The 69,599-nt window shown below is 41.0% G+C and overlaps 2 protein-coding genes across 4 annotated transcripts; both read left to right on the forward strand.

Annotated features, from left to right (window-relative positions):
* Window positions 1-1,444: 1,444 nt before the first annotated feature.
* LOC123861253 (large ribosomal subunit protein uL11-like) lies at window positions 1,445-3,509 on the forward strand. Its single transcript, XM_064570518.1, has one exon. It carries the CDS (start codon window positions 2,697-2,699, stop codon window positions 3,141-3,143), a length of 447 nt encoding a protein of 148 aa, XP_064426588.1. The 5' UTR covers window positions 1,445-2,696; the 3' UTR covers window positions 3,144-3,509.
* A 1,459-nt stretch (window positions 3,510-4,968) lies between these two features.
* On the forward strand, window positions 4,969-29,685 carry GATM (glycine amidinotransferase). 3 transcript variants are annotated; one of them, XM_054513558.2, is made up of 10 exons: window positions 4,969-5,169; window positions 6,717-6,935; window positions 13,224-13,419; window positions 14,348-14,538; window positions 15,517-15,654; window positions 15,827-15,991; window positions 17,231-17,294; window positions 17,762-17,878; window positions 24,364-24,492; window positions 29,384-29,685. In XM_054513558.2, exons 1-10 carry the CDS (start codon window positions 5,101-5,103, stop codon window positions 29,668-29,670), a joined length of 1,575 nt encoding a protein of 524 aa, XP_054369533.1. In that variant the 5' UTR covers window positions 4,969-5,100; the 3' UTR covers window positions 29,671-29,685. The 3 variants fall into 3 exon arrangements, with proteins under 3 accessions (XP_054369533.1, XP_045756111.1, XP_054369535.1); XM_054513560.2 differs by lacking the exon at window positions 4,969-5,169 and adding an exon at window positions 5,186-5,467; XM_045900155.3 differs by lacking the exons at window positions 24,364-24,492; window positions 29,384-29,685 and adding an exon at window positions 19,723-20,762 and having other exon boundaries at window positions 4,982-5,169.
* Window positions 29,686-69,599: the final 39,914 nt, after the last annotated feature.

A 69,599-nucleotide genomic window follows, 5' to 3' on the forward strand; every position in this document is an offset into this window, starting at 1 on the left:
ATCTAGTAACCAGTGCCTTTAATTTCAGATGAGAAATCCCAGGCTAAGTGAAGAGGAGCGACTTGCCCCATGTATAGCGGCAAATTGGTATCAGAGCTCCTAGGCTAACATTCTGACCTGCAGGTACTTGACAATGTAGGTCAGGTACCCAGGACAGAAAGTGGTGCTAGAACTCCTGGAAATCATCTGAATCGTGGGGAGATTAAAGTTATGTGAGAGGATTTCCAGAGACATAAAGATGTTGAAATTAAAGACTGCAAGATAGACAGCAAAGACAGAGGTCCGGTTATTCAACTCCGGGCTCCCAGAGCAGCACCTCCTTCACTGAGATTGATCAAGGACCTGTGTTGTGACAGGCACTGTGCTCAGGATACAGTGGCAGATGAAACAGGCTCCCTGCCCTTTTGGAGCCAATAGCCCAGCAAGAAACAAACAGAGAAGTAGGCAATTCCAGAGCAGTATGATAGGTACTGAGCATTAGGAGAACACAGTATTGTGGGAGCAAGCCAGTCCCATAGAATTTCAGGTCCAGAAACCAGATTTCATCAGTTTACCCAGAATTGACTAGGCAGGCAGGAAAAGGAGAACATTAAGAAGGGGAAGATACTTAGAGAGCAGGGACTGAGCTTCACCTACCAAACTCACCAGACTCTGAAGGATAAGCTAGAATACTGATGTAGAAGTCTACAATGTGGGCTCCCCCTCTCCAGCTCTATCTTTCACTTGTGCTCAGCCTGAAGTGTGAAACCTTTCCCCATGTAGCTTTCCAGAAATGACAAGGTTGCTTAGTGAACTAAGCAGCCGGGGGAGGTGAATATTCTAGAAGGATATTCCATCAAAACCCATGAAATTATTCTTGTCCTCAATAGGTATCACATTTTCAGGGACCAAAATATTCTGATTCCATCCTTAGCTAGAGCTGGATGACTACAGTCTGACAAACTGTGCACTCTGGCTTCCTTTTTAAAAACTCTATTTTGGCAATCATACCTCTGTAAATGCAGTCTTTTAAATATTTATTTGCTTAACAGGCAATTCATTCAAGTGTTCAAAATTGAAAAGTACAATAGGGTATGCAGCAAAAAATCTCCCTTTTGCCCCTGTCCTACAGTCACCCAGGTCCTTGCCCCAGGCACAACTTCTGTTATCACTGTCTTGTATATCCTTCCAGAGACAATTTATTAATGCAATCCAAATCCTACCTTTTTTTTTTTAACTTAAAAAAAAAGTGGGGTTTGTTTTGGGGGGAGCACCTGGGTGTTTCAGTTGCTTGAGCATCTGGCTCTTTATTTTGGCTCAGGTCATGATCTCAGGGTCATGAGATGGAGACCTGTTCCACACTAGGCATGGAGCCTGCTTAAGATTCTCTCTCTCCCTCTCCCCCCCCACCCCTCCCCTCTCTAAAAAAAGTTTTTTAAGTAATCTCTATATCTAGTTTGGGGCTCAAACTCACAACCCCAAGATCAAGAGTCTCATCTCTACTGACTGAGGCAGACAGGCATCCCCAAATAATACTTTTTAAAAATTGCATCTTTATTTAATTACATTCTAGTCATGAGAATATACTGTAGTCACTCTGTTTGAACATCTTTTTCTGATTTAATTTGAGAGATATCCTGTCCCCTAAACTATAAGTACAAATGTCTCTTAGAATGGGTGACTTCTGAAAATAGCTGATTTCATCCCATGTGTGTGTTACTAGTTTCACAGAGTATCTGTATCTCTTCTTTTTTTTTTTTTTAAGATTTTATTTTATTTATTTGTCAGAGAGAGAGAGAGAGAACGCACAAGCAGGGCGAGCAGCAGGCAGAGGGAGAAGCAGGCTCCCCGGTGAGCAAGGACTGGATCCCAGGACCCCGGGATCATGACCCGAGCCTAAGGCAGATGCTCAACCAACTGAGCCACCCAGGCATCCCGAGTATCTGTATCTCTTAAGTTCTAGGAACACATTACTATTGCTTCCTGTGCAGAGATTCTGATGTCAACCATGACAATGAAATAACGAATTCTTACAATAGGCTCTTTTGTTGTTCATTGGTGTTGACCCAAAGACTTTACTAGCTTTTTGGGTTTTTTAATCTCAGGACACATTTCACAAACTCTGTACTTTGTCGGGTGGAACCAGGTAGAGTTGAGCATGTCCCCAAAGCAACAGTGATGAGGGAGAAATCAGAAAGCGGAATAATTTGCCATGCTTCTGATGAATTTTCTATTCCTTGTGCTTTTACCCCCACATGACCCTAAATTATGCCCCTAGATTAACCTACAAAAGTATACTACTATTAGACATGAATAGTAGTGAATAATAATGGTTATGCATAACCATTAATTATGAGACCACCAAGATGCTAAAATTATTGGTTTGATCAAAGTTATTGGTGTTACACTAACCTATTGCCAGTGAGGGAGAACAAGGCAAGAGTCACAGTCTATTCCTCTTCTTCTGAAAAAAAGCAGCACAAACACCAAGGAGTTGCCAGGTATTACTGTCGACACTTTGCAGAGTTGGACAGACAGTATAAGACAAACCAGAGAAGGCTTGTGCTTCCAACTGATGAAGTCAATCTAAAAATTGTTACAGAATTTTTTTCAAGAACAATACATATAGCTTTTGGCTTTCGACTCGGAGGAAGCAAAGGTGCAACTGTCTTCGGTCGTCCCGAATCCGGGTTCATCCGACACCAGCCACCTCGGCCATGCCGCCTAAGTTCGACCCCAGCGAGATCAAAGTCGTGTACCTGAGGTGCACCACTGGCGAAGTCGGTGCCACGTCTGCCCTGGCCCCGAAGATCGGCCCGCTGGGTCTGTCTCCAAAAAAGGTTGGTGATGACATCGCCACGGCAACCGGTGATTGGAAGGGTCTCAGGATTACGGTGAAACTGACCATTCAGAACAGACAGGCCGAGATTGAAGTGGTACCTTCTGCCTCTGCCCTGATTATCAAAGCCCTCAAGGAACGACCAAGAGACAGAAAGAAGCAGAAAAACATTAAGCACAGCGGAAATATTACTTTTGATGATATTGTCAATATTGCCCGACAGATGCGACACCGATCTTTAGCCAGAGAACTCTCTCGAACCATTAAAGAGATCCTGGGGACTACCCAGTCAGCGACTGTAATGTTGATAGCCTGGCGACTGTAATGTTGATGGTCACCACCCTCATACATCATAGATGACATCAACCGTGGCGTAGTGGAATGCCCAGCTAGTTAACTACAGAGGAAAATATTTCAATAAAGGATCATTTGACAACCAAAAAAAAAAAACATATATCCATACACAAGAAAGAAAAAGGGACTGAGGAAAGTGCTTTGATTTGCTTTTATAGCAGTAGGACTGGTTTGGGTGGCTCTATCCACCCTGCCTTCCAGAAGATAAGGGTATGTTCTATGGCTATAATATGAGCCTTTCTTTATGTAAAATTTAATGACACCCTGGCCTCATTATTTCCAGGCACTTCCAATTCTTATATCTGGAAAATTAAAAGTGTCTTTAATGAATGATATGAGGGTGTCCTCAGATCTCAGACAGACATGGTACAGAATAATGTCAATACCATTTGTTAGGTGTACTTACTGTATTCTTAAATTCCTTTATTGAGGAGGAGTAGACCACCCTAAGTACATTAGAAAATTAGACCTTAGAGGTGGCTGCATTTAATTCTTGGGAGAGGTACTTTATAAATTCTGAGAAATGTTAGCCAAAGCCTTCACTAAACCCAGATGCCTTCATTAGAAAGGAGGAGGAATTTGATTCCAGGTCACAAAGCAAGTTAGTAGCAGAGCTAAGATATGGACCTAGACTTACTCCTTTCACCCTATTGTCACATTTGGAGGCCTCCTTATTGTTAGAACTGGTAAAATATTACCTCATATTCATATAGCTCCTAGTGCCACACCACATTCCGCATGTACAGTCTCTCCTTTTGGCCCCCCAACGACCCTGTGTGCTAGGGACAATAAATGCAAGTGTTCTCTCTTTGAGGATAAGAAGGTTGCAACTCAAGAAGACACATAGTAGTCTATAATAGAGTCAAGACTAACACCCGGTTCTCCCAATTCCCTCTCCAGGGCTCTTTCTACCATGCCATCCTGCTTGTCTGGTGCCTTCTATCAGTGAACTTTGGAAAACAAGTTTGAGACACCAGAATTAAAACGTCAGCTCATTAAAAATAAATAATTACATATTTTGTAGGTACAAAATGAAATATTCAAATCTCTCTGCTCCCTTTCCTCCGAGGTATTTAAACGTTAAACTGAGTTCTCTAGTTTTGCACTGTTCGGGTACTACTTTTCTAACAAATGTACCCTAATCAAATTGAAATAAAATTTTAAATACATGACAGGGCAGGGAAGATGAGTCTGTAGTCGTCCCTTATTCCTGGCCCACTTCTGTCTCTATTGCCATGATTGAGTTTCTCAAGCCAGGACACATGGCCAACGACTATTTGAAACGTCTAGTATTCCCCCAAACACCTAACGGGCTTGTGGGTGGAAAGTGCAGCACCCCGGGGGAGAGAGAACCTGGATTCCAGACTTGGGTTTCCCCAGTCTCAAACCCGGTGTTGCCTGAAGAAGCCGCTTAAGCTTCAGTTGGTTTCGTTCACTGCAAAATGAGGGGCCTGAGTCCGTGCATACCGACGAATTTCACCCTGCGATTGTGCTCATGCCTTCCCTCTGTCATCCAGCAATGCGCATTTCCCGTGCTATTAAGCTTGCTTCGTCAGAAGTCGCTGCTCCTCCCTCCCCTGAAGCACTGGTGCCTCCTGCGGCGGACGGGGCTGGGCTCGGCAGCCGAAGCCAGTCGGCGGACCGACGAGCTAAAAAAAGGCCAACACCGGAGGCTGGACCCGGCGCCACCGCAGCTCCCTGACGGTTGCTAATTCCGGGCGGCGGGGCGCTCGGCCTGCGCTCCCCCGGCCCCGCCACCTGCTCCCAGCAGCCAATGGGGCGCGCGGGAGGCGGCGGGGCGGGGCGAGACTACAAAAGGCCGGGGGCCGCGCGCCGCGACACCCCCTGCTGGCGCGCTCTCGGGGGGCTCGGACGGACGCGGCCGAGCACCGGGGACTTTCCGCTCGTGGACAAGCCGGGCGCGGGCGATGCTGCGGGTGCGGTGTCTGCGCGGCGGGAGCCGCGGCGCCGAGGCGGTGCACTACATCGGCTCTCGGGTGCGTGCGCCGCCCGCCTGGGCCGGCGGCCGCGTGCGTCCCCCTCGCGCTCCCTGGCTTTCCCCAGGCAGCATTGCATGACAGTGTCCCTCTGGTTCCCTTTGGAAGCTCGGCTTCAAGAGCCTTCGCTGGCTGCCGGGAGCTCGGCGGTGTCCCGGGGGCAGCGGGAGGTGCATTGGGGCCACGCCCCGTGGGTACAGTGGCGCTCTGCGCGTCTCGGGCCTCGGTGGCCGTCACTGCAGGGGGCGCCGCCCTCCCAGTCGGACCCCGATTCGCTCCGAGAGGCTTCCGGCCCGGGGTGAGGGTGTGGGGGCGACGAGGGACACTTCTTAATACAAGGATGGAATGATTGGGGGTCGGCGCGGGGGGTGGGCGTAGAGCTGGGGAGCCTTCGGGGAAATGCGTGTGGTTCGGAAGGACAGGAGAGGAGGCCAAGTGGGAATCTGGGACGGAGAGGGAGCAGGCAGGCCTACTCCAAGAGGAACATGGAGTCCTGAGTCGAGAGAGGAGTTGGAGCGAGTTCAGGCCGTACCCAGACTTTCGGCCGTGTTCCCTCTCCCCCCCGCACCCCCCTCCGCCCCGCCGCTTGCCGGGTTTGTAAGCGTGCGCCTGCAGACCCTCCTTAGCTCCTGGGACAGGAATAGCAGGGCAGTTTGGCTCCCTCCTGGCAACTGCTTCCAGAACAGCTGTCACTCTCCCTCTTGCTTTGGTCCCCACCCTGGCTCCCCTCCTGCCTCCTTCGTAAGGCATTTAACAGAGTAGGAGAGAGATTGGGCGCGGGGGTGCGGTGTGGGGTGTGGGTGGTGTTTGAGGTTTGCCCCATGGGTGAGGGACCTCCCTATCGTAGATTTTATAGGTCCTGGATTTTCAAAGGGCTGTTTTGAAGTCCTCTTTCCCGGCTGTTTAAATTTGGGTTAATTCTGTCTTGGCTAGGATACTATGGACCATCTGTGAATTGGAGCCGATGGCACTTGGTCACTCTCAGAACTGAAGTGCCAAAGAGTGGGAAGTGTGTGTTAGCACTGCAAAATTTTTAGTTTGAAGCTGATTATTCTGAAAGATAGGTTCTTCACATATGCTTCTACATTTTAATTTGGACAAAAAAAAAAGTCTAATATTGGTGACTTTTAATACTGAAGGGGGAAAGGAGGCTTCTTCCTCCAGCTGGACTTGGCAGGCAGATATGGAGCAGCTTTCTGTGGTTTTCTAGGAATGGGGGATCCATCATCTACGGAAGGGTTGCTTAAAGCTTGATTAAAACTTAATTGCAGTAAACCATTCTGAGATATAAATGGGGGTGGTCACTAGGGATAAAATCCTCTGAGGGGCTTTAGAAAGTTATGCCAATTAACAAACAGATCATTTATAAAAAACAAGAAGGCAAAACTATAGCCCCACTGCCCACCTATATATAGGTAACTAACATCTTGATTTACATTCTCCTAAAGGATTTTAAATGTCTATGTTATGCTGGGTTTCATTCTACCTCCTCTTCCCCGAAAGTACTGTATAGGACTATGCAGTAATCTTTTCTTTGTTCTTGGAAGCTTGGAAGAACCTTAACAGGATGGGTGCAGCGAACTTTCCAGAGCACCCAGGCAGCTACTGCTTCCTCCCGGAATTCCTGTGCAGCTGATGATAAGGCCACTGATCCTCTGCCCAAGGACTGCCCCGTCTCCTCTTACAACGAATGGGACCCCTTAGAGGAAGTGATAGTGGGCAGAGCAGAAAATGCCTGTGTTCCACCATTTACCGTGGAAGTGAAGGTAAAGTAAGGGAATTCACATGTCTGAAGGGGGTTCACGCCTCACCTTCTGCAGGCTGGCTTCTGCTCCCACTGTCCTCTATAACTGCTTTCACTGTAGCTTACTCCAGACCTCTGAAATCCAGTGGTGATTTTAATTATCTTACCTGAAATTTCTGTGGGGTTTTATTTTTTTTAAAGATTTTATTTATTTATTTGACAGAGTGAGAGAGCGTGCACAAGCAGGGGAAGCTGCAGAGAGGGAGAAGCAGGCTCCCCACTGAGCAGGGAGCCCGAGGTGGGGCTCCATCTCAGGACCCCAGGATCATGACCTGAGCTGAAGGCAGACGCTTAACCCACTGAGCCACCCAGGCGTCCCTGGTGTTTCATACTATTTACACAAATAACTCCTTCCTCCAGATTCTGACATACCTCATCTGGGGATGTTAGTTCTTTCACTGTTGTTCACGTCTTCCTTCACTGTAATGTTAGGGTTTAGCAGAATTTCACTTTGGCCCTCTTCTCTTAGCTCATCGGGTCCCACCTCCACTCTGGTCCAGATCTTTCTCCAGATCAACATGTTAAACTCCTTGCTGGGTATTGCCGTGGGACCTCAAGCCTGGCACATCTTGAGTTTGGCTGTCAGCCACTCTGCTATACTGGACCCTTCTTCAGTCCTTCCTTTCCAATTTTGGCATTCCTATTTACTAGAGCTGAAACATCAAGGAGTCATCTTTGATTTCTCCTTCAGTCACATCCTCCACATCCATCCTCCAAGATCTAACAAGTCCTTTATCAAAAGCAACCTTGCCTCCATCCCTCTGCTGCTGCCTTAGGTCAGGATCATATCCACTGCCTGGACTATCACAGCTTACCCTCATTTGTTCTTCTCTCCAAACCACCTTCTAGCTTCTGTGAGAGTGCTTTTTTAATTTTTTAATTTTATTTTTTAAAAAATATTTTAATTATTTATTTAACAGAGAGAGACAGCAAGAGAGGGAACACAAGCAGGGGGAGTGGGAGAGGGAGATGCAGGTTTCCTGTAGAGCAGGGAGCTGGACACGGACACGGGGCTCAATCCCAGGACCCTGGGACCATGACTGGAGCCAAAGGCGGACAGCTTAACGACTGAGCCACCCAGGTGCCACGAGAGTGCTTTTTTTAAAACCAAAATTGGATCACGTTGCTCATCCTGCTCCTATCATTCCTCTATTTCCCAATCTTCTACATGTCCCCTCCCCCCGCCACCACCTCAGATAAAGTTCTCACAGTATTTCAAGATCATTCACAATCTGGCTCTTGTCTGCCTTTCCAGGACTCCCCATTTCAATCACTAGTTCATCTTAGAGGTGTTCCCCAAACAACCCTCATGTCTGTGCTCCCACTCAGGACTCCTTCCACCTATGTTACTGTACCTCTCTTGTCTGTAGTTTAAACCTACCCTCTTACTACCACAGAGGTCTGATGGTCCCTTCCCCAAAACCTTCCAGGGTTTCCCTGGCAACAAGTAATATCTCTCTTCTGAAAACTCCTAGTGTTATCTTTCAGACTCCTAAGGCCGGGCCTCGGTGGATTGGTGTTCAGGTTCAGAAGAAGTGTCATCCACATTGCAGACACAGCCTGAGCTTCCATTAATAATGGGTTAGAAATATATCTTTGTTGTACTTAAATTTTTCCAGAATATTTACATTGTTATTTATAACATGGATTAAGGAAATAAGTTCTGTTACATCATTGCCATCATCATCAGAAATGCTGCCTACCTTGTACCCAGGCTCCAGAGGTATCAGCACAAAAGACCTTGCTTTCTGTTCAGAGAGATAAGATCTTCGTCTAGAAACAAAGACTAAAACTAAGTATCTTATGCCAACCACCTGGCCGTTAAACTGAATGCCAGAAGAGTAAAGGAAAAAGCAATGACCAAATGCGGGAGAGTTAGGAAGTCTTCTTGAAGAAAATGACTCTTTAATTAGACCTCGAAGGCAGGGTAATAGAAAAAGTCGAAACTTCTAACTGTTCTGAAACTACCTCTGGTTCTGATATTTGACGTTTGATGAACAAATTAATTTATGTATCGTCCATGTGTTTTATTTTATTTTTTCCTTTTTTTTTTTTAAAGATTTTATTTATTTATTCATGAGAGACAGAGAGAGAGAGAGACAGAGGCAGAGGGAAAAGCAGGCTCCTCGCGGAGCAGGGAGCCCGATGCGGGACTCGATCCCAGGACTTAACTGACTGAGCCACCCAGGCGTCCCTCATCCATGTGTTTTAAAAAGACATGATCTTTTTTAAGTCTTTTCTTGAAAAGAAGTCCCATCCCTAACCATTTTAATTGGGTGGAATTCAATTTCAAATTCAAGCAATAGCTTATCCTTTTCCTTGTCTATAAAATTGTTGACTTTTGTACTATGTAATCTTATGAAAACCGACATGATTCTCAGACACGATTTTGAGTTCTCTGTCATTTGTAGAAAGTGTACCGGGCTGAGTCAGGAGACCAGGACTGAATTATGTATTTGATTAAGAAGCTTGATGCTAGTCTTGGCTAAGTAGCTCTTTGACCTTGTGCAAGATTCCACAAATTTCTGGGCCTCAATAAAGTGAAGATATTAAGAGGTTTGCTATCTACCTAACAAGATTAAAGATGAAGGTAAAAGGTTATATGCTAAGTTTTTCAAGGGACAGAACCACACTTCGTTACTGTTGTATGGATCTAGATTTACATTACAAAAGTACATTGGGAGTGCAATGATTGTAGATATTACTAGTATTAGCAGTATTGATTTCATTCATTTTTCTGGTTATTTCTGCTTTATGCCACATGCTAAACTAGGTAACGAGGGAGAGAAAAGTAAAGGCATGCATGGCCCCTAGAAGGCAAGGCCTTACTGATAGAGAAAAATGATACAGATGTATTAATCAGCTTGGGAACAATGAAAGATAAAATAATGTATTAAACTGCTTATGGGCAATTAGAGCATAAGTTTGGTTGGAAGATATAAAGGCTAGAGGAATTTTATGGGAGTAAGGACTGTAGTTGTCAGGAAGCAGTTTTTTTTTTTTTAAAGATTTTATTTATTTATTTATTTGGGAGAGAGAGAGAGAGAAACAGCATGAGAGGGGATAGGGTCAGAGGGAGAAGCAGGCTCCCCGCCGAGCCGGGAGCCAGATGTGGGACTCGATCCAGGACTCCGGGATCATGACCTGAGCCGAAGGCAGTCGCTCAACCAACTGAGCCACCCAGGCGCCCTGGGAAGCAGTTTTTAAAAGCTATGTAGCTTTTTATTCTGTAAAACGTAATGAATACTTTCCACCAAATATGTGCTTTTTGTTTTGCTTTTTTCTTTAAAATAAAGCTCTTAAGAAAGGACCTTTTGTAAGATACAAAGTCACCCAAGGTTAATGTACTATATGCTTTAAGCTGGATAAATAAGAAGTTTCGATTGATATTTCATAGCCTTCCAAAGACAGTATTTAAAATTCATTTGGCGGCCCCCCCCCACCCCGAGGGGTTTTAAGCTCTGAAAGACTATAAAGTTTCTAGGAGTGCAGCCACATCTCTGCAAGAGATTATTAAAAACATCATATGCTAAGCATTTAATGTAGTGTTTTTTATCTTGCAGACACTTGGTAAATAATTGCTAACTCATTTAGCAGGGTTACAAAGGAAGTGTAAATAATTCCTAACTATGTCTTGGAAAATGTAATGTGCCTTGATCATTTGTTCAACCTTAGCCAGACAGGATATGAGTTACACAAGAAAATTCACACTTGTTCAAATAGCTTTTTTTCCCCCCAGGAAAGTTTAGTTCATATTTACCAAGGCGAGCTTCATTCTGCATAGTTACACAGAATACTTTGGAATGTGTCTGGCAAGACAGCATGGCTGTGCATCTGCTGGAACCAGTTTTAAAGTTTCAAAGGCTTCTTGTCCTTTAGCGGACTGTAAGCGATGTGCCTGGCATGAGAAGGAGGAAGCGATGAATGGAGGGGTAGTACCACAATGTGTCTGAGAGGAATATAAAGACTCATTATTATCCTCTTCTCCTGGGGGCTGCTGCTGGATTTCCTAAGGGTAGAAAACAGTGGAATGCTTTTGTTTTTAAAAAGAGTAGATTGATCTTAAGAACTACGTAAATTAATACTGATAATTTGATTCTGATGATATTTGTCACAGGCCAGAAATTGAGCCTGTTGTTTTCCTGTAGATCTTCAAAAGTAAAGCAACTAACCAATAATGTGGAAAGGGACCAGCAAACGTATTTCTGCCAGATAATAAACATTTCAGGCTTTGCAGACCCTAAGTCTCTGTCACAACCACTCACCTCTCGACTCTGCCCCTGTAGTGCAAAAGCAACTACAGACAGTATGTAAATGAATGTGTCGGTGTTCCCAAGACTTGTATTTAGTAAAAAAAAAAAAAAAAAATCTGGCCGTGGACTTTAGTTTGCCGACCCGTTTTAGAGCCTCACTGGCATCCTCCATGTTTGTTAAAGACATGTTTTTCAGATTCTTGTTCCTTCACCAGCAGGCTCAGCTCCAGCCTTTTACTGGTGCGAACCTAGGTACTGAACTAACAAGAGGCAGGTCTGCCTCCATATATTTGAATTTATCAGACTGAGGTGGAAATGGAAGTAGAGACAGAAAACCTGGAAAAGACATCGTCTTTGACATTCCTGGGCTAGACATCTAGACACACTCTCCCTCATTACCCAGTTCCCTTCTTCATAGCCCTTAACCACTATCTGAAATTGTCTGATTTGTGATAGAAACCTTATCTGACATGATCGGGACTGTTAGTCAGTTAATCGATGATATGAGGAAGTATTTTTTTTTTAAATACCTGCTTTAAATATTTTTTAAACTTAAAATATATAGATGTATATCACTTTGCCAGTCTTTTGATGAAAGTCCAAGGTTTTTTCCTAGCGTTTGGATCTTCTGATTGGAATTCTGCCTCATCTATCTTGATAAATTACATCCATATATATAGTCTACATTTTCCAATGTATTTCTGTAAATTGAGAACTTAGGCACATGCAAAACAATCTGAATGAAGAATCCTTCTACATTTTTATATTTTTGAAAACCAATATTTTACAGTTGTTCTGCCTGCCCTATTTCAACAGTCATTTTTGGCAAATTGAGCCTTTTTAAAGCATTTAATTGGTTTTCATTCAGTTGTCTTTTAAAATGCATATCACCCATGGAACACTACATCTAAAACTAATGATGTAATGTATGGGGATTAACATAAGAATAAAAAAAATTATTACAAAAAAAATGCATATCACCCTTGGACACTTTCTAAATGTTAAGCTTTTTTTCAGCTGCCAAAAGTGTGTGAATTCACTTATTGGATCACTTCCTTCGATGACAAAAGGACTTGAAGTGGTATGAGAACTTGGAAAGACTGGGGAGGAGAGGCATGTCTGCAGGGAAGGCGAGGAAGTACCAGAGGCAGACTTGCCCTGCTGCATAATTTTGCCAAGTGCTAATTCTGTTGAATGAGAAAATCAGTAATGGATTTTTAAGAGCAACAAAGAATGTTTGAGAATATGTCCCTAATTTTAAGGGGGCAGTGTCCTATTTTCCTACAGAGTATCTTGCGGTGCTGTTTTCTAGACAGAATTCTGGGATACATGGGTAGGTAGCACATGGTTTTATCTAAGTACAGATGTGCTTTTATCCTCTTACGCTCTTTTGTTTGTTCTCTTATTTGATTTTGTTGAGACTATCTAACAGAGTACCTATGTCCTGTTTTGTCTATGAAGCTTTGTCTATGAAGGACCAGTAAAAACTGGTCCAAGAAGACTCCAAGCCCATCTGAGGGCAGACATGCTGTGAATGGCAAGGCAGAAGACCCCAGGCAAAGGGAGCAAAAGGTCTCAAAACATCAAGAAAATTTAGAATTCTTCATTCAACAAATAATTGAGTGTCTTCTCAGAGAGGCAGTATGCTCGGTGCTGGGGATCAACACTAGACAAGACATAGTCTTAGTCTCATTTCTATTAAATTATACAAATCAGGAGCACCTGGGTGGCTCAGTCAGTTAAGCGGTTAAGTATCTGCCTTCAGCTCAGGTCATGATCCCAGGGTCCTGGGATCGAGCCCGACATCGGGCTCCCTGCTCATCGGGAGTCTGCTTCTCCCTCTCCTCCCTGCTCGTGAGCTCTCTCTCTCTTTCTCTCTCTCAAATAAAAAAAAAAAAAAAAAGAAGCTATACAAATCATTGTTCACTGCCTAGGACCTTATCATGAGTTGTATTTTTCTCCAATTAAGTATTTCGCTTACTTTCTCCTGCTTCTAGGCCAACACATATGAAAAGTACTGGTCATTTTACCAGAAGCACGGAGGCCATTATTTTCCCAAAGATCATTTGAAAAAGGCTGTTGCTGACATTGAAGAGATGTGCAATATTTTAAAAATGGAAGGAGTAACAGTGAGGAGACCTGACCCCATTGACTGGTCGTTGAAGTATAAAACTCCTGATTTTGAGTCTACGGGTAAGTGATGTTGGATACCTAAACTGCTAGTGTCTTATTTTTTAATATCTTTCTTAATGTGTAAGGAGAAAGTTTAAATAATCTATCAGCGATTCCTTTCTTTTAATAATCCTTCAAATCTTTAAAGATTACTTAGGAACAGATTGGTTCTTTTTGATATGATTAAGATGTCCATATTCTAAACTCCATTGTAAATCAGAATCTTCTTGAAAGAAGCAGTTTTTCTAAACCTTATGATCATTTCCTTTCATAAAACGGTGGATTCTATGTCATTTTCCTCAAGTATAGAAGTTAAGAGGGGAACAGAAACATTCCCATTCTAGTTTTAACTGACATTGCTACAAGATTGTTCTTGTGCCTGAATTCAGTGTTCTAATTTACAGTTCTGGAAATGATCCTTGGCCCAATTTTTATCTTGTGCTACTGATATTCCCTGAGGAACTCTGTTTCTATGTAGCAAGAAAGGAGCTTACAAAACATGAAAACTTGGTGGTTCTAGATCTCTTTGAACAAGGACCTTATTGCTTCATTTCTTTTCTTTCTCTTTCTTTCTCTCTTTCGTTTTTCTTTTTCTTTCTTTCTTTCTTTCTTTCTTTCTTTCTTTCTTTCTTTCTTTCTTTCTTTCTTTCTTTCTTTCTTTCTTTCTTCCTTTCCTTTCCTTTCCTTCTTTCCTTTCCTTTCCCCTTCCTTCCCTCCCTCCCTCCCTCCTTCCTTCCTTCTCTTTACCATCCCCACACAGAATACTCATGCTAATAATCTAGTATGTATCACTCCATCTTTTTCCATTTGCATATAAATGTACGCATACACATTCCTATAGGTTTTCTGCAATTTTTTTTTAACCGAAACCTGGGATCCTATTATATAAACTCTTCTGTCTTGGAAATTAGCATTACTGAGGTTGTTGTGGAACTTTTTGGTCTGACAGGTTTATATGGTGCGATGCCTCGAGACATCCTGATCGTTGTGGGAAATGAGATTATCGAGGCTCCCATGGCATGGCGTGCCCGCTTCTTCGAGTACCGTGCATACCGGTCAATTATCAAAGACTACTTCCACCGTGGCGCCAAGTGGACAACGGCTCCCAAGCCAACAATGGGTGATAAGCTTTATGACCAGGTAAGACCCTAATTATAGGTGAGCTTATTAGTAATTTTTCTCAATAATCCAGAGAATGACATAGAGATTCTCTGATACCTTGTACTTAGTATGCATTTGAGAAACTGAGAACATCACCTTCATTCAAAAAAATAAAAAATGATTGTTTTATGATGAAAATAAGAGTAAATGATATTTGTGATAATAAGAGTAATAGTAATAGCTAACACTTACCTGGTGCTTACCATGTGCTAGGTCTTGAGCTAAGTGCTTTTATACATCGTCAGTCCTGCTTATTGTTCACAAAACCCTCTGAGGGAGGAGTATCAATGTTCCCTTACTGGGAGGAAAACTTTCCTAAAGGCACATAGCTATTCTGTGGTAGAAACAGAAAAGTCACTCAACTGAACTCCATTCTTTTCTTCTAGAGAAACAATGTGGTCTACAGGCTAAATTCACAGTAAAAGGAAGTATATATTCCTTCTTAGGTCACTTATTATTTAATCATTTATAGAAAGAATCAAAAGATCAAAATTTCTTCTAGGGGTTGAAAGACAGAAATAAGTAATGAATTCATTCCACCACACCAAATCAATTTTGGCAAGGGATGCATGGCATCTCATTTTATGGTATGAGTTAGGCTCAGGACCAAATTCCTTTTCTAAAAGAACAGAATGACTTCATCCTGTTGACTTTCAGTATTGTAGCTAGCTACATAAATCAATGTATGGGTCATGAATATTTTCAGAATTATTACTATCGCTGTACCATTTCCTTCCAAGTATCAAGAAATTGCTGTCATGCCCAGTTTTTGGTTTTTGGTTTTTGTTGTCAGTTTATTTTGATTTAGTTAGCATGGGCCTCCATCTTCCCCATGCATGTTTTAGTCTAAAACGGGGTAGTACTATTTTGGGAAATGATGATGTTGAATTAATTCTCTTAGTAATGAATGACCCATAAGTAATTTCCTTTGTATGCATTCATTCTTGTTCCAATTAGAATTACCCTATCCATTCTGTAGAAGACAGACACAGATTGGCTGCTCAGGGAAAATTTGTGACGACTGAGTTCGAGCCATGCTTTGATGCTGCTGACTTCATTAGAGCTGGGAGAGATATTTTTGCACAGAGAAGCCAGGTCAATAAAAGTTGCCTCTTAAATTCCACACTTTATTATTATATTTTTATTTATTATTTACCTGTACATTGTTGTATTTATTTTATGAAAATATTTTCATCCTGACTATTTTTGGTTCTATGTTTTTACATAGAACCAAATCTATAGAATTTCGTCCTCCTTTCATTTTCAGGTTACCAACTATCTGGGCATTGAATGGATGCGGAGGCATCTTGCGCCAGACTACAGAGTGCATATCATCTCCTTTAAAGATCCCAATCCAATGCATATTGATGCCACCTTCAATATCATTGGACCTGGTCTTGTGCTTTCCAACCCTGACCGACCGTGTCATCAGGTAAGGGAGCTCTTAAGACTCTGGAGAAGCAATAGAGTCTAGCAACTGAAGTAATTACCGTGTTTATTTTAAGCACTTCCATGGTTCCTAATGGTCCTAGATGACAAATTCAGCAGTGCTCAACATTATGATAATCAAACACTGGATTGCTTATGGTGGATTTACTACAAGGTGTCCAGAACTCACAAATGTACATTGTAGCCATGATAATTAGTATAGTGTCATCAGACTTTGACTTTCCTTGCTTGCTGCTTTCAAAGCCTCCAGTTTGTGTGTCTGTGTGTGTTTTTATCGAACAGAGTATATTATCCCATAGCTTGCAGCCAAGATCCCACAGCAGCTGAGTTGCAGACAGAATGATCCCTGCATGGCTGGGCAATGCCCCTGGGTAGTGGGTGTCTTCCTCCCTCTCCGGTGGGTCAGGACCCCTTTGGTCAGCCCCAGCCTTCAGGGAGGAGCAGAGCCACGGCACTGCAGCTAGTCTGTCCCTATCACCTGCAGCCTCCTACCTCTCCTCCTTCCCTCCTACTTTCAGTTGGGCGGTGAGTGATTCTGTGTTATTTGGTAAGTTGCAGTACACCTTTTAAAAATGACTATTTTACCATGTCACTGTTCATTTCCATCCCGTATATTTATACCCAATGACCAAGATTACTTATCTGATGTTTCATTTTAATATAATTTATTGATAAACTGAGTATGTGAACATAGGGATGGCTGGGTGATAGTAGGTCACTAAGGATAATTATGGTTCTTTGGGAATACACCCTTAGCATCTATCCTTATGCTGTGGTAGAGATGCAAAGTGATGGACTATGAAATGGATGGACTATGGGTTTAACACAGTCACATTTTTGTTTCCTTAGTAGCTAAATAGGAAATATTTTCCTTTTCTTTAATGCGAATTTGTCAAGGAAAGTATCTTCTGTATTTTAAGATCTCTGAAACCTAAATAAAACATGAGAATATTTTTAAAAGCTTTAACATTTCTGTTACTTTTTTAAATTTTAACCTGGTAATATGGGGATTTTATGTACATTTCTAATTTGGATTCAGACAAAATCATTTCAAATGTTTGGAAATTTAATTTTTTTATTTTGGCAGTTGAGAAGTCAGTGTCTCAAAAAGAATTATTAATCATAAGAGCTATCAGAGACTAAATATGATAATAACAGCATATATAGACTTAAACCTCCTTGGAGTTTGTTTTTTGGTTTTTTGTTCGTTTTTGTCTTACAGATTGATCTTTTCAAGAAAGCGGGATGGACCATAGTTACTCCTCCAGTACCAGTCATCCCAGATGGTGTGTTTACTATTGTATGCTCAGAGCCTCAAATGAGTGCCTCAATGACTGAGGATCTTGCATCCATAGACAGCAGCCCCAATTTTAGCACTTTACAGAAAACGTTTCCCCTGAAGGAGTAAACTAGCACTTGGGCCTATAGGTATAAGAACAAGGCTGGGAATTATTTTTGCAACCTCTACTTCCATAGACAATGAAAAAGAGAAGATGGGAAAAATCAGTATAAAGCAACATCACAAAGCAAGGAATGACTTTTTAAAGAAAACAAGGTGAAATCCAAATGTGTAATGGGTATAGATTGAGTCCTAACATTTATAGATAAATTGTCTTAAGATTAAAATAAAATTCCACAGGGAAAGTGAACTACTGAAAGAATGGAAGTGTCACTTTACTATTCTTCACTTTGGAACTCTTGCTTTAAACAAAAATGATAGTGGACATGATTTAACCGTTGTTACCATTTTTAGATCACCCACTCTGGATGTCATCCAAATGGCTTTCCATGAATGTCTTAATGTTAGATGAAAAGCGTGTCATGGTGGATGCCAATGAAGTCCCAATTCAAAAGATGTTTGAAAAACTGGGTATGTACAAAAACGAAACGTGGTGTCATGCATGAAAGTATTAAACCAGAAGAACTAAAGAGATTACCTGCTAGGTCTGACGTATGATTTATCTAATTCAATTTCTGTTCCTTTTAGAGGTACCACATTATTTTGTAGATGCACAGTATTTTTACTGTTAACAATCATAATCCCAAAGGGTTGGAGATGCATTCCAGGTTCCTCAGACCCTCCCTTAGCAATAAGTATATCAATCTTCTGTGACTTATCTAACCTCTTGGTGCCCACGTATGAAGAACTACCCCCTTTGTAGATGAGCATAGAGATTATTCAGTCCTTCCACAAGTAAGAAATTGAATTGTTGAGGGTCCTTTAAAAGTCATTTAATTGTCATTACATATTTTAAGGGACATCTAAGGGTACAGACAAATACAGAAGTGACTTAATGTGTGTGGTAAGCACAATGAACCAAGTAATGAAATGCAGTAGACAGTGTCAGTAAATCATTCAGTTTTGAACCAAGAACTGGTTTTTACTCAGGTGGGAATTTGCTTATCCTGATATTCAAAATTTAACATAGTTATTCTGACAGTATTGAGGAAAGTGTTGAAAGAAAGGATTTTCATATGGCTAGGACATAGAGTACAGAAGTAGGTATGTTTATCACTCTTCACGTACTTGACATATCCTAAGTGTCGGATAAAGCCAGGAAGTATATACTTGTTGAAAGTGAGTCAAGCTTTGATTCATGTCTTATATTTCAGGTATACCACCCAGAAGAAATGATTTGCCCCTTTGACCCATCCCTCTTCAATGTGGCGTCCGTTGAAAGGGATCGGCCTGTCAGTCTTAGACTGAGCCCAGTCTAATGATTTGACCTCTAACGCTCTGCCACTGTTTTCCTGACTTCCTTAAAACAGCCCAACGGCATTTGTTCAGTTTCTTTGTCCACTAAGATTATATTGTTTCTCAACTTAAAATATTATTAAGAACCAGATATGTGACTCATAATATTATTTTATAATTGTAGACACAGGGAACTTGTTAAAGCAAACTTTATCAAGCAACTGGAACCTTTCCAATTCAGGATTAAAATGGCTCTAGGCATCTGAATAAGATAGATCCATCTGTCTTCCGGGAAACATACTTGTGTTTGAAAGTCCACTCTTTATCGCAAGCCCACTCTTTACCCCTTCCACACTGTATTCTTACTTCCCCAAGCCCTGCTCAGTCTCGCTTTCCTGGGAAAGTCCTTTCTGATGGCCCCTGCTGCCTCCCCTCCCTGACTACCCCACCGGAAGCTTTAGTGACTCTATAGCTGTATTTCCCCTCAAAATAATGCGTTCCCTGAGGGAGGAGGATAGATTTTCTTTTTAAAATCCTGTTATGCTGAACACAATGGATTCCTTTCTAAATACAGTTGGTTGACTGGGCCATGCACATCATCACAAGCACATCAGTACAGAATGATGCCAGATTAAACTACTCGCCTGAATAGATTTAGTACCTGAATGAGCATACAATCCAGCATATTAAAATATAAGCTCGGTTCCATTGTTTTCTTAAGGTGGTAAAGTTAATCCCGTCAGACACATCCACTCATCCAACCCGTTGACTTGTGCATTGTCAGCAAAACAAAATAGACTTCACAGTCTCTGCTGACTTTCTGGTGAAGACTTTATATTAGCAGTGGAATAGGTTAGATGAAATATAATTGGTGACAGTACAGTTGAAAGACTGTTTGGGGTTCAGGTAGACTTGAGGATTACAGACACAGGATTCCTACCCATCTTTGGGCTTACTTCCTATGGGAGAATCTCCTTGGGAGTCCAACCAACTGACTACATGTCTCTCTTTTGATGCAGGTATCAGTACCATCAAGGTTAATATCCGTAATGCCAATTCCCTGGGAGGAGGCTTCCACTGCTGGACCTGTGATGTCCGGCGCCGAGGCACCCTGCAGTCCTACTTTGACTGACCGGGCCTGATGGCGCTGATGGCTTGGCCTCCAAGAAATCTAGGAAGCTTAGGGATAAGGCTCACTCTCCCAGTTGAAAAAGTGCATGAACTGTAGTGCTTTAAACAATCATATCCTTAACAGGGGTCTTAAGCCTGGTTTATTTTTATTACTTTTCTTTGATGTAAGGAAATAACTTGTGCTAGGTCTTACTGTCTCCTCCTAAATTCATTTACTATTTGGCTTCAAGTGTAAACATTTGGTGAATGTGTACCATCAAAAGTTAGTTGTTTGAGTAACTCGGCCACTAATATTTAACCGTCTACCTCTGTTTTTAATTTTCTTTCCAAAAGGCAGCTTGAAATGTTGGTCCTAATATTCATTATTTTTTCCTTTTTTCTAAGACTTGTGAATGTTTGTGTCACTTCTTTTTTCTAAATGAGAGAAAGATTTAAAATGTACACAGATCTTAAGCAGAACCAGATAATTGTCTCTTTTTCTAATGAGGAATTTTGGTAATTTTTAATTTTTGGTCTTTAAAAAATAATCTAGACTATGCAAACATTTTAAGTGAATTTTCCATGAATGTTTTTAATATTCTTATTTCAACATTGGTGACACTTGCTACTAAAAACCTTTTCATACAACTTACCTCATTTCAAGTGATTTAGTTTTCTTTTTTCTCTATCCAAATTTTACAGAAGTATTTAGTGCAATAGGTTATAACCATCAGTTCCGATCCTAAATTTTGATGTCCAGTATCTAATGGATATATTGCATCTTTGATAATCTAAGCTTGGTTTACAGATGTGCAAATTATTTCAAGCAAGACCTTAAGAGCATTAAAAAAAACTAATGGAGGTAAAACCTACATGCAATGTGAAATAATTTTAATGTTGGATTGTACATGTATTTTTATTCTAATAAACTTTTATGTTACAGAATGGATTTCATGAGAGTTTGGTCCAATTATTTTAAGCATAAGTAAATTATAAGAATGAAGCTCTAGGGACAGAATTCTAATGCTCTGAAATAATATATTCATCCCCAGTAAATGATTTAAACATACTACTTGTATTCAGAAATGTTTAGCAGAGTCAGATTTTATTAGTTTTTTTTAAGATTTATTTTATTTGAGAAAGAGAGAGAGCACATGGGGGAGGAGCAGAGGGAGAGCAAGAGAATCCTCAAGCAGACTCCATGCTGAGCACAGAGCCTGACTCAGGGATAAATCCCACGACCCTGAGATCATGAGCTGAGCTGAAACCAAGGGGTGGACACCTAACCGACTGAGCCACCCAGGCGCCACCAAATTTTATTAATTCATTCATTCAAAAATATCTGAATGTCTTCTGAATATAAGGGACTAATCCTAGGCCCCAGAAAAGAAAGAGGGTCTCTGTTCTCAAGATGCTAAATGTTTGGACTCATGAGAAATCTGGGAGAGGGGGTCGTAGGGTGGGGAAGACGTGCTCTGAAATGAGCCATAGGTTCACCCTATGCCCGTGCCCATGACAACACCTTTAGCTCCATTATATTCTGGTGTCCTTTTTTGCCCACCACAGGAACACCTATCAGTTCTACACCGAGGCTAAATCCTGCTCAAGAAGTCCACAGAGTCATGTGGACTGGTGCACACATAGGGTGTATATTCCCAGGTCTAAATACTGCTCAGCAGTTCTATTACAAACCCCTCCACATTATCCCCAGTGCCTATTCCAAACCTTCACTATTCTCTTATCTGATCTGATTGTTTCATTTTTCACAGAGAAAATAAAGGCAGTCCAGTGTCAGCTCCCTCAGCTTTTCTGCTCCAATCCCCCGCAGATTGGTCTGCATTTGCATTCTCTGGTTGAAGTCCTTTCTCTCCTCGCCTTTATAGCTAAGCTTCATCTTGAAGTAGGCTTCATCTCATCACTTGTCTTTACTTCTCGACCCTCTACAAAGAGACACTTCTCTCACTGCTACAGAAAATGAGGTAAACCTTCTGAGCAGGTCTAACCCATACACCTATCCTTTCCTTCAGGAACTTGCTGTATCAATTATCATCATCCTTGTGATTCCTCTGTGTGTGTGTGCATGTTATTTTTTCCCCTTAGCAAATAGTCACACTTAAAATAATTTCAAAATAAAAACTATTCTTCTGGCAACTTCAGTTTCCTTTAGAGCTAAGCTTCTAGAAAGAATACATCTACTATCTCCACTTTTTCACCTTTCATTTACTCCTCAAACTCTTGCTATCTGATTCCTACCTTATCACTACAATGTACTAATATCCCTGATCTGACCTCTCCAGTGCTATTTCTAGTGGATATTAGTCAGGCCTTACTGACCATTCCTCTTAATGTCTCTCCTCATATGGATTTTTGTGATACTACTTTCTCCCTAAAAATAAATAAAATCTTTAAAAAAATAAATAAAGCTCATAAATCTGATCACTACAGTGTGTTAACTTGTTTCTACATAGGAATACCACCCAATAGTGCAGGAGAATGTAAAAATACACTACCACAGATTTTTTTGGCCAACTTTTTGAATACATAGGATCCTTTTTTTGAGAAATTGGAATAATATAAAGAAATACACTATTTTTAACTGCACTAATGGTAACAGTTAAATGAGGTTTGATTGCTAAAGACTCATCAGACTCAAAATTACAATGCATAAAATCTATAATTTATTGCAGGAAAAGGATACAATATAGCAACAGCATTAAAGTAAGGACATGCATCACAGCCAAAGGCTACCTCAGAGCAAAGGGTTCAGGGCAGCCAAGTCCAAGCTCCACTTGTAATCCCTCTGTAAGGGGCCATCTACACACACTTTTTCTCAGATCAGGAACCACCAGTGTGGACATGGACCATCTCAGAACCAAGAAGCTCAAGATGGAGTCATGACCGGAGTTTCTCATCCCCTGTTGGTCATGTGGGCACATACTTGTTATGTAACTACCTCCAATGACAGAACCCTCTGGGTGTCTCAGACCAGGTGTAAACCATCAATATCACTGTTACCAACAAACAATGCCAACAGCTTGCCCTGAAACTCTTCCCATCCATGGTTACAAAGCAGCACTAATCATCTGTAGACTTTATGCCTTGACCAGATGTCAGGGTTATGTGGGTACATTTCTTATTCTAGTAAAGCGGTTCAGGCCAATTTTAGTCCTGCAGGAATTAACCCTCACAGTACAGTCTATCCTCCTGATCCATGCTCAGGCTTTTTTTTTTTTTTTTTTTTTTTTTAAGATTTATTTATTTGAGAGAGAAAGATAGAGTGTGTGCATGTGAGTGGGGAAGGGGCAGGGGGAGAGAGAGAATCTCAAGCAGACTCCCTGCTGAGCGCAGAAAGGACACGGGGCTTGATCCCACGGCCCTGAGATCATGACCTGAGCCAAAACCAAGAGTCTGATGCTCAACCAACTATGCCACCCAGGTGCCCCAATAAGGCAACTCTTATGAGTTTTAGCTTCAGCAGGGGCCACATAACAGTAAGCAAATTCTTCTCAGAAAGCTCCATAGTCAGTCCTACAGGAAAAGAGGCTACTTGCTTATGAACATAAGTTTCTCCCATGGAAACTCATAGTAGCATGCTCCATTTCCATATTAGGATGGGCATTGTCCTCCATGTTGGAGTGCTTTTCTGACGTTACCCATGACATGCTGGGTATTTCGGGTCTTAACATAATCTTATATCCTTCAGCTTTTGGAGCTATTTCATAAACGGTCAGTAACAAGTCTATAACTGTCTTCTAGAAGGAGTATACTGGAGAATAGCAATTGGTGCTTTTCTAGTTCAAAAACCCAGAGGTCACCACTGATCAGTGGCCATGGACTTTTGTCAGAGACTCCAGTTGACATGAGTGCAGGCAGAACACTTCTAATTTAATCTCATCTTTAGGATCAGATAGTCCTAATGGAATAATTTTAGTTACAGCTTTCTGCAGTTCTAAGAAGCCTTGTTGCTGTTCAGAGCCTAAATCAAATGCCTTTTCCCAGGTAATTTTAGATTTGAGCTAATAGTATCTATTCCTAAGTGAAGGATATGATTTTTCCAAAAGCCAAGTAGGCCCACCAGGTGTTGAGCTTCTAGTTTAGTCTGGGAGGTGGGAAGCAATGACAATTTATTCCTAGTTGTCTGTGGTAGGCCACAGGTTGCTCCAGCTTGTGCAATCCCCCCAAATTTTACTGTCTGTGTGGGGCCCTGGATTTTTTTGAAGTTAAACTGATCATCCCCCAGTCATATGATTTATGACCTTAGTAAGGTTGCTTTTAGCTTAATCCTCAGTTTCTGAATTAATCATAATATCTCCAAAATAGTGTACTGAAATATTGTCCAGTTGTATTAGATCTTGGTCCCACCTGACCAGACTGACAGTACATGGGAGAGTTCAACATCCCTGAGGGGATCCCATGCATGTGTGTTATAGACCATAACATGTGAATACAGGTTGTTTTGCCTCTCCTTGGAGGCTGATAATAAGAACAACATATTTTCTGTGGGGTTCTGTGGGGTGAATTGGCTCACTTTTCATTGTCTATCTCTGTAGACACTCGGCCTCTGCTTCCTGCACCCTGCTATTGGATCAGATATCACTCCTCCATCAGCTATCTTGTCTCTCAAAAATGTGTGGACAGCTCTCATTTACTATTTTCTCTTTTCCCTTCTCTTCGTCCTGGTGAGTTTTGATCTTGTTTTTCTGCAACTATCATTTTAGGGCAATTTCAGGGGGAAAGTGAAGATAAATGTTTATGTTTAATCCACTCCAGTCCCAGATTGTGTGGAGGTCTTTAGACCATTAATCCTAAATTGCATGATAAAGGAGGAAATTGAGGGAGTACCCCTAAAATCTTTATGCGATTTTATAGGAAGTTGGGGGGGGACCCACAGCTTTGTCTCTTCAGATTTCTAGGATGTAAAAATCCCAAGGCTGGGAGTACAGTGACGTAAGTGAAGTACTCACCTTGGACACAAAATTCAGGGGGCCCAAAAACTTGCTAATCCATATAAATAATACTTCAATGCAGTATTATTAAAATTGATTAATAAAATAGTGAAAAATCCATGATGAGCAAAACATCAAATTTTAAAATAAAGATAGGATCAGTATTACTGATGTTCCTTTTGCCTCAACTCCCACGTGGCTCAGCATGACACTGGTTATACACTAGGAATTAAGGTGAAGTAGAAGTAAACCAGCCCTTGCACTGTCTTCAGCCCGGCTTCCAATCATCTGTAGCCCAGAAAATCTCCCATCATCTGTAGCCCAGAAAATCTTCCCATCATCTGTAGCCCAGAAAGCTCTTCAAATTTTCTGTAGCTCAGAAAATCTCAAACCTCCTAATGCATTAAGATGGTACTTGATTGCTAGTACTCTGAGATGCATGAAAAAAAGCAATCAGAATTCTTTTTTGAAGAAATATAACATCCATCTAGGCTTCAAATTATTTCTAAAAATAAAATTTCACAAAGTCCCACATACGTCCGAAAATAGATGCCGGAGGAGAAAAGACCCCTTCAGCAAATAACATTCAATAGAAACATATCCACAGGGACTCCTGATATCAGATTATCAGACATAGACTATAAAGTATCCTCCCACACAGAAACCCCGTAGCCATTAGCAGTCACTCCCCACTTCCCTTCCAAGCCCCAGGCCATTACTAATCCACTTTCTGTCTCTAGAGATTTGTCTACTCTGGATATTTCACATAAATGGAAGCATACACTATGTGATCTTTGTAATGGGCTTCTTTCACTTAGCAAAATGTTTTCAAGATCATACACTTTGTAGCGCATATCAGTACTTCATTCTTTTTATAGCTAAGTACAAAACATGGGTACAAAACATGCTTCATTTCATTGGACCCTTCCAACAAACTTCAGATAGGGATTATTTTCCTTATTAAAAAAGAAAATAAAGTGTTCATGCTCAAATCTCTATTTTAACCAAAAAACTCTCTTAATCACGTCATTCCCCAGCTATATCTCATTTCTTTCCCCCTTTTTCATGAAAGAACTACTTGAGAAGAGCAATTAGCTAGATGATGAATCCAGTATTAGTGTAGGCGGACCCTCAGCTCATTCCAATGTTCTGACATGGACAGAATCCATGACAATCAGCTTCTTCATCGAGCCAATGAGATAAGTAGAATTCTTTTTTTCCCCCATAATGATTACTTAAAATGTTTAAATATATTCTAAAATATAGTATTACTATACTATGAAATGAAAAAGTCATATGATTTTTTAATATTTGAAAGGGAGACTCCAAAAGAATGTTAGGATTTTATTGGCCACTTTGGCTATACCCCCATACTCTCCAGGTATGCATTTGCTGTCTTCTGCCAGTAAGGGGAATTGGTGGAAAATAATGAAAAGTTGTGATTGAACTGATTTTCTCTTTGTAAGGAAAGCTTAGGAGGGGATCAATTCTTTAAAATTTCTTTAAAGCATATCTCTGGGGGAGAAATTTTTCTCAGTTATTTAAAAATTAGACTCATAGACTATTTTTACATAAACAGCAATTTTATTATTTTCTAAGGTAATAGTGTACTAATTCAAAGTAGGCCAAGAAAACATTGATTAAAGGAGCACTTCGGTGAAATAAGAGAAAAAATGAACTGATTTGATATAAGAAAGCATGGGCTTACCACAAGGTGCTACTTAAATTGAAATTTATTATTTGCATATTCATTGAAGATAATGTCTGAAACCTTTAAAAAACTGATGCAAAATTTCCCATATAATTTTTTAAACAGCCTTAATTTTCTATGAAAACAGTATCTCTGAGGTAAAAGGGAAAATTTTGATTTTGTCCCTTCAGATGATCACAAATGATATGAAATCTGTTTTTGTGAGGTCTTATTCTAACCTACACTGTTTGGGTGGTATTTGTGTGGATGCCCAGAAATATGTATCCTTGGGCCAAAGCTGAGCTATTGGTCATCATTTTCGTCCATACACCCTGTCCTTGGGCTCCAGGATACAGAGACAGAGGCTTTCAAATAGCTTTCTACTCTGTCCCTGCAGAAACTATTTCTATAACCAGAGTTGCTGGCATTCATTGTGCATAGAATGAGAACAAACTTTGGCACAAGGTTCTGTGAGATATTCTGAGAACTGCTCCAGCAATTTCTCCCCTCTCTCTGATACACTGATATTTTTTTTTCCTTCTCTATGAGACATTTCCATTAATATACAAATATGGTATTATGGCTTCCACTTAAACAACAACAACAACAGCACTCGACCTCACTTTTGCCTCTAGCTTCCTGCTCTATTTCTGTTCCCTCTGCAGAAAAATTCCTCACAATAATCATCTATCCCCATGCCTACAACTTCTCTCCCATTCTCTCCTGAACCCACTCACTTGGGCCTCTATCCCCACCTGTCCACATAAATTGCCCTTGTTATGGTTACTAACGTCTCCCAGTATGTAAAATCCAAGGCACATCTCCATTATCCTCACTTGTCCATCAGCAGTGTTCTCAACAGTAGATCACTTTCTTTTTCTTCCTTGAAACACTTCCTTCTCTGGCTTTCAAGATACCCTAGTCTCCTGGCTCGCCCCTGCCCTCCGTGGCCGTTACTCCTCAATGTCCTCAGCTTGTTCCTCCTGTCTGTCTGACTCTAAAGGCAGGCGTGCTCCTGGGCTCAGTCTTGGCTCTTTGTCTTACACTCTATCCACGTTTTCTCCCTTGGGAGTCTCATGTGTGTAGATGGCTTTCATAGTTCTATTTCCAGCCCTGACTTGTCTACACTCGTAGATCCAACTGCCTCCTCAGTGTCTCTACTTGGATGTCTAATAGGCATCTCGATTTTCACACATACCAAACTGAACTCCTGATCTTTTTCCCAAAACTTGCTTTTCCCTGAGTGTCTGCCTCTGTTTAGTTCGTTAAGGTAACTCCATCCTTCCAGTGGCTCAAATTAAAAACTTTGGACTCATCCCTGACTCCTCTCTTTCTCTGGAATAAAATGCTGAAAGAAAAAGTCGAAGTCTGTTAATATAATGCTTAAAGACAAAGGGACAGAATTCTCACCACTGTCTAAAAGTTGCAAAAGAGCTACTGCCACTTCTTCCTCTCCGGAAATGCCAAGCTTCCAATTCCCAGCTTTAATCACCCTTTGGACAGACAAGGAAACTTTTTTTCCTTAAGATTTATTTACTGGGGTGCCTGGGTGGCTTAGTCGTTAAGCATCTGCCTTTGGCTCAGGTCATGATCCCAGGGTCCTGGGATCCAGCCCCGCATCGGGCTCCCTGCTCTGCGGGAAGCCTGCTTCTCCCTCTCTTGCTATCAATCTCTCTCTCTGTCAAAAAATAAATAAAATCTTAAAAAAATATTTATTTACTTATTTTAGAGGGGTGTGGTGGGGACAGAGGGAGAGAGAGTCTTTTTTTTTTTTTTTTTTTTTTTGAAGACTTTACTTATTTGAGAGGGAGAGAGAGAGCGAGCACAAGAGCCGGGGGAGGGAGAAGCAGACTCACTGCTGAGCAGGGAGCCCGACATGGAGCTCGATCCCAGGACCCAGAATCATGACCTGAGCCTAAGGCAGATGCTTAACCAACTGAGCTACGCAGGTGCCCCAGGAGAATCTTAAACAGGCTCCATGCCCAACCTGGGACTTGATCTCAAGACCCTGAGATCAGACCTAAGCCGAAACCAAGAGTGGGACACTTAACCGACTGTGCCACCCAGTTGCCCCCAGACAAGGAAACTTCTATTCAGATCTGCAAATTCTACTAATTGGATAACAAATACTCAAACTAGTTCCAGGAGGAAGAGGAAAGGAAAAACACAGGGCTGGACATCATATTCCCTTTTATACACTCTACTTATATACATCGAAATATTTTCACACGTTTCTTTTATTCTCTACTCTCAAATGGTCAACTTTCCTACCAAGTGCTAAGGGGAACTCTGAGACACCAACCTCTGGAAAAGTTCTGTGCAGAGCACATAGTTGTCATAGGTGCTGTGGGTTACTAGTATTGTCTGTCCCTCCTCTGAGGACAAAAGGATTCCTAAGAAATTATGGTAATGGGGAAAACTTCTGCCGTAGGCTGAATGTAGAATCTAAGTCCCTCTGGGAGCTAAGCTAGCTAGCTAGTTATTTATTTATTTATTTATTTATTTATTTAGAGGCGAAGAGAATGCAGGAGGGGGTGAGGGGCAGAGGGAGAGGGAGAGAGAGAATCCCAAACAGGCTCCACACTCAGCACAGAGCCCAAAGTGAGGCTCAGTTCCTCAACCCCGAGATCTAGACCTGAGTGGAAACCAAAAGCCACCCAGGCATCTCCCTCTGGGAGCTTTTTAAATGGTAAGTGTATCTTCTGCTTTTTAAAAATCAGCCCCTCCACAATTTCTTTGAAGATATAAGGTATGTTTTCTACTCTTCTGGGGGAGGGACCACACCCAAAAGCCTGAGTAAGGTGTTTTGTGTTTGATGGGTACTCAAAAAAATGTTGCTGATTTTTCTGAACTTTTTCTCCCCCTTAGGAACTGGATGAGTTCCTTTTTATTCTTTAAACACTAATCACATGTATATGTGTTTCTATCACCAAGACCCAAAGAAGCACCTACTTGCCACACAAGCCCTAGGGAAGAACGCGTTCATGACAGTCTTGGAAAGTTGCTCTTCCAGTGGGACGCCACTGAGGCTTCAGGCAACGAGAGACATTAGAAGGGAATTTAAGGTAGCCATGTATTCTACACACTACCAGCTTATCATGAGAAATTCTAAGAAGATTGTTAATTTATCACTATTAATAGCACTACTTTCTCCCTTACAAATCAGCATTTGTACTCTGCTGTCATTCTTACTAACAATCTTGTACTCTTTGGTTTCTTAAATTCATGCAAATACACTTCTTCCCCTCCCATAATCCACCATCTATAACTAAGTATATTTTGACATAAAGGAAATGGACAGTATCTAATAGACATCCTAAAGACTTAGAATATTTTTAAAAGCTCCATCTGAAAAAAACTGTGATAGAGAAGTATGAAGAAATCACTTTGTATTTATATTTTAACTTTACTTTCTATTAAATGTAATTTTGAAATGTTATTTTCTGGAAAAGACGAATGATAAAGTTCTTTTTTATTTTTTTAGTTATTTTTTTTAAAGATTTTATTTATTTATTTGAGAGAGAGAGAGACCACAAGATGGGGGAAGGTCAGAGGGAGAAGCAGACTCCCGGCTAAGCAGGGAGCCCAATGTGGGACTTGATCCCAGGACTCCGGGATCATGACCTGAGCCGAAGGCAGTTGCTTAACCAACTGAGCCACCCAGGCGCCCAATAAAGTTCTTTTTAAAAAAATATATATATATTTTATTTATTTATTTTAGAGAGAGAATGTAAGCAAGGAGGAGGGGTGCCCATGCAGGGCTGGATCTCATGACCCTGAGATCATGACCTGAGCTGAAATCAAGAGTCAGGCACCTAACCAACTGAGCCACCAGGCACCCCTGAATGATAAAGTTCTGTTTAAAAAAAGAAGCTGCAGAATAGAAATCTGTTAGAGCTATTACCCATGAACCCATGGGTAAATGCCATGAACCCATGAAGAAATGTTTGCAAATAAATGCAAGTAATTGATGTAAATTAAAAACTCAATCCTAGTTTCAAAGAAAAAAATTGCTAAAAGTAGATGAATAACTTTCCTTCCCACCCCTGCATTTTATTGAGATATAATTGACATATAACATTGTATTAATTTAAGGTGTACAACATAATGATTTGATATATGTATATATTGCAAAATGATTATCACAATAAGTTTAGTTAACATCCATCACCTCACATAGTTACAAATTTTTTTTTCTTGTGATTAGAACTTTTCAGATCTACTCTCTTAGCGACTTTCAAATATACAACACAGTGTTGTTAACTATAGTCACCATGCTATATACATGACATCCCAGAACTTATAACTGGAAGTTTGTGCCTTTTGACCACCTTCACTCATTACCTGCCCCCCATCCCCAACCATTCTCTGCCTCTAGCAAACCAGCAATCTGTTCTCTGTTTCTATGAGTTCCTTTATTTTAGATTCCTCATATAAGTGAGATCACACAGTATTTGTCTTTTTCTGTCTGACTTATTTCACTAGGAATAACATTCTTATTAAAAAGGTTGTATTAGTCAGGGTTCTCCAGAGAAACAGAACCAATGGGAGATATATATATATATATCATCATATATATTGAGAGAGAGAGAGAGATAGGAGAGAATGAGATTGATTTTAAGGAGTTGGCTCACGCTATGTGGGGGCTGGCAAGTCTGAAATCTGTAGGGCAGGTGGGCAGGCTGGAAACAGGTTGAATGTCTATGTTGCTGTCTTGAGGAGAATTCCTTCTCCTTCAGAAACCTCAGTCTTTGTTTTCAAAGATTGATTGGATGAGGCCCACCCACATTACGGAAGGTAAACTGCTTTTCTCAAAGTCTACTGATTTAGGGGTGCTGGGTGGCTCAGTTGGTTGGGCAACTGCCTTCAGCTCGGGTTGTGATCCCGGAGTCCTGGGATCAAAACCCACGTCGGGCTCCCAGCTCAGCGGGGAGCCTGCTTCTCCCTCTGACCCTCTCCCCTCTCATGCTGTTTCTCTCTCGCTGGCTCTCTAATAAATAAATAAATAAATAAATAAAATCTTAAAAAAAAAAAGTCTACTGATTTAAATGTTAATCACATCTAAAGAATATCTTCACAGCAACATCTAGAGTGGTGTTTGACCAAACAGCAGAGCACCATAGCCTAGCCAAGTTGACACACAGAATTAACCATCACAAAGGTCGTCAAGGAGTATTCTTCCTCTGTATCTTCTTCAGCTGAGGAAGGAAAGCAACTCTGAGTATTCAGGGATGTGATCAGGTACACTAAGGTCACCAAATTTATTCAAGATTAGCAGACACCAGCCTAACGCTCTGAAAGTCTCAATGAAAGAAGTAAGCGGTTTGGGCATTTGACGAAGCTGCTAAAGGTCCCAGAACTGTGGCCAGGGCAAAATAAATACAGTAAAAATATATTCTCCTTTCTACTTAAATTAATCCCTAGAACTATACACTGGTACAGAACAGGCACTAGTTTTGCTTTGGCTTCAGTCAATCCCCTTGGAATTTTTACACAGGGTTCCTTCCCAGGTCCTACCTAAGGTTCCCCAGCACAGAGATGGCTACTTGCTTAGGGAAAACTGCTTCATTGCTATTAACATATAAAATTAACTCAATTTTCTACTTGCAGATATTCACCCTGAGGTCATTTATGAATTTAGCTATCTAATCATATAGACTTTTTAATCTAACCACAGAGGCTGAATTAGTTTTTCTAAATTAATAGTTTTATTCCCCTATTGTAATGAAATCCAAGCCTCTTTGATGTATAATTATGATAGGAAATTATCGGTCTGCAGCAAGCATTCTAGAGAGTGAGGGAAACACATGGTGTTAACGATTTCTCTAAATTAAGTCCATTGAAAGAATCAGAGAAACCTATTTACTTTCTTTTTTTTATTATAAAAAATGGCTTTCAATCACAATCAGTTGGATAGGCCTTCCCATCCACATCTCTAATAATACCCAACACCAGCTAAGGAATTGAAAAGAAGACAGTGGTTAACTATCTAGGATGATGAGTAACAGTCTGAATTCACCACCATTTCCCCCTAGGATTCTTTTTTTCAGAGTTTCTTCCATAACTCTCTTAAAACTCCATCTTTTTATTCTTGGAACCCAGGAGACAGAGAAAACTCCTGGTGCCTTATACCATATAATTCTTATTAATGCTCCTTCTACTAGAAAAGATAGTTGAAAGTTAACAGAATCCATGTGGGTCTATAGTCAAGAACACTCTATGGAAGATACAGAGAACAGTGGTGGTTGCCAGAAATGGGAGGAGGGAGTGAAGGTACAAACTGCCAATTAGAAAATAAATAAGTCATGGGAATATTATGTACAACATGGCAACTAGAGTTAATAATACTGTATTGCATATTTGAAAGTTGCTAAGAGAATACAGCCTAAAAGTTTTCATCACAAGAAAAAAAAATTCTGTAACTGTATAGTGGACGGATGTTAACTAGACTTAGTGTGGTGATCTTTCACAATATATACAAATATTGAATTATTATGTTGTACACCTGAAACTAATACAATGTATGTGAATTATACCTCAATAAAAAAAGAAATTAAAAAAGAATATTCTATGGACAATAATAACTTACATGTATAAATTACTTTGTAATTTACAAAGCACTTTCACAACCATTTGTTCCTCTTAATACCTCCATATGGCAGGAATTATTAGCTCGGATTTAAAGACAAGATTGAGGCTCAAGGAGATTAACTGACCTGTTCAAGATCACACGGTCAAAAGGTGATAAAGACAAGCACCCAGGTCTTCCAAGACCCAGTTCAATGCATCACCACTACACTATACTGTCCTAATGAAATGAGGTCTTGGCTGCTAAATATACTTGCAGGATTAGCCACTGCATGAGGTCTATATCGTAGAGGGCAGATATCATACAGCTGAAGAAAATGATTATTGGTAAACCTGAAGAAAGAACCAGCAACAGAGTTCTAGAATTTTCTCAGCGGGCTATTTCTTTCAAAAATAAAAAAGAGGTGCCATTATGCATACTATAATGAATTTTAAAGTGACTCTAGCACCCTTTCCCTTTTCCCTGTGACCTCATTCTTTTTCTTAATCAGTTCTGAGATTGAATTTGCAGTTCTGAGTTCAATTAGCCAGTCTGGATGGATATCTTAATACCTTGCTATTCAAGGGGTAGCATATGGATGATAGGTGGGTAGCATGGGTATCATTTGGGAGCTTGTTAGAAATGCAGATTCTTAAGTCAGAGTCTCACCCCAAAATTATTGAATCAGAATCTACATTTTAACAAGATTCCCTAAGTGATTCAGGTGCACACTTAAGTTTGAGCAACATTGTTACTATATACTTGCAGATGTGTGTCGATATCATTCTGAAAAGACGTATCATAGTAGCATGTTCATTAACAAACAAATAGAAAGTCGGCTTCAGTAAATGGGTAGTGTGAAATGACAGATAATTGGTCTGTCAAAGATAGGTGAAAATCTATTTGACTTAGGTTCATGCTAACTCAGCAAGTCCAAGTGACTGTGAGATATTAAATCATGCCGGTTATCATATTAAAATGTACAACTTTCATTCCAAATAATTTTCTCAATTAGCATAAGCCAAAAATATGGGGAAACTTTCTATTTCCACATTCCCTTTACAAGCACAGAACAAGAAAATATTACCATCTGTAAAGGAGGCCACAGTCACCCAACCACCTATTTCTCTGCCCTGGCTATATATGAAAATAACCTGAGGAGCTTTTAAAACCTATGGGGGCCTGACCTCCAGACATTCTGATTTACTTATTTAAGATAAGGACGTGGGCCCCATGATTTGAATCTGCAGCCAGAGAACCACTGACTACCCAACCCCTTCATTCCATAGATGAGGAAATCAGAGTTAATTAAAATGGTACCAATAGAGCATATTTAAATAAAAATTTTTTCATAAGTAAGTAGTGATTTCTAAAACCTGAAACTCATTGACCAAGTGAAGCTTAACTGTTCGGACAACTGTTTACCATCTCTCTCTCTCTCTTCTTTATTTTTTTTTAAAGAACTAAAAGTCTTCTTTATCCTTGCATTAACTCTGTGAACATGGGTTAAATCAGCTATCCTTTCTTTGAAAAAATTACCAGCAAAATATTTACCCACAGGAGCTGACATAGGAAAATTTCAAAAGAATAAAACTTGAAATAACATGGCTGACTCCCACTTTTTAACTTATTCTCACAGAATTTCAGCACTCATTCGCATAGTGAGAAGAGCTATTTTAAGTAGTTTACAAAATTAAAAACCAAACAAAGATTAAAACCTAAGAGGTAACCTCTGAAACTAATAATACAGTGTATGTTAATTAAATGGAATTTAAATAAAAAATTCTAAAAAATCATAAGAGAAAATAAATCTATAGTTCTGTACTGTAGTTATTGTGAGTATAATTGGACACACGCTATTCAAACCTATGTTGTTCAAAGGTCAACTGTGGTTTTTTTTGTTTTGTTTTGTTTTGTTTTTAAGATTTTATTTATTTATTTGACAGAGAGATAGAGAACACAAGTAGGCAGAGAAGCAGGCAGAGGGAGAGGAAGAAGCAGGCTCCCCGCAGAGCAGGGAGCCCGATGTGGGACTCGATCCCAGGACCCTGGGATCATGACCTGAACTGAAGGCAGACGCTTAACCGACTGAGCCACCCAGGTGCCCCAAAGGTCAACTGTGTTTAACGCCACTGAACTATACACCTAAATATGGTTAAAATGACAAATTTTATGTTATGTATATTTAACACAAAAAAAGAAAAAATGGGGGTTATTTAAGGTTTAATCATCTAAAATAGGATAAATCAAAGCCAGCCTTTGGAATACACTATTTTCTTTTTTTTTAAATTAATTTATTTTTTTATTTTTTAAAGATTTTATTTATTTATTTGACAGTGAGAGAGGGAACACAAGCAGGGGGAGTGGGAGTGGGAGAAGCAGGCTTCCTGGGGAGGAGGGAGCCCAATGAGGGTCTCGATCCCAGGACCCTGGGATCATGACCTGAGCCGAAGGCAGACGCTTAATGACTGAGCCACCCAGGCACCCCTGGAATACACTATTTTCATTATACTTTTCTCTTATGACAAAATGTCTATATAATTTACCAAAAAAAATCTTTATTAGTATTCAGTTCTTGCAATAAATGTATGACTTGTTGGAAGTTACATTCTCTTCCTCTTAATTCCCCCGCATCAACTACTGAATAAAAGTATTTCTAAAAATACACATAAAAAAATCTGAGAGGTGGGCACCTGGGTGGCTCAGTCAGTTGGGCATCTGCATTCAGCTTGGGTCGTGATCTCGGGGTCCTGGGATCGAGTCCCGCATTGGGTTCTCTGGTCCTTGGGGAGTCTGCTCCTGCCTCTCTCCCTCTGGGCTCTTCCTCTCTGCTCTCAAATAAATAAATAAAATCTTTTAAAAAATCTGAGAGGTAAACAGGTGCTATGGTAATTTTCCAAAAAGGCTGTACTTTCTTTGACTTATCTCCCACCAAGAGTGGGGTTCCCATTGACACTAAGAGGCTGTGATTGCTTTAGCTGACAGAGCAGGGCTCAGCGAACCATTTCTGTAAAGGGCCAGATAGTTAATATCTTAGGCTTTGCAGACTACGGTCTCTGTTGCAACTACTCAACTGCATCATAGCATAAAAACAGCCATAGACGAAACGCAAACGAATGGGCATGGCTATGTTCCAATAACACTTTATTTACAAGGACAGGTGGCAGGCTGGATTTGGCAGGAGGTCACAGTTCACTGATCTCTGCAATAGAATATGGAAGAAATGCCATGTGACTTCTGAAAATAGATCATAAAAGGCCTTACAGCTTCCACCTGGGTCTCCTGGAACACTCACTCTCAGGAAGTTCCTTCTTGGAACTTAGCCACCACCCTGTAAGAAGCCCAAGCCAGAGAGAGAGATTGGCCCTAGGTAAGTGATCTGGTCAACAGCCCCGGCTGAGCCCAGCCTTTATGTCATCCTAGCCCAGGTGCTGGCATGTGAGTGAAGAAGTCTCCTGATGATTCCAGTTCCCAGCTGTTCAAGTCACCACTCAACACTGAGTCTTCCTGGCTGAGGTCCTGGACAGAGTGGAACAGAGACAAAAACATCCCCACCATGACCTATCAGAATTCTTTGAGGATAGTAAAACTGCTGTTTCCCATGTTGCTAGATTTGCAGGTGGTTTATTATGCAATAATAGATAACTAGAACAGAGGATGGCTAAAAAAACTCTTAAGATCACAGGTGGAAGACTAAAAATCTCAGAAAACTGGAGTTAACACACTCAATTGAAAATATTTATGCTTTTTAAAAAACAATTTATGCTTGTAAGTCATAAATCTAAAGACACTTGTAATATCTTTTGAAACATAGTTGCCAATCAGTTTGGATTGTCCTAGGACAATGGCTTTATGGCGGGTTGATAAAACAAATCTAGGACTAGTTACCAACTAATCATTAAACATTTATCTGGTTGAAAATAGTAAACAATTAGGATCAGCTAATTTAGTCCAACTGGCCAAACCAGTTTCTGTGTATGTGTAGAATGCTGAATGCTCAACTGAGCTATGGTTGCAGATACCTTGTATGTAATACTAAAACAAAATTTATGTAGCTAGTCAATACTAGAAAATCTTTCTAACTTTAAGTAATATAGTCTATGCTCTAGTTGCAGGTAAATTATTATAAAATCTAACCTACTAGATATTCACTAATGCTGAACTTTAGAGACACATGGATTAACAATTTGCTAAAAATTTGGTTATAAGTGTTTAAACTCCCCACCCCACTCCGAACAAGCAAGGCCCTAGAGATTGTGTTGGATATGGCACTGTGTCAAGATTGTCCTAAGAGGTACAGAGTTTAGGTAGAAGCCAACGTGAAAGCATTACTCTGAGGCACAAATAAATCAAGTCTGGCACAGAAGAGACAAAAACCAGGTATAAGGTAAGGGCACAATCTCAAGCCACCAACATAGAACAAGCATTTATAAGAGAAGCTAAAAATTCCTTGGGCATACTCCTAGAGTTTCTGGAGCATAGAGGCAAGGACTTTTTCTAGGGGAGTAAAATGGTTCTAAGACTAACGCCAGCATGTATATGGAGGAGGTTCCCCCCCCCCCACACCCCCAAGCAATGCTCAGGACACCAGGTAGGTGTTCTACAGTTCAACTCAATTCTGAACAATCTGCCTGGAGAAAGCATCAGATTCCAAAGGGACAGGGCTCAATCACAAAAGACCACCTCCACTTCCGAAGCCAATTACAAGCTCAGGTTAACACCCATGCTTCGGCCCAACCAGCTATAGATTGGAGGTTCCAAAGATCCACTCGCTGGATTTCAGATGCCAGTCGCAAGTGTGGGTTGTTAGCTGTGCTTCTTCTTAGCAACTGGCTATACATCAAAGGTTTTCCTGACCTCTACCCTTTCAGATTCAACTTACTAGCTAGAGTGGCTCACAGAACTCAAGGAAACATTTACATACATTTACCAGTTTATTACAAAAGGATATGATAAAGGATACAGACAAACATCCAGACGGAAGAGATGTTTAGGGCAAGGTATATGGCAAGGGACACAGAGCTTCCATGCCCAGCCTGTGTGTGCTCCTCTCCCAGAACCTCCTCATGTTCACCAACCTGGAAGCTGTCCAAATTCTGTCCATTTCTAGGTTTTTATGGAGACTTCATTACATGGGCATGATTGATTAAATCATCAGCCTTTGGAGATCAATTCAACCGCCAGCTCCTCTCATCTCCCAGGAAGTATGACCCCATTCTTGGGTGACCCAGGGGCATGCCAAAAGCCATCTCATTAACATAACAAGAAGTACCTTTATCTCTCTCACCACTTAACAAATTCCTCGGGTTTTAGAAGTTTTGTCTTAGGAACAGGACAAAGACCAAATACATATTTCTTATTATAATTCATAATATCACAGGAAGGAAGCCATTAAAAGATGACATTGCTAAAAAAAAAAAAAAAAAAAAAAAAAGATGATATTGCTTCCCGAAATTATGGATTCATTCTTGCACGCACTTGCTGTAGCTGACAGGTCTCATGCCCAGTACCCTTATTAGCCTCCCATGGTTAAATCCTTGCAACTAGTTGTTATCCAGCAATATTCTACACTTTGCCAGCCTTAACAAACAATAAGTATATAGGCAAACTACCCATAGGTGGGACATCAACTGCAAGTTGAAGAATCAAACCATTAGGTTAGAACAAGATTTCTTACAACTTCGGCACTATTGACATTCAGATGGTACATTTGACATAACTCTTCATTGTGGGGCTGTCCTCTGCACTGTAGGATGGTTAGTAGCATCCCTGGTCTCTGCCCACTAGATGCCAGTAGTGGTCCCCCCCACCTCAAGTTATGACAATCAAAAATGTCTCCAGATGTTGCTAAATGTCCTCTGGGGATAAAACTGCCCCCAGCTGAGAACCCCTGGGTTAGAAATATAATTATCCCTGTGGTGTTCTTTCTGCTTCCTTTCTTAGAAGACACACCAGGGGCTTACTACTGGGGGATATTGTGGTTATTCTTTTTGGTAATAGACTTAAAGTGTTTCCTGTTGGACTGGGGTCCTCAGTTCCTTGTCACATTGACTTTTTCATGGTGTGACTCATAAGAAGATAGTTGACTTCATCAGAACAAGGAAGCAAGAGAACAAGAAAGACGGCAAGCAAGACCAAGTCAGTCTTTTGTAACCTAATCTCGAAAGTGATATCCATCACTTTTGCCTTATTGCATTCATGAGAAGCAAGCCACTAGGGCCAGCCGACACTCAAGCAGGATCACTGGGGGGCCAATTTAGCAGCCTGACTACACCAGGATGCAAGGGAGGTAAACTTTATTTTTTTAATATTTGCATGTCAAAAAAGGTCTTTTTTTTCTACTATCCTATTTAATCAATAGTTAGACATAGAATTCTAAGTTGAAGGTGCTGGGCTGGCTCTCCTCCCCAACCCTACTGATGGTAGGCTGCCCTGAGAAGATAGGATTGGGAGAGCTGGGACTGCAGGGAAAGGACCCCTAACTCCTTCACAGAGCCCACGTGCACAAGGAAGAGCCAGACCTGGTCTTCTTCAGTTTCCCCAGGGGAGCCTGGCTAAATGCATCAGTAAGTGAAGAATTAAAGAAGAGCAGACTTAAAAGATAAAACTTAGAAGAGACAACATTATTGGTTATGCACCAAACACTTTGAGACCCCTGCAATCTGTAGAACTTGTCCTTATAGGACAAATTTTTATCTGACAAGTCATTTGAACAATCTGCATAATAGACACAGAAAACAAATAAAAGAATTGAGTGAAGATGAAATCAGGACACTGAAACATAAAAACAAAACAAACAAGAAAAAAAATTGACAAAAACTTCTGTCCAGGAATATAACAATAAAGAGACAAACAACAGCGATGCTTAGAACCCCAAAGCAGGAGGTAAAGAACTGGATGAAGACATTGTACCTTTAACCCTTGAAGAGAAGGAAAACAATACCTAAAATCTTTATCTGAAGTTTTAATTGTTAAATAAACAAAACCTACCTCTGGATGGACCTGAGGCTGATGAAATCCCAAGAATTCTCTAAGCTCCTGATAACTTTCAAGCATTGCTGACATGTGGGATAAATTCTGGGGGAGAGGTCCTGAGAAATTTTAATAGATTTCCCGCAAGCACTTATTTTATGTTTAGATGGTATAAGTAGAGACACAAATATTAGATGGAATAACTGTGGCTGGCTAAGAATCTGTCCCTCCGCCGTGCTATCAACAGGTTTTTATTTTTGTCATTGTTGTTCTTAAAAATATCCTATCTTAACCTTTACAAAAAAGTCCTACCTTTTATAAGAGCCCTTGGACAAAATTCCCCGCAGGACACATCTTGGATGTTATCTTTGCAGCTAGCAGCTTGACTGCAGTGCTGCGTTCACTAATGAGGTGATGGAAAACATTAAAATTTACCATGGATTTTGCTATGAGGAAGCCATAAATTTGATAACCAACTTGATACTCAAATAAAACTCCCTGAGAAATTCCACAGAGGTCGGCAAGGTAACCTGGAATCTCAACTAACCTCTGAGAATTACTATAAAGGATCCCTAAATGTTCCAACAGTGGAAGACATTACTCAGAAACTTAAAGATATATTCTCAGAACAATACCCCAAATCTTGTAAATGCTGATCTCGGGTATTGTCTGTCATGGGACAGCTCAAATTCAACATATCAGAGAAACACTATGCTGACTTGTACAGAAGTAACTTAGCCAATCCTGACACACTCTCAGTGCAGCTTCACTGGTAGAAAATCAAGTAGAAAAACAGAAGGAAAGAGGTAGAGTTCCCATCCACCACTTAGGAAGCCCTACATCTGCCTGACCCCAAATTTTCCCTAATGCTTATGCATTGCTGAAAGTCTTATGTATTCTTCCTGTGATGAAGTTTGAGAATGACTGCTGTGAAAATGCTCAAAAGCATCTCAAAAGCATTCCTGAGGAAGACTTTGACAGAATGAAGGTCAAGTAACTTGACTTTGCTGAACATAAACTCTTATATAAAACATGATCTGGATTTAACGGTAGATACACATTATTGAACTCTACACAAACAAGTCAGTGCTTCCTACAGGTAATTCATAAACCATAAAAAGTACCTAAGAGAATGTTAAAAAATAGGTTGATACCCTTGTCAGTTCCCTGCTCAGTGGGGAGTCTGCCTCTGCCCCTCCCCCTCCCTGCTTGTGCTCTCGCTCTCTCTCAAATGAGTAAAAAAAATTTTTTTTAAGATTCTTATTTATTTATTTGAGAGAGAGAGAGAGAACATGAGCGGGGAGATGGGGCAGAGGCAGAGGGAGAAGCAGACTCCCCGCTAAGCAGGGAGCCCAACATGCGGCTCCATCCCAGGACTCTGGGATCATGACCCGAGCCAAAGGCAGACAGTCAACCAACCGACCCACCCAGGTGCCCAATAAGTAAAATCTTAAAAAAAAAAAAAAAAAAAAAAAAAAATTTCTCCTATATTTAATATTTGGTGGAAAAACTGTAAGGTATATGTAGGCCACTTAATCACTGTCACTGAGTATCTTTGCCTATATGCCTCTTATTGAATACATTAGCCATTGATAATCTATCTGTGTAGACAACCACTGTTTTATTGCTCACGCCTTGAAGACTTATCTGTTCTTCCAGAAGATAGTATTGCAAGTACGAAGTTTCATTTCTGCATGATCTCTGGTTCTGGCACTCTAGAAATGCTTAACGTCATTTTGGATATGGCATTTATTATCACTGTGGATCCAACTGTATTGAGTTATCACTTCTTTGAAGGAATAAATTTTGAGGAGGTGTAAGAGGAAAGAATAGATTTTATAAAGTGTTACAATGAACCTCACAACTGACCTTTGACTAGTTGGGGTTTTAAGTATATTGTTAAATATTTGTAGCATACAGTCAATGGAAGTATCAGAGAGAAAGAGAAACTGTAAGCTCATTAAACAAGGGTGTAAGTACAGGTTTCCTCTTTATCGTGTGAACTTAGAGGAACACGTTACAGTTGAAGTTCAGATGGGAGAGCCTGCCATTCTTGTTCCATATCTGGTTGTTGCTATTTATTACTTTGTTAAGCTACACCCTCCTGAGTCTTAACCTTTTAATCAGGTATATATTAAACACTTCTGTCTCATGATCAAACTGAAATCAGAGACCATGGATTCTGAGAATTGATCTATTTTCTTCTGTCTCTTTCTGTGACTGTATCTACTTCCTCATCTTGACCTGGAAAACTTACAAAAATAAGGGTTTTGTGGTTTATCTAGGATTAATATAGACAACATGACCATTATTTTTAGTGAGGAAAATCAAATTTATTTAAATCTAAATAGTAAGTGAATTTTCATTTCATCTTATTTCAGTGAAATGTGGGTTTGTTCTTTTTTCAAATTTGTTTTAAAAAAACATTATGCCCAGATGGGTTCACTGGTGAATCCTACCAAACATTTAAGGCAGAAATTATACCAATTCTCCATAAGCTCATCCTGAAAACAGAAGCAGAGAGAATACTTCCTAACTGATTCTGTGAGGCCAGAATTACCCCAATACCAAAATCAAAGACATTACAAGAAAAGGAAATTATAGACAGACTCTCATGAATATAGCTGTAAAAATATTTAACAAAATATTAGTAAGTCAAATCAAATAATGTATAAAGAGAATTATCTGCCATGACCAAATGCGATTTACCCCAGGTATGCAAGGTTGGTTCAACATTTGAAGATCAGTTATGTAATCCATCACATCAACAGGCTAAAGAAAATCACATGATCATATCAATAGATGCAGAAAAAGCATTTGGAAAATCCCACACCCATTCCTGATAAAATCTATCAGAGAACTAGGAATAGAGGAAAGCTTCCTCAACTCGATAAAGAACATCTACTGAAACCTACAACTAACATCATACTTAATGGTGAGAACTAGAAGCTTTCTCACTAAGATCAGGAACAAGGCAAGGATGTCCCTTTTCACTACTCCTTTTCAACACCACTCTGGAAGTCCTTGCTAATGTACTAAGGCAAGAAAAGGAAAAAGAACGTAAACAAATTGGGAAGGAAGAAATAAAACTGTATCTGTTCACAAAGTGATTGCTATGTAGAAAATCTGAAAGAATCAACAGAAAAACTCCTGGAACTGTCAAGAAATTATATAGCAAGTATGCGGATATGAGATTTATATACAAAAGCCAATCACTTCCCTATATGCCAGCAATGAAGAAGTGGAATTTGAAGTAAAGCAAGGTTCTAAATGGCTAGGCAATTATCCCAATGTCATTTATTTACTTCCTTTTTTCCACATTGATTTGGAATGATGCCTGCATCATACACAAAATTCTCATTACATTTTCAATTTTTAGACTCTCAATACGATTCCATGTAAGTGCAGATTTCTGCATAATACATACCAAACTGTTTTTATCATTGTAACTTTATGATTAAATATCTAACTGGGTCAGTGTAGTGGTTACCTATTGTTGCATAGCAAATTACCCCAAAATGTAGCATCTTAAAACAACATTCATTATCTCACCCAATTTCTAAGGGCCAGGAATCTGGGAGAAGGATAGGTAGATAGTTCTGGCTGTCTCTCACCAGGTTGCTGTGGAGGTATTAGCTGGGGCTGCAGTCATTTCAAGGCTTAACTGGGGTTAAAGAATTCACTTCTAGGCTCACTCACATTGTTGACAAGTATCAGTTCCTCACTTGATGTTGGCCAGAGGTTTTAGTTCCTTGCCATGTAGGTCTCTCCACAGGGCTGCTCACAACATGGCAGCTTGCTTCCTCCAGAGGAGAGAACTGGGGAGTGGGAGGATATCCAAGACAGAAGCCACAGTTTTTTATAACCTAATCTTTTTTTAAAAGAGATTTTATTTATTTATTTATTTGAGAGAGAGAGAGCGAGCACATAAGCGGAGGCAGGGGCAGAGGGAGAGGGATAAGCAGACTCCCCAACTGAGCAGGGAGCTGGACATGGGGTTCCATCCCAGGACCCTGGGATCATGACCTGAGCTGAAGGCAGATGCTTAACTGACTGAGCCACCCAGGTGCCCCTATAACCTAATCCTGAAAATGACATACCATTAGTTTTGTCATAAGCTACTGGTCAGACCAACACTGGTTTAATAGGGTTTCAGATTTAACAAATAAAAAAAAAATCAGTCTTCCCAGTTAAACTTGATTTTCAGATAAACAACAAAACTTTTTATTATAACTATGTCCCATGCAATACTAAAGATACACTTATACCAAAAATATGCAATCTTTGTCTGAAATTCAAATTTAATTGGCCATTCTATATTTCATCTGTCAACCTTACCCTGGTACAGTGTGGGAGGGGCAACAGAAGGGTGTTAAAACCAGAAGACGGAGATCATGAGAGCCCATCTTGGAGAGTGGCTACCAGAGTTAAGTCTTCCCTTGTGTTTTGTTTTGTTTTGTTTTGTTTTTTTTGCTGATCAATTTCAAGCAATTACTCTTCTAGTTGAGCCAAAAATCAAGTTCCCCCAAAAAATGCAGTTATAGTTTTTACTGGGATTTCATTGAATCCATAGATCAATGCAGGAGAAATAGATATATTTATAGTATAGAATCTTTTGATCAAGACTTTTTATATCCTCTACTAAGTTTTAGATTTTTCTTCATCTAGATCCTACATATTTCCTGTTAGGGTTTGCTGTTATTGCTGTTTTGATTTGCAATTGTCATAATTTTACCTATGATATTTTTGAACTTGTAGTTGAAACATAGAAATGCTGCTGATTTTTTTAAAAGATTTTATTTATTTATTTGACAGAGAGAGAGAGAGAACACAAGCAGGGAGAGCAGCAGGGCAGAGGGAGAAACAGGCTCCCCACCAAGCAGGGAGCCCAATGCGGGGCTCAATCCCAAGACCCTGGGATCATGACCTGAGCTGAAGGCGACACTTAAGGACTGAGCCAGCCAGGGGTCCTTATCCATTTATTTTAGAGAGAGAACATGAGCGGTGAGGGGCGGGCAGCAGAGGGAGAGGGAGAGAGAGAGAATCGCAAGCAGATTCCCTGCTGAGTGTGGAGCCCAACCAGGTACTCGATCCCATAACCCCAAGATCACAACCTGAGCTGAAATCAAGTCAAATGCTCAACCGACTGAGCCACCCAGGTGCCCCATTTTTTTTTTTTTTTTTTTAATTAAGTAGGCTCCACTTCCAGTGCAAAGCCCATTGCAGGGCTCAAACTCACAACTCTGAGATCAGGCCCTGGGCTGAAATCAAGAATTGGGTCACCCAACTGACTGAGCCACCCAGGTGCCCCAAGCAGTAATCATTTTTATGAGAAAAACCTGGGACTAGGAAGAGGTTTTTTTTTTTTTTTTTTTGGTTAAGATTTATTTATTTGAGAGAGAGAAAATGCGAGTGGGGGAGGGGGAGAAGGGGCAGAAGGAGAGAGAGAACCTCAAGCAGACTCCCACTGAATGGGGAGCCCAATGTGGGGCTCCATCCCACGACCCCAAGATCATGACCTGAGCTGAAACCAAGAGTCAGACATTCAAATGACTGAGCCACCTAAGCACCCCTAGGAAAGTCTTCTGAACTGAGGGAAAGTAATATATAGCAAGACTATTCTCCACATTTTATTATTTAGATTGACGTGTAAATGTGCTATGATGTTTCCAAACTACCCTCCCCAAATGCTTTGGACCAAAACTTGCTGCAAAAAAAATTTCCTAGAATTTTAGTTTAAATATCCCATATCTGCATTGCTTTGAAAGAACTTGCAACAGAGTCTCACTTCCAGATGGCAGCCTGACTTTTTCCTTACTTACCATTTCAGACAAAACGTTCAAGGGGGACTTTTCATAGTACTTTAGACATGTCACTTCCCAAAGAATTTACTACCTAACAAGCTTTGGATCAGAATCACACATGTAAAAGATAAATAAGAACAGAGTCCTCTGCAAATCCAGAATACAGGCCAAAGCACAAGACAATATAACCTAACAGGAGAAGGAAAGACAAGGAATGAGAGACTCAGCTCTCAGGGGAATGCTACATCCTTTGCCAGACATTGGCATCCATTCTTTTTTTTTTTTTTTTGGCGCCCATTCTTAAACAACAACTGTTACCAATCTCTTGAGCATTGGGAGTGTCAGATTTCTTTCCCTGGGAACTGCTTAGGAGTAGCAATCAGGTGGGGAGGGGAAGCTACAGGACTTGTCTTCACTTCATGTTACTTCTGCATAGCCACAGCGCTGTTTTTACTTAGATTGCACACTACGCAACGATAAAAATAACGTGTTTTCTAAAGATGCTTTTATTTGTAATTCATAAACTTTTTTCTTTTTATATAATAACTGTGATTCCGAAGGAGGATTGTGGGGTTTGTGAAAACTGGTAGGGGAGAGCTAAAGCTCTCCTAGGCCATTCCTTTATATATAGCATTACCAAAGCTGTAAAATAGCACTGTTCTATACTGTATAAAAGTTTAACAAGGTAGAATTCTTACCTTCAAAAAAGCACAGTCCAAAGGTGCAAGCAAACAGGTGCAGAGAAAATGCAAAGAGTGAATCAAAGAAGGTGAGTGGGGTAACTTGATTATAAGCACAGTACAGAATACTCAACCTCTGCGGTACGAAAGAAAACATGATATTGAGAGCTGAGTTGATTTTAAACTTTGCCTTAACACTGTGTTAATGATGGCAAAATATTCCTGTGCAGTGGGGCACGTGCCTTTTTCTAACACACCGGGTGATATGGTCCCAAGCCATGATGAGTCTGGAGAGGTACCTACTCCCAGCCCATGGATTATGTAACAACTTTTTGGGAAATTGGTAATATGAGGTATTTCAGGTCCTATGGAGAGTTCAACTGAGGGCTGAAGCCTGGAAAACGATCCAGATGGAGTGGCCTCATTTCAACACATATTTATTGAGTACCTATATATCAGGCACTATGTTGGGGACAAAAACATGGTCTCTGTTTCATCTCTGTCATCTCAGAATCACACTCAGGATCTTACCTGTACATAGCAACTTGAGAAGATCCATCAAAATGAGTGGTCTTGCATTTCTAGAAGCTTCTTTAAGATTGTATCCTCCTTCTGAACAGAGTACAAACAATAAAATGTAAAAGGTGCTCTGTTCTGTTCTTTCTTTCTTTTTTTTTTTTTTTAAGATTTTATCTCTAAATAATCTCTACACCCAACATGGAGCTCAAACTCACAACCCCAAGATCAAGGGTTACATGTTCTACTGACTGAGCCAGCCAGGAACCCCTATCCTGTTCTCTTCAACTCTCAAATGCCCAGCTGAGAAAAAAACACAGAAAATTTAAGCTGATTTTGCTATTGCTCAGTAGAAGGAGTGAGTTAACCGCAATTTTTAACTAAATGAATGCCAACTGTAAGCTAATTTAAACCAAATATGCCAGTCTAAACCATTCTATTGGGCAATACACTGGTACAAACTCCATCCTAGCCTGGTTAAGTGACTTCCACCAGATTCCAAATGCCTAGGGAGGAGCAATTTAATTAACATTTTTCACTGAGGGCGCCTGGGTGGCTCAGTCTGTTAAGTGTCTGCCTTTGGCTCAGGTCATGATCCCAGGGTTCTGGGTTCAATCCCCAAGTCGGGCTCCCTGCTCAGTGGAGAGCCTGCTTCTCTCTTTCCCTCTGCTGCTCCCCCTGCTTGTTCTCTCACTCTCTCCCTCTGTCAAATAAATAAATAAAATCTTCTAAACAAAACAAAAACAAAACATTTTTCATTGAAATCTTGATTCTTATCTACCATCCTATCCTCCAAAACCTCTCTTTCCCCAAGTCTTCTCCACCTGAGAAAATGCCAACCCATGCACCCAGCCACTTGCTCAACCCAGAGATGTTAATGCACTTGCTCTCTGACCTCCCACATCCAATGACCAAGCCCTGTCAATTCTACCTCCAATCCATCTTGAATTCATCTACTTCTCTTTCCCCTAACACTACCCTAATCCAAGTCATCTGTATCTCCCACCCACACAATTGGTCTGCTTACTTTCACCCTGACCTCTATCAAATTCCTCAGATAGATATGTGATTTAACTTAACTTGGTTTTTTTGGATATTTCTCCCCTCAGAATGTAAGCTCCTTGAAGACAAAGATCGTGTCTGATTTTTTTCCCCTGAGTTACTGCTAATGCCTAGCATATAGTAGGCATCAGTAAAACTTGAGAGAATGAATGCATGAATGCTTTGTAGAACCCCTGCATAATAGGAGTCCTCCTCTGTAAAACAGACAGTTATAGCTCAGAGTCCATTCTCTTAAAAGTCTTTTTCCCCTTGGGGTCTCATGAACCAGTTCCTCAAAGATAATTGAGTCTTTTTTCTTCCCTCAGGCAGATTGTATGGTGACCTTTTAGCAGAGCCTTTTATGAAGAAATCAGGAGTGAGAGCTCTGATAGAGCATGACTAAATGGAAATAATCCAAACGGAGCCTGCCTCTTTTTTAAAGCTTTGGAAAGAAGTGGAGAAATTTTAAAAGAAAAACACCATCTTAGAAATAGAGCCTTGAGGCAATACTGCCATCTGGTGGCAATAATCTTAATCTGCAGTCAACCAAGAACTTTCCCCTTTGCCTTAGATTAATCTTTTTTCCGAAATTTTACAACCTTGATTTTAACTTTGGTATGAGTCTCCTTTAATCCATATGCCTTCTCTTCCGAAAATGTATGTCCTTCAGCTCTGGGAAATTTCCTGGAATTACTTCTTTGATGTTTTTTCCCTCTTCATTTTCCCTGTTCTCGTTTTGTTTGGAATTCCTATAACTTGGATATTAGAACTGCTGAATTGATCTTTTCTAACTTTTTTATCCTTTTCTTCCACTTTCCCCTCTGGTTTTTGTGCGGTTTTCTGTACTACTTTTTAAGAAGGGATGATTTTGGCTCCACCAAAACACTGCTGAAAACTTGTTGATAAAACAAAACTGAGTTTATTCCTACTAAAGTAAGGGAAAGTGCTAACTTGACAGTCTACTAGTAGCTTCTCAGAGGGGGAAGGGCAAAGTTGAGATATTCGTGAGGTTTTGAAGTCTGATTTAAGGCAAGTCTTTCAACGCTACTGCTTGATTAGGATTGAACAAAGATAATAGTTCAGGGATGGTAGACACAGCAAGCAAGGATTTTGAGATGAGGGATTGGAGTCTTGAGGAAAAAACTGATGCTATTGATTAGCTAAACAGTTTGATATTCATTTTTTTTTAAGATTTTATTTATTTGACAGAGAGAGAGGGAGAGAGAGAGAGCACAAGCAGGGGGAGCAACAGAGGGAGAGGGAGAAGCAGGCTCCCCGCTGAGCAGGGAGCCCAATGCGGGGCTCAATCCCAGGACCCTGGGATCATGACCTGAGCCGAAGGTGGACGCTTAACGACTGAGCTACCCAGGTGCCCCTTGATATTCATTTAAATGGGCTTCCTGGGGAAGGAAACTCCCAGAGCAAAGTTATTTTTATCTTCATTGCCCTGTGAAAGAGTTCCCTGTAATAGTAAAGTTATATTGGCGACAAGATTGAAATAGAATTTGTGTGAGTATAGCCGGTTTCAGGTCTCAGGGATCTCCTCACCTTATTTTTCTTCCTTTTTGTTGAATTTTTCACTTCTACTATACTATTTTCAACTTACAATCAGCTTTTTTTCTTCTGAATGTTCCTTTTGAATGTGTTCTTTCCTTTCCTTTTGAAGCAAGTTTTCCTACCAACTTCATAGCCTCTATTTTCTCTGAGTTCCTTTTTGTTCATTTTGGTCCCTATCTCATACCGGAGGCTTTCCTTGATTGTCTGAAGGCAAGCCTTGGCTGTCTTTTTAAGAGAGTAAGGCCAATCGTAGGGGTGAGGCAGGGTAGGAGGTTGGGCTGCTCAGTGGAGGATGATCTTATTAGGAGTGCAGGATTTTGCCCCTCTTGGGCTGGAAAGTTTTCCCAGTGAGGAATTATCCAATCACCTGTGGATGGTGGAGGGAATGGAGTAAGCCTGGTTGCTGGCACTCTCAGAGCTGAGTTGGAAGAGGGGGCTGATAGGTCTTGCCATATAATACTGACTTTCATGTAATTCCCATTTTCAGTAGAGTATCTCTGTCTTCAACTGTGCCTCATATTTTTTTTTCACACACACTCCCCCTTCCAGAGATATCTAGTACCTTCAGGGCCTAAGCTTTCCAGGGGTTCTGAGAATTGGCTTGCTCTGGTTTCCCTTACTAATAGCTTAGTGAGCTATTACTCCACAAAGTCAGTTCCCACACTTCCACCTGCTTTACAACTTCCCAAACGTGGTTGCTGTCATAGCTCACCACAAAATTATGCATTTTGAGCTTATTGTCTGTTAAGAGGACTTTGGATAAGCAGCAGAGATAAATGAATGTGTCATTGGATCATATTTAAGTAGGAGTCTGCATTATATTCCTAAGGCCCCCTCTAATTCTAAATTCTGTTATTTTAAGCACATTTTCATTAAAGCAAGAATAACATAGTTGGGAATGATATTAAAGAAAGTACAACTCAGGAATCTCATATCCAAATGCATTAGGAGAAAAGAGGTAATTGATTTTTTTTTCAGTAATCAATCTGGGGAAACTTCAAGGAAGAGGCAAAATTTGAGGAACTCTTTATATGATAGAAATGTACATCTTGATACAGAGCAGATGAAAACATTTTTTAATAACTGAACCTGAAACTTTATGTATACATTTTAAGAGCAGCAGGGGTGGAACAAAAGAGAAGTTGAGGGAGCCTGCAGCAAGCTCATTCTTGATCCAGAGTGCAACAGGAACCTACCATCAGGCTCCAGTCAGTGAGATGGTATGAGAAAGGCAGTGAAAGGCAGGATATAGGAAACTGTCGTATCAGCTGGAAGGATAAACTGAAGGAGGAAGAGACCACACACACACACACACACACACACACACACACACACCAAACAGGTTTTTTAAAGAAACGGAAAAGTCAATCTAAAATTCATAGGGAATTGTAAGGGGCCTTGATTAGCCAAAATAATACTGAGAAAGAAGAACAAAGTTGGAGGACTCCCTTCCCAATTTCAAAACTTACAACATGGCTACAGTAGTTTAAAATCTGTGTGGTACTGGCATAAGGATAAACATATAGACCAATGAAATAGAACTGAGAATCCAGAAATAAATCCATACATCTATGGCCAATTGATTTTCAACAAGGATGCCAAGACCATTCAATGAGGAAAGAAGAGTTTCTTCAATAAATGATGCTAGCACAACAGGACATCCATACTCCTATCTCATACAATAGACAAAAATTAACTCAAAATGGATCAACAACCTAAATATAAAAGCTAAAACTAGAAAACTCTTAGGAAAAAAACCTATGGGTAAATCTTCATGACTTTGGATTCCAAATGGATTCTTAGATACGACATCAAAAGCACAAGCAATAACAACAACAAAAAGATAAATTAGACTTCATCAAAATTAAAATCTTTTGTGCATCAAAGGACATTATCAAGAAAATGAAAAGATAGGCGCTAATAGAGCTAAAGAACCAGGCCTGTCTTGTGCCTAAAGGACCTACTTTAGGGGCACTGCGTCCAGGGGTACATGAGGTCTCCTTTGGGATTTCATTGCAAAGTGCATGATTTACCTCCTCACAAAAATAAAAAGGAGTACACAAAGAAGGAGGAGGAGGAGGAAAGAAAGGAAAAAGAAAATGAAAAGATGACCCACAGAATAGGAGAAAAAAATTTGATGTATCTGATAAAAGGTCTAGTGTTCAGAATATATGAGTTAAAAAGATAAACAACCCAAAGTAAAAATGTGCAAAGAACTTGAATAGACATTTCTTCAGAGAAGTTCTATCAATGGCCAACAAGCACAGGAAAAGATGCTCAACATCACTGGTCATTAGGGAAATGCAAATGAAAACCACAATGAGACACCACTCTAAGCCCACTAGTATGACTATTTTTAAAATGGAAAATAAATTCTGATGAGGATAGGGAGAAAATGTAGACTGCTGGTGGAAATGTAACATAGGGCAATTGCTATGAAAAACAGTTTGATGGTTCCTTAAAAAGTTTAGCATATACTTACCATATGACCCAGCAATCCCATTCTTAGGTATATAGGCAGAAGAACTGAAAACAGGGACTCACACAAGTACACGCACATGCATATATTCATACCAGCATTACTCACAATAGCCAAAAGGTAGAATCAGTCCAAATGTCCTTTAATAGATAAATGGATAAACAAATTGTGGTATACACATACGATGGAATTCTATTCAGCCATAGAAGGAATGAAGCATTGATACATGCTACAACGTGGAGGACCTCAAAAACACTAGGCTTAGTGGAAGAAACCAGACCCAAAAGGCCACTTATTATAAGATTTTACTTACATGAAATATCCAGAATAGGTAAATCTATAGAGACAGAAAGCAATTGGTGGTAGCCAGGGACTTGAGGGAGGGAAGAGTGAGGAGTGACAATGGGTACAGGGTTTTCTTTGGGGGTAATGAAAATGTTTTTAGAACTTGATAGAGGTGGTGATTTAACATCATGAATGTTCTAAACATCACTGAATTGTATACTTTAAAATGGTTAATTTTATGTTATGTGAATCTCACCTCAGTTTTTAAAAAAATAGAGGAGAGGGCGCCTGGGTGGCTCAGTTGGTTAAGCGACTGCCTTCAGCTCAGGTCATGATCCTGGAGTCCCGGGATGGAGTCCCGCATCGGGCTCCCTGCTCAGCAGGGAGTCTGCTTCTCCCTCTGACCCTTACCCCTCTCATGCTCTCTCTCTCATTCTTTCTCTCAAATAAATAAATAAAATCTTTAAAAAAAAAATAGAGGAGATGCTGAAGGACCCAACAGAAAAGGCTTAGGAGTAAGACGGAAAAACAAACAAAAAATAGTGAAACAAATACAAATACAAAGCAAAAACAAAACAAGGAGGCATAAAACAGAGAATTTCTGCTTAGAAGCAATGATGGATGTGAACATTCTTAGCTCAAAAAAAGGGGGCAGAGCGTACATAATCAGAAAAAAAAGCAAATGAAATCATTTTCTAATTAGCAGAGCTCTGGGAACGCTGGTTGGACAGGTGAGACATGTGCTTATCACTTTAAGTTCACTAAGACACTAAAGGGCAATAAAAAAACTAAGTGGAATAGAGACAGGGAAGAACTCTGCTTTTCTGAGAACCTAGGAAATTTGAAAGAGATAGCTCAGATTGGTTTGAAAGTGGTTACAGAGTAGACTAGAAAAGAAAAACCATTGCAGTAAGGATTAGGATTTACAGAGATATAATGTAAGATAGGAAGATCGTGAATACCTAAGAGAGGCTATTAAAGTTTTAAGACCTACACTAACCTAAGTAATTTTTTTAAAAGATTTTATTTATTTATTTGACAGAGAGAGGGAGAGCACAAGCAGGGGGAGCAGCAGAGGGAGAGGGAGCAGCAGGCTCCCCACTGAGCAGGGAACCCGACACGGGGCTCGATCCCAGGACCCCGGGATCATGACCCGAGCCGAAGGCAGATGCCCAACCGACTGAGCCACCCAGGCGCCCTAAGTGACTTGAGAGGAAACCTGAATTGTATGACAGCTATACGTTTGTGTATACAGTGTACAGCATGTACATATATTGTAGTATACGTGCTTTCAAGCTCTGTGAGTTGAACAACAGACAGGAAAATCTGAGGATTTATGAAGCAGTGATCTAACCTTTTTTAAAGATTTACTTTATTTTAGACAGAGAGAGAAAGTGCACGTATGTGCTAGCAGGGGGAAGGGCAGAAGGAGAGGGGGAGAATCTCAAGCAGACTCCGTGCTGAAAGCAGAGCCCAATGTGGGGCTTGATCTCAGGACCCTAAGATCATAACCTGAGCCAAAATCAAGGGCTGTATGCTTAACCAAATGAGCCACCCAGGCGCCCCAGCAGTAATCTAACATTTTATTCTCAGACAAGGTTGAAAGGTTAAATTAGTGAGTGTATAAAGTTATGCTTACAAATGTTCATTGCAGCATTATCTTAGCAAAATAACTGAGTCAAAGTAAATATTCACTAGTATGGTATGAAATTTTATGGAGACATTAAAAAGGGTGAGGTAGATTTTTATACATTGGTTTAGAAAGAGGTCCAAAACATAACTAAAAGGGGGGCGGTGGGAAGCATATTGTAGAGCAAGATATGGGAAAGGGTTTCCATTTTTGTGAAACCAAAGAAAACAAAAAGCCCCAAAGAACAAAATTCTATAAATATTTGTGTTAGCCTAGAAAAAATCTAGAAGACTGCACACCCAACTATAAACAGCAGTTACCTCAGATGGTAATGGCTGGGAGACTGCTTAAGTTAACATAAGTAAAGCCCTTAGAACAGTGCCTGGCACAAAACTGGTGTTCATTGTGTGCTAACCACCATCATTTTTCCTTTATGTGCTTTGACACTGAATTATTACAAAAATTACTTTTGTAATTAAAAAAAACAACGTTCACAGAATGACAGAAAAACAAATGGCTAAAAACATATGAAAAGATGCTCAGTTTCATTAAGAATCAAGAAAATACAAATTAAAATTACAGTATCATTTTCTCCCCATCAGATTGGCAAAAAAGGAAAGGGTTTATAATATCCATTTTGGTGAAAATTTGACTAAACCATCATTATCCCACACAAGAAAATCATACCTACCAAAGTTTAAAACATGTATATCCTGTGACCCAGCAACTTCACTCCTAGAAATCAATCCGAAAGATATAGTTGCCATACATACAAAGCGGTATGTATAAGGATATTCACCATTTAGCAGTGAAAAACTGGAAATAACCTAATGTCCACCAATGAAATGAAGACACGTGGAATTAGGCAATCATCAGAAAGAATAAGATCTATATGTATCAATATGGAAAATTCTCTAAGAAGTAAAAAAAAGTTAGTTGTGTATCTGTGCCAGTTATTGATTTATTGCCCCTCAGCTCCAAATCTATCCTTCACAGCCCTGTTTTGTGGTATTAGAATTTTCCTTTGTCAGCTGATACAATTTTAAGCTCTATCAGTAGGGGGTGCTAGAGGGACACTGCAGGAGGAAGGGGGGATTCTCTTCCTGGTTCTTAGGTGCTTTCCTCACTTTTTTTTCTTTGTATTGGGGAAATACCCAGTGATGTTTGCCTACCACTAAGTTTCAAGAGCACCCCAGCCAGGCAGCTTCCCAGTGAGTTTCAACAGCATCCCTGTGTCTTTCCATTTAATTCTGCCAGCATCCTTGTGAGCAGCCTTCCAGAATCTCAGTAGTTTCCAAGTGTGTTTCTCAGCACTCCCAACTCAGCAGTCCAGCCTGCAGTTTCCTGCATGCCAGTCCCAAGTGGCAGCAATTCATCAAACTTCATCATCCAGTGACATCATCTGTCATACGCTCTCCCATAAAGTCCAATCATCAGTCTTGGAGAAAAGGGGCCTCTTCCAAATTCGTTCCTTCCTTGAGCACTTTGCCTCAACCTTAGGCATAGTGGCTGCTCCCTAAATTGGCTATTGTATTGTTTTAGAGTTCTTTTTACCCCCTTCGTAGTTAATTCCTAGTTAATAATTCTTTATATTAAACTTTCCCTATTTAATGTGTAGTTTCTGTTTCCTGACTGAGACTGTAGCTGATACAACATCTCATTTATGTTTTTAAAAAACTGTGTGAGTGCACGCATACACATTTATGTAAATATATAGATGACACAGAATATACCAAATTATTAAGAGTGATTATTTCAAGAAAATTAGTGGGACTGCAGGAATAGGGTAAAATAGGATTTTATCATTTACTCCATATACTTGTCATTTTAATTTTTTACAATAAACAATTCGGGCATTATATAATTCAAAACAAACATATATATAATATATAAGATACATATATCATGCCAATTTCTGGGGATTAAAATACAGTATGAGGGGACTGAGGGTTGCTCTTGGAAATATAAACTAATTATAAATAGAAGAAAAAAATGATAAATTGGGGCACCTGGCTGGCTCAGTCAGTAGAACATGTGACTCTTGATCTCAGGGTTGTTAAGTTCTAGCCCCATGTTGGGTGTAAAGATTACTTAAAAATAAAATCTTTGAGGGGTGCCTGGGTGGCTCGGTCAGTTAAGTGTCTGCCTTTGGCTGAGGCCATGATCTCGGAGTCCTGGGATAGCACCCTGCGTCAGGCTTCCTGCTCAGTGGAGAGTCTGCATCTCCCTCTCTCTCTGCCTGCTGCTCCCCCTGCTTATGCTCACTCTCTCTCTTATCTCCCTAATAAATAAATAAATAAATAAATAAATAAATAAATAAAATCTTTGGGAAAAAAAGGGAAAAAATGATAAATTATTTTTTGAGGCAATGAATAGGGGTGCCTGGGTAGCTCAGTTAAGCGTCTGCTTTCAGCTCAGATCATGATCCCAGGGTCCTGGGATCAAGCCCCGCATCCGGCCCTGCATTGTCTTGTCCTGTTCCCTGCTCAGTGGGGAGTCTGCTTCTTCCTCTCTCTGCCTCCCCCCCCCGCCCCCCCCCGCCCCTCACCCCGCTCCTGCTCTCTCACTCTCTCTCAAATAAACAAAGTCTAAAAAAAAAAAAAAGGCAATGAATCATGTGGAAAAGACAAATTCTATGCGATAAGGATGCCCGAAATTATGGCACTGCTCATTATGTCAGGAGTTGCACATGCAGGAAAAATGGTGATAGGAAGATGACTAGCTGCAGCCTCATATTAGTAAGCAGAAGTTAGTACCTATAGTATAAGATGATTATTTATAGGTTTAGAGCTTGCCCAAGCCATTCCTAAAACTTGGAGGCCTTGAGCTGAGGGGAAGGCAACAGAGTAAGTCCTGAAGTGCTAACAACAGTCATTCCAGTAATTTCTGGCTGTATTTCTTAACTTCCTCCCACCCCTGCCTAATTGCCTATTCCACAGTAGCCATGGCAAAATCCACTACGACAGTCAGAGCTGTAAAGTCAGCATTCCCTAACTTAGCAGGGACCCCAGAATATAAATTTTTCTTGAAACTAAAGTGTCTTATAGAACCAATCTGAGGGAATGAACTCAAGGTAGTGAAGTAGATTTATATGCCATTCACATACAGTACAGATAATTGAACTTACAAAAAATATAAAGAGCGTTAGACTTAAATGTAAACTGTGTTGTGGTTGAAGGAAAAAAAAGGCATTCAACTGAATTGGAATCACAGTCCTACCACTATTTAGTATTTCTTTTTACTCAATTAGTTAAGCAGATGGGTTTTAAAGTCAGATTTCCTGGGATCAAATCACAGCTCTAGCACATATTAGTAGGTTAATCATTCTTAGCCTGTTTTTTCATTTGTAAAAAGGGGAAAAGCACCTACAGCCTTGGTTTTTGAAGAACAGATAAGACATGCACAGTATCTGGTACTTACTAAGGTCTCAATACATGTCACTTTCACTCACTTTATGAATCTCAGGGGGTTTTTTACCTAAAAATGAGGGGTCTCTACTAGATTATCTCAAAAGCCCCATTCCTGCTTTACCAGTCTACAAGTCGAGAGATCAAGGATAGGCTTTTTAGGTGGAGGTGGGATGGAAGGAGGTAGTACTACAGAAAATAGTCTAACATGAAACTCAGTGAAAGAAATGCTTTCAGAAAGGCAGCAGAAAATTCAGTAGAAACTGTCTTCAGGGAGTTCACATCAAGAGAATGTGTCACAGGAGTCAAGGTGCCAGGTATCCTGTAAAGCCAGAGGTAAGAAGAGAGATGCCCTTCTCAAAACCGGAGGATGTGCAGGTGATCTTGCAGTAGTTTAGAGGATGAATCTGCTGATCTGGTTGTCTAGACCCAGTCCTTTGAGAAGAATGACAGTCCCACTCAGTGGGGCTAAGGAAAACTTGTATCAGTCACCTCTTCAAGGACCAGACCTCACCTTGGCACTCAAATTAATTTGCATGCGTCAGTTTGATGCAAAAGGGGCAGCTAACTCGGTGATCAGACGGGCCCAGGCGATAGCGGACTCCCAACACACTCCCAGTCTTTGCTTTACTGCCCCACTCGGATTGAACCCCTAGGGCATCCCATACTCGGGTGGGCTATGCCATTCTTCCCTTTACCCATTCAGTGTCCCTCTTGCACTCTCCTTAAGTCCCCTCACCGCGCCGCTCCCCTCACATCTCTCCCTCCCTGTCCCCATTTCTGCAGCCCCTCTCAAGCTCCCACCCTAACTTTCTTCCCCATTGCTTCCTATCTTTCATCTCCGACGTTTACAGTTCACCTCTTTCCCGTTTCTACCCCCGCCCGGCTCCCGCTCTTTCCCGCTCTCACCCTTGCTAGCTGACGGTGACTCGCCTACCCAGGCGGGATTGAAGGCGCAGAGGCCCCGCCCGAGGTGCGTGACGTCCAGATTGTCCCGCCCCCTGAAGGCGGAGCCCGAGAGCGATTGGTCCCCATGGTGCGCCTCCCAGGACTGGGGCTTCTCCCCTACCAGCCTGGGCGGGTCGGACCACCTCCGCCCCTCGTCCGCAGGGGCCCCTTCCACCCGCGAGGCTGGCGGCCAGGGGCTTGTCTCGTTCCTGCTGGGATTGCGCGCGGTATCGCTGTACTCCCTCCAACTCTTCAGTCGGTTTTGCAGGCGGCGCTTCTAGGATCTGCGCTGTGTCTTGACTGCACCCAGAGTTGCTTTAAATAGGACACCCAAGTCGAAAGCCGGCCCTTCCTCTCCAAACTTCCTCCTTGTTCATTGTGTTGGCCAGACTTCTGAAGTCCAACAAACTGATTCGTAGCCATAGACTGAGCTCCATGAGAGTACTAATAGTGGCTAATACTCCAAACTTATTGTGCGACAGCTACTATTCTAAGATGCTTCGTAAGAATTAGCTCATTTCTCTGTAAGGTAGACATATATTATCCTCGTTTTACATGAGGAAACTAAGTTACAGAGAACTTAAGTATCTTCCTCAAGATCAGCTATTATTGCAGCTATTAAGTGGCAGTTAGGATTAGGACCAGGTAGTTGGACTCCACCAAACCAAACTGTAACAACTGCCTTTGGGACCCTAGGATAAACCCCGCTGCAACTCAAGAAGCAAATTTTTGAGGCTTACCTCTTCCTGAGTCCGATTTAGAAGACATGAAGGAGGAAGGGTGAGGATGGGAAAGAAGACCAAGAGATTCTTTGTTTTGGCGCTATGTTCTCTGAGTTTGGTGAATTGAAGGATAGGTGGATTGATTATGTGTATATACAGTATATGGATATCCTTTTGAAATCATTCTTTAAAGGCAACTTGGTAAAATATTAAGAGGAAAAAACTATTAAATGATCTCTTATTAAAATGGGGAAAACATAGCTCTCTAATACAAAAACACAGTATTATGCTTATTTCAAGAGAATGTGTCACAGGAGTCAAAGTGCTAGGTGTCCTGAAAAGGAGCCTGGATATTCCTTAGGGGCTTGTAAATAGACAGTATTTTTGCTTCTGTATTAATATTTAAGGAGATATATAGCAGCTATGCAAATAATGAGGGGGGAGGGGAAAAAACCTTGCTTCTTAACTTTTCAAATGACTGAGTAGCCACAAAAATCTCAGCTCACTGTCAAAATTTCCAGAAACAGAGCTTTTCTCCACAAGTGCTATTACTCACCATACCACATTACATCATATAATGTATAGAATGACCAGGAACAAAAATGTTAAAAATTTATTTGATATGGTATTTATCATTTCAAATATAAGTTCAGGTACGATCCGTGGACAGTTTCCAATACTATTGTTCAATAAGTTTTTGTTTTTAGGATACAGTGAACAAGACTAAACATTTTCTAATAAAGATCTTGGTAAATTGTAGAGCAGGAACTCAAGCTAGTTTTGCCAATAAAAAGGTAGTCTGAATAAGGAATGGTACAGAAATGAATCGGTCTTAGGCACAGTGGCCTACTTAAACACTGAACCCATTTCCACTTAAGGATTAGAAAAGGATGGTGCCCTTTGGAAAATGCTGAAATGAAAATACAGAGGAACATGAGGAACATAATAAGTTCAGTTAATACAGAGCAACAAAATTGTGTCAATATGTTATGTAGCCGGAGCGGAAGACTTCAGCAATGGCTAAGTGAGTAAAAAAAAAATGCATTTTCCCTTTCCTACCTCAAATTACACCAGTAAGGAACTCTGGAAGATGTGTTAGGTGAACTAGTTTCTTTCCTGTCTTCTCCAATGCTTCATACTTAACTCTGCCCCTTTGGGGAAACTCACTCCTCAGGCTTTGTTGCAATTCAGTTCATCCTTTGCCAAATAATTTCTTTGGCGGGCCTCCATCCTACAAGTTGAGTTAGGTATCCTCAGGTCTCTTTACTTTTGAGGGAGAGAGGTTAGAAACTGAGGCTTAATGTCTACTAGTGATTGACTGGCGAAAATCGTTCTTCCTTCAGATTTGGGATATTAATGGCCTTCATTACAGAACCTTGGGCAAACAGTTAATTCTGGCTCTGAAAAAAATGACTAAGAAACACTCTGCATTTTGTTCATTTGGGCATAATACACATCAGTGATGTGACTATAACTCACAGTGAACAAAATGGTTATTTTTATATTATTCTTTTACCACATTTGGCCCTAATGATGACCCAGAGCCACAATAGGAACAAAAGAATTAAAAAAAAAAAAAAAAGTCAGGTCAAGATTATCCAGCTAGGAATTCTAACAATGGACCAAAAGGATGCTATTGGAAAACTAGATTGCCTTCCCTGATGTTAAATTGGAAATTCAACAGGATAGCATCCTATAACTTTCCCAGTATGGAGTCAGGATAGTGAACATAATATCTCTATTGTGACTGTCATTTATTTGCTGACTCCCAAATCTACATCTCCAGCTCTAATTTCCTATTCTGAACTCTAAACTCCAATGGCTTTCTTTATCTCTGCCTGGATGTTCTGGGTGTCCCACAGTATCTCTAACCCAGCCTGTCCAAAACTGAATTACTTATCTCTACCCTCACCCACCTCAGAACTATTCCCCTATATTTTGGTGAATGAATAGTACCCCTTAGACTCAAGCCAGAATTAGAGAACATTCCAGATCTTTTCCTCCCCTCACGCTTCCTTCTCATTCATCTAATTAATGGTCAATCACACTAATTCTACTTGGTTCAGTATATCAGGCATCTCCATCCTTATAAACAGTTAATGCTTGCTGTCTTAGGTCTGGTTCCCTAGAAGAAGAGTCCAAAAGAGGATTTTGGGTGTACATGATCTCTTGAGAGAATGAGTTTTGAGAAAAACCTATAAGGGAAGGAGAGAAGCAACTAGGGAAAGGAAAAGAACCTAATAATCATGTAGTCTCAGGTAAAGTATAGCCTGGCCTGATCCACAGGTAAGGACTTGAAGCATTAACCACACAGCAGAATTAAGGCAAGAGGGCCAATCTCTTGTACCCCTCTAGCAGTCACTGACCAAGGGCAGTAGTTGGCAGGGGGGCATCACAGACTGTTTTCTGGGTAAGGTAGCTGCAGTCAGTGGTGGATGAGTCTCTGGAGAAAGGGGCAGCTGTGAGTTACCAGCATCCACAGTCACAGCCACTTGGTGAAAGGAGATCTTGGCAGCGCACTGCCGTTTCTACCATACCAACCCTCATCATCTCTCACTTGAACTACTACAGTAGCTTTCCTGCTGGAATTTCTACTTCTAGACTCGACTATCTTTAATTCACCATCCACACTGCAACCAAGATGATCTTTCCAGAAAGAAAATCTGACCATGCAGCTATTCAAAACTATATAGAGAAAAGAGCGAAACTCATTAACATTTCACATCAACCCTTCATGTTAAAACCTTAAACCACCCTCCCAACCTTATTTCCTAGAACTCCTCACCCACCTACACTTCATGACTGTCTCACACTCACACACACATACATGTGCATGACTTGCACACATGCACACACTCAGCTTTGCTCTAGAAATATCAAAGGCAAATTTCATACTCTCTCATATTGCCATGCTTTTATACTCCTGTTTGATCTGCCTAGAAGATCTTTCTCTCCCTGCGGCCACTTACCTATCTGAGAAATTCCTGTTCCTTCTCTGGAATATAAGTGTAGCATTACCTATAAAGCCTGACCTGATTTCTTTAGCCAGACCCACCCAAAGCTCTCATTGTACCAAATTACAGCACATGTCACAATGGATTGTAATTGTGTACTTAAGCACATGTCTCTCCATTTAAACCATAAGCTCTTCCTTTTACTTCCTGGGACTGGCTTGGAGCTAAGGCTCAATAAATGTCAGTTGCTGATCTTTCAGGTTAACACACCTTGAATAACATGTCCTATTAACACTCACTGTTTCATGTGATCCTTCCTTACATGCCCCCAAACTGTCTTTTTGAAGCTCTATGACATATCCCTTTCTTTTTAACGTTGTAGAATTTGGTAAACAAGTCCATGTTCCTTCATGATTTTACTAACCTCAATGTTACTTTTCCTGAGTCTTCTGCAGTTCTAACTAATGCAATAATTTATATTTGAGCTGAGTAAGCTTTAAAGATGGAGTGAGATTTCTATAGATGACAATTGAGACTTAAGAAGTAGCATGGACAAAGGTGGAGGAATAGAGTGCTGGTGAATTAGAGCACTAATTACAGTATCAGGAGGACAGAGGGGTGTGGTGGCGAAGAGACTAGAAACGAATGAGTGTGGAGCCTTGAATGTCTCACTGATTGAGATGCAGGGCACAACTTGTGTAGTCAGAGGGTGTGTAAGTCCTGGCTCCACCATGTCTTCACTTGTTGATCTTAGGTAAGCATCTTAACCTCTCTAAGCGTCGCTTTCCTCATTTGTAAATTGAGAATGCTATGAAAACTTAAAAAAATATATATAACCTAATAAAAATGTGCCGACTGAATGCTAGTGGGGAGATGACTGGCAGAGGGGCAAGGGGGAAAGACCAATTCCAAAGAAGGAGAAGAGCTGGCTGGGATCTGGGAGGACTCCCCTAGTAGCTGTTGGTGGCCCAGCACGGGCAGATGGAGGCAGAAAGATGGAACCGATTTCCTGGTCAGACAGCAACATCAAAGCTATGGCCCGAGCAGATTAACTTCCTGGGAGAGGTTTCCCACGTGGGCTGAGAAATAGGAAAGAAATAGGCCTTTCCCAGGTGGGAACTGGTTTGCGGGAGATGACCCAGTGGTTCTGACTCTGAACCTGGCACAGAGTTGCTCACCTGAGAGTTGACAGCACGTGCAGACAGTAAAGAAGCAGCAGCAACTGCAAGAGCATTCACACCCATGGTAAGAACACCACCGTTGTTCTCAGTGGGTGGTAGGACTAGAGAACTCCCAGGCAACTGCATGGCTCAATGCACACCAAGATAACTGAGGAGCTCCTGGGGAACCCACCAACACCTGAAAAGCAGGAGGTTCCTCAAAACAAGGCTTTTGAGGGATAACACTTATGTTCAGTCTTTGTGTTTCTAAGTAGAGAGACTTAAGCTAGAAAGAGGTTCCCTCCCTCATTCCTCTTGGGGTATTTGTATTTGGGATGTGCTGGGCAGAGACTCATGTGAACGGTGACTTTGGGAGAAGGGACTTCATCCTCTTTGGGATTCAACCTCTCTCAGGATGCAAATATTTTAGTCTGTATAGTAAAGAGACTATTCCTACAGGAAATGGCCTGAGGCTGTCCTCAGCTGTTTGTCCTGGGTGGAAAAGTGCTGTATGTACTTCAACTTAGCTCTCATCAGTTAAAAAAAAAAAAAGAAAGAAAAAGAAAGAAGGAAAGAAAAGAAAAAAGCTGACATTCCTTTTAGTTAATTTTTAAACATTTTTTTGAAATTGATAAACTTTGTTGAAAATAAATTTGATTTTATTTTCAAACTATCAGAATACTTCCCCTCACCCAGATTCCTAACTGTAAACATCTTATCACATTTGCTCCATCTCTGTGTGTGTATGTGCTATATATATTATATGTAATTATATACATGTATAAAACAATTAGTTGTTTTCTGAGCCTTTTGAGAACAAGTTGCATCCATGAAGCCCTATTACCCCTAAATACTTCAGTGTGTATTTCCCCAAATCAAGGACACTTTGCTACTTACTTACCATATAACCCTCCAACATTAATACAATGCCATCATCCAATTCACAGATTCGTGCACTCCCCCACCCCCATTCAAATCTCACAAACTTCCCCAACAACTCTTCTTCCTTTCTGGCACACTGTCCCTTCCAGAAACACACACGGCTGTTGTCAAGTCTCTTCAGCCTCCTCCAGTCTGAAACTCTTCTCCCCCTTTTTCTCTGCCTTTCATGTCCTCGACAGTTCCACCTCTTATGTCTGTGACAGTTTTAAAGAATACAGGCCTTATACTCTGGAGAGATGATCCTTAGCCTTAGTCAGTTCAGTGTTTCCTCACATCCACGCTTGGGTCTTGCTTTCTTGGCAGGAACTCCTCAGAATTGATGTTGTGCACTTTTTAGGGTTGAGATGGGGCATGTGTTGTTAATCCAGCTCACCTCTGGTGATGGTAATGTGAATCATCTGCTCCTGTTGGCACCTGCAGTTTTCCCTACTGTAATGTCACCATTTCCCTTTGTAGTTGATTAGTACTTTGTGAGGATGTGTTGCAAAATTATGCCATCAAATCTCCCATTAACAAGCTTAGCCGTCCCTGACAATGAACTACTATTTGACCTGATTGTTGGCCTGAATGTTCCTACTACCTGTATTCCCACTGCATTTATTAGTTGATATTCTACTGTTAGGAAGAGCTTTTCCTCCTCCCTGTTTATTCTTTCATTTACTGATGTATATTAGTATGGACTCATGGCTTCCTATTTTATTCATGGGTTATAATAAATTGCTATCATTATTTTCATGCATAAATTGATCCAGGTTTGGCTGATGGGACTTCCATTAGGGGGCTGCTGTGATCTTCTGACAGGTCTTCATCATTTTGTGAATACTTCCTTGCTTTCTAAAACAAGATAGTCCAGGATTTTTTTGTCTATTCCTTTCCCCAGCCCTGGAATCAGCCATTTCTTCAAGGAGTCCCGGTATTTTAGAGAAGGACGGTATTTGAAAACCAAGATCTGGCTACTAGATGTGCTCACTGCTACTAGAATGTCATGGCTTCTAGACTTTTTTCAGTGGACACACTTAGGAAGTGTATGTATGTATGTATACACATATCCCTGAATCTATATCAATACTTCTAATACCAATAATACATTTCAGGGTTCTTTCAAACTTTGCCTCTTTCCATGTTTTACCTTCTCCAATGGTGAGAAACCTGGCTCTCTCATCCTAAATGTATTTAATTATTTGCTCAGTTAGTTTTCTTATTTGCTCAATGTAAACAGTCTCCCAGCCATGTTGGTTATCTCCTCTGTTTAACTGCTATGTACACCATCTTTTCGTTCTTGGGCACCAGTGGGCACAACATCAATGTGCTTCCACGCAGCTTCTTCCTCTCCACTTTAGTGTTCTGTGTCCTTGGGTGTAGGTGGGCATGCTGCCAAATCACCTCCATGCCGCTCACTGCCACTCCCCCCACCCCCTGCCTCTCTGCCTCTCTGCCAGGGAGGAAAGAGAATGAAAAGGAAGAGAAAATGGGGGGGGGGGGAATTGAAGGAGAATGGCAGATTTTCTCTCACGTTAAAAATATCCATCTGACCAACTCCTTTGCCTTTCAGTTGCTTCTGAACTGGGTCAGGGAAGGAGGTGTTTTTATTGACACTCTCCTTTCACTGCATGCAAAACTCCAACAATGGAATTTAATTCCCTGAGAAGCAAAGATTTATTTATTTTATATTTGGCTATTACCCCAGAGAGACCAGGTGCATTTTCACAAACTGCTTGAAATTCAAACAGTGTGTAAATTCATTCATTCTGCTGCTGGTTGTATGTAGTTCACTTCCTCACCTTAGAAAGTGCTATCTATCCTTATGAACCTACTAGCCAAATTATGTCTCTATAACCTGGGATGGTGCTTGGGGAAATATCTTGAAGTGAGCAATTGTTGAAGTTACTCTGCTGTGGCATCATAATCCTCCAAGGGATTTTTCTTTTGAACCCAGATTGTGGCTTGGGGGGCTATGTTCCAAGCAAAGTATAAGGGAGGCAGGGATTTAAAAACCAGCCCATAGTCCTGCCTCTTTGGACACACATTTTTTTAAAGTGTTTATTTGAGCTGGAGTGACATCCCTGACAGATAGGATTGTGTTGGTCAGAAGGTCAATGGGAGTTGGAAAACCAGGGAAGGTCAGGGAGAGGAGTAGGGGGTGGGCATGGGCAAACAGCAGACAATCTGGACTAAATCTGGAGGTGAGGCTGGGTGCAGCTGGAGGTAATGAGTACTGAGCCAAGGCTGTGAATGAAGAGGAAGGCTGAGCCGCGGCTAGAAGCTTTGTGCCCTGCTGTGAGGCTCTGGAAAAGGACCCCCAGGCCTTCACACACACAGTACTTGGCTTTCTGTTTAATGCTTGCTTCAGACTATAGCAAACCCCTGTCCTTGCAAGCTAGCAGTGGAGTTCATTGTCAAAGGCCAGAAGATACTTCTGGTAGTAGGCCTCTCAGCAGTCCCCTCCATCCATTTCGCCTCCTCACTGCTAGAACAGAGCTGCTCTTGTCTCTCCAAGGTAGCGAGTGGTGGTGGAGTGAGCCAGAGAGTTTTGCCACTTGCTTTCTAGGTAAGCTGTCCTCCCTCAAGGAGGGTGGGACTCAGCCTTTGCCGGCTCTTTTCAATCCAAGCCTATGGTTATTGCTAGAAGAAATTCTCTGGATGTGTAGCTTGTAGAATACTGATTCCAACCTTAGTTTTCAGTAGTGATAAATTATTTCCCCCATATCCATGCTCTATTGATTATTTCAGTGGACTTTGGGGAGGGAATTGTGAGGCTTCCATACTCTACCACCGTCCTGCTCAGAAGAGTCATACATAGAAGCAGGCAGAAGACTCTTAGAAGGAGCAGTCAGAGAAGTAAGAGGAGATGAGTAGAGGTCAATGCCACAAAGGTCAACATGAAGAAGAGTGCTCAGCAGTTTCAAAGACATAAATAAAGAATAGACTGGGGGCGCCTGGGAGGCTCAGTCATTGGGCATCTGCCTTTGGCTCAGGTCATGATGCCAGGGTCCTGGGATCAAGCCCCGCATCAGGCTCCCTGCTTCATGGGAAGCCTGCTTCTCCCTCTCTCACTCCCCCTGCCTGTGTTCCCTCTCTCACTGTCTCTCTCTCTATCAAATAAATAAATAAAATCTTAAAAAAAAAAAAGAATAGACTGAATCTGGCAATCAGGAGGTGACCGAAGACAGTTGAAAGTACTATTTCAAAAGACTAGAGTGTAAGCTGAGCCTTATGTAGAAATAAAAACAGCAAACACGACTACTTTTTAAAGACATTTGGCAATAAATAGGGGCATCTGGGTGGCTCAGTCGTTAAGCGTCTGCCTTCGGCTCAGGTCATGATCCCGGGGTCCTGGGATAGAGTCCTGCATCGGGCTCCCAGCTCATTAGGCAGCCTGCTTCTCCCTCTCCTTCTGCCTGCCACTCCCCCTGCTTGCGCTCTCTCTCTCTGTCAAATAAATGAATAAAATATATTTTTAAAAGTAACTTAAAAAAATAAAGACATTTGGCAATAAATAAACAGACAAGGAAAGTGACAGGATATAGGTTGAGAGGGATAAGGTGAAAAGAGGAGGTTTTGTAGGGTTGAGCAAGTAGAGGCCAGCGTGGTGCCCAGTGTTGGCAAGGCCCCTCGGCTCTCTGACCCCAGATCCCCACTGCTGCACAGCTTGCTTCATTCCTACTGTCAGGCACAGAGTATGACCTGGAAGGCAGGTCACCCAGGAGAGATCTCCCCGACTTCCACGCCAGCCTCTGTGACTTTCAATTTAACCTAGACCACATTGCTTCTTGCAAATCATGGCCAGCAGTGCAACTGAGGGCCCAAAGAGCTGATGAACTTCTGTTATACATAAACCCTAGCGACAATGGCAATGAACTAACATGTTGAATACACACAGTAGACCTCCACCGTCCTACGTTTGCATAGCTCATCCAGTCCTCTCAAACTCTCTCTCCTGTGGTGGTATTAGGACTCACATACAGATGAGAAAACTGAGGTTAGGAAAGTTCAGTATTAGTTGTTTAAGTCATAGGGTTGGTAGCAAGAAAGCTGAGGTTCAAAATTAGATCTTTCTGATTCCAAAGTCTCTTCTCCTTGGGCACCTGAGGCCAAAATACAAACTACAAGCAACATGAAACCTAAGGAGAGACCATGAGTAGCCTAGATTCATAGAGAGAAGTGAGTTATAGGACCAAAGAGAGACAAGTTAGGACCAGATGGGTTTGCCAGATAAAGTACAGAACACCCAGTTAAACTGGAATTTCAGATAAACAACAAATAAATTATTAGTATAATTACATCCCAAATATCACATGTGATATACTTACACACACAAAAGTTGTTGTTTATCTAAAATTCAAAAATAATTGGGCACCCTGTATTTTTATTTGCTAAATCTGGTAACTATATGGCCAGATGTGGAAGGTTCCAAAATATACTAAGGAATTTAGACTTTATTTCATAGCTAATATGGACCCACTGAGGATTTTGGCACAAGGGGAGTGACACTGGTAGAGTGGTACTTAGGACCAGCCAGGAGACAATGAAATTCTGAACTATAAGACCAGGATGGTGGAGGAAGAAAAGAAAAATGACAGAATCTAGTAGCCGGTTAAATATGGACAGATGAAGAATAAGGAGAAATCCAGGATGATAGATTTTCAGGCTGGATGACTGAAAGAATGACAGCTACTGATGGAAAGAGACAGGTCTACAGGAGGAACTGCTTTGAAAATAAAAATGGACTTCGAGGTGATGCTTGTATATCCAGGTGAATTTTACAAGAGGAAAGGTAATTTACCTTTTCTTTGGCACCTTCTCCGCGGTACTGCAGAGCTGGGATGTTACTACTCCTCAGCCTCAGAGCCACCCGGCCAGGTCGGTTGAGGACTGAAATTTTCCAAACAGGCACCACCAGCAGATGGCAGTGTCGGGACTTGAGTCCCAGGCCGCCGGAAACAAGTCTGGGCTTGTTTCCGCTACTCCCCACTGCTTCCGGTTGGAGCTCTCGAAGCGGATCGCCGGGGAAGGCGCGGCGGAAGATTTGGCTGCTGAGAGTTGGGAAGAAGGAGCTGGGGGGGAGGAAGAGTTTGCTGAGAGGACGAGGAGAAGGAGGGCGGGAGAGAACTTGGGAGCATCTCTGGCAAAGGAAACAGCATGGGGAATGGCTAGGAAGTTTCAGCGAGCCTAGCATTTTGAAAACAGCAGCATAAGGTGATGTTCCCAGCAAACGGGGAGAATAGGATGATGAAGGGACATACAGAAAAGGAGTACAGGGGCACCTGGGTGGCTCAGTCAGTTAAGTGTCTGCCTTTGGCTCAGGTCATGATCGCAGGGTCCTGGGATCAAGCCCCGTATCAGGCTCCCTGCTCATCGGGGAATCTGCCCCTCCCTCTCCTGCCTCTCCCTCAGCTCATGCTCGCTCGCTCTCAAATAAATAAAACCTTTAAAAAAAAAAGGAAAAGGAATACAGGCAGCTGTCCTCCCGGACCACGCCCAGGAG

Source organism: Mirounga angustirostris, unplaced genomic scaffold, assembly GCF_029215605.1.
Source record: "Mirounga angustirostris isolate CCGP_5_RB_7025 unplaced genomic scaffold, mMirAng1.0.hap1 SCAF_9, whole genome shotgun sequence".
Classification (NCBI taxonomy): domain Eukaryota; kingdom Metazoa; phylum Chordata; class Mammalia; order Carnivora; family Phocidae; genus Mirounga; species Mirounga angustirostris.

Coding starts and splice junctions, on each gene's coding strand:
- LOC123861253 (XM_064570518.1), top strand. CDS start 2,697: ATGCCGCCTAAGTTCGACCCCAGCGAGATCAAAGTCGTGTACCTGAGG.
- GATM (XM_054513558.2), top strand. CDS start 5,101: ATGCTGCGGGTGCGGTGTCTGCGCGGCGGGAGCCGCGGCGCCGAGGCG. Junction 14,539..15,516: donor GTGATAAGCTTTATGACCAG/GTAAGACCCTAA, acceptor TGTTCCAATTAG/AATTACCCTATCCATTCTGT. Junction 17,295..17,761: donor AGTACCAGTCATCCCAGATG/GTGTGTTTACTA, acceptor TACCATTTTTAG/ATCACCCACTCTGGATGTCA.